The sequence below is a fragment of the Cryptomeria japonica genome, chromosome 6, assembly GCF_030272615.1.
Source record: "Cryptomeria japonica chromosome 6, Sugi_1.0, whole genome shotgun sequence".
Taxonomy (NCBI): domain Eukaryota; kingdom Viridiplantae; phylum Streptophyta; class Pinopsida; order Cupressales; family Cupressaceae; genus Cryptomeria; species Cryptomeria japonica.
This window is the reverse complement of record NC_081410.1, coordinates 44,082,152-44,146,611: the sequence shown is the minus strand read 5'-3', so window position 1 is coordinate 44,146,611 and position 64,460 is coordinate 44,082,152. Positions and strand designations below refer to the sequence as shown.

General features: G+C 36.3%; 1 protein-coding gene across 1 annotated transcript; it reads left to right on the top strand.

The window, feature by feature from the left end:
• The first annotated feature begins 8,470 nt into the window (after positions 1-8,470).
• LOC131072150 (uncharacterized) lies at positions 8,471-33,444 on the top strand. Its single transcript, XM_058008228.2, has 8 exons — positions 8,471-9,044; positions 14,738-14,896; positions 15,580-15,911; positions 17,619-17,949; positions 25,202-25,350; positions 25,481-25,574; positions 33,006-33,077; positions 33,182-33,444. The coding sequence occupies exons 1-8, from the start codon at positions 8,658-8,660 to the stop codon at positions 33,224-33,226; spliced, it is 1,569 nt and encodes a 522-aa protein (XP_057864211.1). The 5' UTR covers positions 8,471-8,657; the 3' UTR covers positions 33,227-33,444.
• Positions 33,445-64,460: the final 31,016 nt, after the last annotated feature.

Below are 64,460 nucleotides of genomic sequence, written 5' to 3'. Positions count from 1 at the left end.
ATTCCAAAACTAGGGTTTGACCTAAGGCAAGCCCCTATTTCCCTTTCTTTCTGTGTGCAGGAAACAGGTATAGAGTTGTACTTTTCAGAATAAGCTTCGTTCACAGAGATGAATCAACCCTTTTCGACGCGCGAAAATTTTGGAGGACCGTGGTGCCACGTCCTGGTCCTTGCTTTTTAGGAGCTTTTTTGAGGGTCAAATCCAACTCAACTTACATTATCAATTCCAAGTACGCAGCTAGATCTCGCATCTGTAGCTCCATGTTTTCTCAGTTTTACCTTCATTTTTCAACACTTTACCCTAATCAAGCATTTCAACTTACAAAAAAGAGGAAAACCCTATTATAATTAATCAATCCATTCAGTATTCAGTCCTTAATTTGATTTGTGACTGAATCTAGTGGATTCCCTTCCCTCTTTTGAATATAAAGGTTTTTTCAAGCCAAATTGACTTGGTGATTTCTCCCTTCCATGTTGCAAATTGCCAAATCAAAATTTCCCAATTTACAGTTACCAAGGGAGTGGCGTATAAGATATACTTTTAGAACTAAGAGGGTTTTGCTATAGCCACCACAATCCATGCAACATATTAGACGGTGGCTCAAGGTGAGAAGTTTGATTTGTGTGATTTGTTGAGACTATAATTGCTAAACAACCTTGAGAAGACCAAGAGCTCAAAGTATCCATTCAAGTATGGGTCTCTGATCATATGCATGACTTTCATGTTTATGGATGAGCTTTCGGGCATAAGGAATAAGGTATGGGACAAGTTATATCCTATTGGAGTGCAACTCAAACATCACATTAGAAGCTTTGACAATGATACAAATGAATACAATAAGTAGTATTTGGGTTGGTTTAAAAAATTTAAAACAAGATGCAAGCTAGAGAGAGGATTCTTGATTAATTGATTCGAAAATACAAAGATGAAATCACCTTTTTGGTGAGTGGGAACTACTATTACATAGAGGCTGTTGAACCAAGGATTGCATGGTTGCCTAAGTTACCTTATGAGGTATCTTTGGAAGAGGTTAAAAATAACATTGATACTTTATTAAGTTGTTGGTTCATCCAAATGAATAGAGGTTTGGAATTGTTGCAGATATAATGAACAAAACAATCGAGGAGAAATATGAGAGAGGACATAAAAAAAGAATGAAGAAGCTTTATCAAAAGATAAATCTACCTACAATTGAAGAAATGTTTGGAAAGTAGGCACTAAGGAGAAGTAGGTCAGTTTTTGCCTCTCTTCCAGTAAATTTTGGTTTCTTCAAAATCTCAATTAGATCCATGACAAATGAAAATAAAGGACATGGACCTGAGAAATAAAAAGGCAATAAGTGGAAAGAAAGGTCCAGAGCCTATTGTTGAGGAAGTTGAGAGTAGAAGCACAAATGAAAAAGTGGAAAATAAAAAGTTTGTAATTAGGAAGAAGTCCACAAGGACAAAAATCAAAATTGAATGTGATGAGAGTAAAGAGGGCATTGTGCCTCTTGGCCAAAGGAAGAACCCTTTGGCCCCTTTGACAAAGACCCTAGCAAAGAAGAGGAGGGAAGTGAAGAAGAAAGAAGGAATGAAGACAAAGGAAAAGAAGAAGAATACAGGAACCCCTCTAGTTGATGCTGATTATCAACCACTTGACATTGATAATTTTGTAAATGCTATTTGTGTATGCGATTCTTTGGATGTGACTATAGGGTTATACATTGATACTCCTCCAGTTGATAGGGATAAAATAGAAATGGTTGTTATCAAATATTTGATCACTTTTTATAAGGCTGTTAGTGATGTTGTTGATAAATCGCCTAAGGAATTACAAGAAGATATGAAAACAAGAAGGAAGGATGCAATGATGAGAAAATCCAATATGAGAACATGGTCACTAGACATGGTGAGCAACCCTTTATCCAAGGAAGATAGAACCGAGAACGTGTAAGCTCTCAATACAAAATTTAGAATAGAAGAAAGAGTGAGCTTTATAATGGGAGCAGATCTGGACGACTATCAAAGGATGGTCAAGCAAATTGAAGATGTTCTTCTCCTCTAGGGAAGACAAACACATGAGTTGGTTCAAAAGGGAGTTCTCACAGTGCAAACAACAATGGAGAAGATTCAGATTAGAAAACATAAGAGCAGATAAGTGAAGATGTAGGTCCGGGAATTGGTCCAGATGACCAAATGGATATAGATAAGAATGTAGAGAATGTTACAAAAGAGAAAGAGAAGGTAGAGGAGAAGGAGAAGACACGATATAAGAAGGAGAAAGAGAAGAGTCCAAAGAAGGAGAAGGGAATAGATGAAGAAATAAGAAGTATGTTTGGTGGAGAATCTTCCAAACCCTATGGATATTCCGTATCAATTATAGTTACAAATGAAGTTTGAACCAATGATTATTGTTGAGGTACTTCAAGTACATATGTCCTAAGGTCAGATAGACCTTAACCGATTGTCACCCCTTCACATGTTACATGTAGGTGACGTTCTCCATCACATAGCACAAAAGAAGTTTATCATGTCATAGGTGGAGTGCACATAACTGATTAATGATACAATGGAGTTTATTCATGAATTTTTTTTTGCAGGTCATGCTTAATGAGTCCCTAAGTAACGTGGGACAACTACAACCATTGCTTAATAATTTAAAATATCATGCTTTTAAATTAGAAGCAACAATTTTGAAACATGTACAAAAAAAAAGTAAAGGAGTTAGTGGATAGGTGTGCAGATGCATACATCTGGCAGAAGGGTGGCATAAGTGTGTTTTAAAAGGTTGTGGATGATCTAGTGGCCATTTACCAGTTTTGTCATTAGTGGCTAGTATCCATTGAGGAGATTACAAGTCAAATGGACATTATGGAAGCACAATCTGTACAACTTTCTAGTTCAATAGATTTGAAGAAGGATGTAGATAACAATGGTAGAGCTTAATTGGATAATTTGTATTTCAAGTTGACTTTACTAAATAATCAAAGGGAGGAGATCAAGAAACAATTTGATTTTATAAGAGATGTGGTTGATTTGAAGCACACCAGTATGGTGAAGTTGTTTGAAGGCTCTTAGAAATTAGAGAGGTCGATAAAGGTTCAGTTAGTTGCAAAGAGGTTGAGGATCTTTTGTTGAAGATTAAGAGTCAATGTATATTTTTAGCTTTCGTGGGAGAATAGTGTAAGACTACTTGGATGCAGATTAGGTTTATTCATGAAGTCATCACGCCTACAACTCTGCAAGGTGCTTAAGATCTTGTCGTTAAGATAATTTTTCTCTTGTATATATGCAGATAAGTAGATGGTGATTGGAGTATAATTTTTTATTTTAGTTGCATTTCAATATAGAGAAGTTGTTGTGGATAGGGTGAGTAATGTTGAAGTTTTGTAGATTGAGTTTGTGTTGCAGGTTGAGGAGACACCCTTTGTCCTTAATGTCAAAGGGGGTGCTAATTCATGATGAAAAATTTAGATAAGTGATGTGTTTTGTGTAGGCACAAGTGTTGCCATAAATGACAAAGGGGGATATTATTGCAACTATAAGTGTCTATTGCCATTGATGTCCAACTTGTTGATATCTTTGGTCCAAATACATGTTTAAATAGTACATTATAGAGGATTAGTTTAGTGTTCATGCATATGTGTGGATGATTCAGATGGTATATATCATGGCTTCTTTGGAGCTTTGGAAAATATCTCAGCGGTTTGTAATTAGTATTGGCTAAGTGCGTTTGTTTAGATGAACAGTCTATTAGAGGATGCTCAAAATTATGGTCTACATTGTGGCACATCGCTTCATCGATTCTTATAGTTGTTGTACGATGTTGGTGGATACAAATGTTGCATATATCTCAATTTATAGGTTCTCATTTGATGTATAGTTGAAGTTATGTTGGTATGTGTATCGACTTGTGCAATGATAGAGTGATAGTTTGTAGGAATGTGTTGCATTCTTTTGCCTTTAGTAATTTTGGTGGTGCGATTCGATGAATTGGCTATGTTGGTGTTTGATGATTCCATGTGTTACATCGAGAAGAGGTTTGAACCCTTCTCCAATAATGGTTCTGAGGTCGCCACAAAAGAGCAGGGTGTTCTCTCCCTAAGATTCACCCCCAAAGAACCCCTTTCTCATCCAAACAAAGGCATACTCTAAGAAAGTGAGTCAAACAAACTTTGACTCGCAACATTTGTTGAATTTTGTATCCCAGATCGAGCTCCATGCAAACAAGTCCCCTTAGGTATCGCTTTTTAGTTTCCACGGGTTAAAGGGAGGATGAAAGTTGCATCGCAAGAGGCATCATCTTTGCATAAAGAGGCCATCCTCTTGCACGAGGGTGAAGAAGCCACATAAACCCTAGTTGCTGTGAGATTTCATAGAGGCCAATGAATAATTTCAAATCTAAATGAGATAGTAATATTATTACTAAAAATAATCTTATTTAACATTAAGGATGCATTAGTAAATTTGTAATGTTATAAGGAGGAGCATGAAATTTTCACGAAAATTTTTGAAATGAATTTTTTTGGAAACCATGCTTAAAGAATATATTTAAAAGGTTTTTTCTTAATTTTATTCATTTGCGTCAAATCTATCCAATCTAATTCAATATATATAAGCATGAATTAAGTTTGCAATACAACATAGGTAGACTATTGGAAACATTATGATGTGTAACTTAATAAGTTTATTATTTATGGTCAACCTTTCTCTCCACATAATATATATAGGATTTTTTAAGTAATAGGAGATTATTTGGTAAATTTGAATTAAATTATGCATAACGATTTAAAAAAAAATAGAAATAAGTGGCTTATAAAATTAATCTTAACCTATTAACTGCATTAGAGCATTTATTGTTGAAATGATGATGAACTCGTCGTGAAGCTATAGACTTCAAGGATCAACCAAGAAAGATGCCTTACAAAAGAGAATGTTTGAACAAGAGAAACAATATTTGACCAAATGCAATTGTGATATATTACAATGTACAAGCACCTTGTATATCTAGGTAAGGTGTGATAATGTAGGGACAACTACCCTTCATGCAAACATTAAATGGTCAAAAAAAATGAAATGACCTATGATCTAAAAGTAAATGACAAGACATGGCCTCATTATAAGATAACTTGTAGAATGCAACTTAGGATAACTAACGTGATCCTATGGACATTGTTAAACAACAACTTACATTGAGTAACTTTATGACAACTAACTTAAATGAAAGACAGGTCCTTGGTAAACTTAACATGTGAATAGGTTCCAACTAAGAACTAGTTAGGATATAACCACATCCACACTAATACCCCCCTCCCCCATTAAGTGCAACTTAGGGAGAAAAATTATTATGCAAATGATGCAAGACTAATGTGAAAATGCAATATGGGTTTCGACAACTAGGCCGTGTTACTTACCCACGTACAACTAATCATGCAACTAATCTCTCACAAACGGAGAAAAGGAGAAAACCATGTGGGACAAAACTCCTCTCTAAGAAAGAGATAATGCAAATCATGTACAAGTGATATAAGAAGTGATGTATGGAGGTCTCAACATCAATACCCCCCAAGAACTACATCCATCGTGAGAATACAGTACAATCACCCCTTTAATGAAGGGAAAGATAGAGACAACATTCCCCCCCATAACGAAGTATCCTCAAATCCATTGAAGCAAGTTTGAAGCCAAAAGAGAATCTAATGAAAACAAACAATATGTCTCCTCTTGAGAAGAAAGAAATCCAATGGTGCATGTAGAAGAAACTCTATCCACATGAAGAAGTAAGAAGGAATAAGTCTCACAAATGAAAGCTCTAAAGAATACCCAAGTGTCTCTAATGATGTCTCATAAAGACTGTGAAGATCCCCATTCAAAGAAGAAACAATGGAACGAGGAGACTCAAGAACGTCCTCCAATTTGAAATCTACAAAGAGGAGAGTTACCCCCTCAAACATATCCTTGAAATCTGTAGTATAAGAATGAGAAGCCAAGTCGGATAGAACTAAAATGAAGCCATCCTGAAACCGTGAATCTGAAAAACCAAATATGCCCTGCTATGTCAAAGTCTTGAAACCTATGTCAATTATCAACTTCGATGAAGTAGGCAATGGGGGAATCATGATTAGATCCACAAAGCAATTAAGAGGAACTGAACTACTCCCAACACTAGATGGAGGAGACCAAGGAAAATACGACACATCTAGATCAATGAAGTAGTCAAAGGTATAAACTTGGGACTCATGATCAACCATACCCATTGCAAAAGCCTCTCCTATAGGATTTCGAATGAACACCTAGGAGAACCTAGATGGACGTGTATCACTAAGAGTTAACATTCTTGGGGCCACTTTGTGTGTTGAGTGTCACATATAATTGTATTTATTTAATATTGCGGAAAGTAAATTGATAAAGTGAAAACTCAGTACCCAATATTAAATGTGGGGTCAATTGTTTGTAATCCCATGGTTTTAGTCACATGGTTTTATGTAATACCACTTGATGGTTTTGTGGGAGCTTGTTTCTATAAAATCAACCATAAGGGTAGTTGTTTAAGGTTAGAGGGTTGGTTTTTATTTGCCAAGGGGTTCAGAGCATCTCTTGTAGCATTCGTGAGAGTCTAAAACATGGCATGGATGTGTGGTTACATGCTTGTTCACATGGAGTGCTTGTAGAGGGCTTGTGATTCAAAGGTTTTCATGGATGTATTGTGATGATATCTTTTAGTCATATGGGGGACCAACTCCCAAGATCCATCCTTGCTTTTCATTAGTCCTTAAAGAGTATTTTTATGGAAAAAGGCCATAACTTGGGCATATAATGTAAGAGTTTCACAAATAAATAGGTTGAAAGACTAATTTTGAGCACCGTGTAACCATCTATTTTAGCTTTATTATAAATTTGCCCTAAATACTTCTTATCTTAGTTTGAATTCACTTTTTCTATTTTGTTTTGTATTGTAGATATTTTATAAAACATGGGAACATTTTTACGGTACAAGGGTTCTAATTTCATTTTTTTTTAATATGAAATCTATACATAAGAATCTATCATTGTAAAGTAGTTTTCTTCAATCCATCCTTTTGTAATTACTCTAAACAAATAGAATTGTAAGTATTGACAAGATGATATCCTCAAATATCTTAGGTGGCTTCATCTATTGTCCCATCTCGATGGACTTATCCCTTAAGTAGGCACACCTAATAAGAAATAAGCATGATATATTAAGAATGTTCATGTCATTGGGTTGATTGGTAGTAGTGTTAATTTTGACCATGGTATATCAAGAATGCTCATGTCCTCATGTCGATCAATGTCTAGAACCAACTATTGCAACAAGGCAAGACGCAATGGTATAACACTTTTGCTAATATCTAAAAGATCTACAAAGTTATCCTTCTAACACAATAGAAGTAGAGTTGTCTTGAGGACAAGATAATGTGTTGAAAGTGGGGGAAAAGACAAAGACAACACATCGACATAGACCTTACCATAAACCATTGTAAGGAGGTTGCGAAGATCCTAATTAAAGATGCATCATCCATATCACTAGTAGCATGTAAGGGGCACATCTCATCAGCTAGATATTGTATAGGAAAAGATACAATGTAATATAGAGAGAGATAAGGAGGGAAGATATATGAGATGTAGACAATATGAAAGATAGATGGATATTGTAAGAAGGGCGAATCCCTAAGCATATGTATATGGATGACAAAGAGGAATATTTGTATCCACAGTAATATCTATTGTGTGTTATGGTCTATGACAATATATTCTATTTATTTCATTATTTTTAGTTAGCTAATGTACAATTTGGACTAACTCCCTACTCTTCTCACATGACTAAGTTCGGGGTACAAATACAACACACAAATTACTTGGGACTAAGTACTTCAATTTGTGTTCCCCCATTTTATTTCTAACATAAAACATGAAATGCACACATCATAGGAAAGCAAACATAGAGATGAGAATCATGCCCATAAAGATCTTCCGTTGTTGTGTGTTTGCATAAAAGATACAAACAATTTGTAGCAAATGTTATCATTGCAATTGCTTTGGTAGGCATGTGTGCAAAATGTGGGAGCATATAGAAGGCACGTGAACTATTTTGCATTATGCCCACATCCAACTTTTCTTGACCTACCAATGAGTTATGAGTTTGCCATAAAAATGACAAGGGCAAAAACATTAGAAACACGATTTAATTTATGCTAGAGGCTTCTTTATTTTTTAAATTAAAACTTCTCAATTTTTAAAGCAAAATAGCCAACAATCAATTAGAACTAATGATATAAAGAAAAAAAAAAACTAATAAAAACAAAAATATATAAATAACCTTAAAATAGAAAAAAGTATATATATATATATATATATATATTTTTTTTTTTTTTCATTTCTCTCAAATAAAAAGAAAAAAAAACCATTTTAAAGAGGCAAAAACAAGCCCTAAGAATATCTTTATATCAAAAAATACAAACAGGAGAAAGGCTTCACATAAACACGGCCTTATCATCGTTTAGACTAGAAAGTCCCCAAAACAGGGGCCACTAAATCTTTTCAGCTTGATCAAAATCGCAGAAACCCTACTGCGAGATCTAAAACCCTCGTATCAAAAAACAAAAAGCTGTTCAAATATTACAGCCATACCAGTTGACCTGCGTTCGAATCCCAGCTATGGCGTACGAGAGCTACAGCCGGGAGTATGACGACGCTTTGGACGACGGCATAGACGTCCAGCAGCAGCAGCAAGAGCCTAACTATGACCCGTCCTTCGTGCCGGACGCCGTGAAAACATTTGTGGTGTTCCTCTACCGCCACATTCGCGAGAAGAATGTCTACGAGATCCACCAGATGTACGAAGGAAGCTTCCAGAAGCTCAGCGAGCGCATGTTCAAGGAGTCCCCCTGGCCTTCCGTCGAAGCCATTGCGCCCTACGTTGACAACGATCATGTCTTCTGCTTGCTCTACAGGGAGATGTGGTACAGACATCTCTATGCCCGCCTCCAGCCCACTCTCAAGCAGCGCTTCGAGTCCTGGGACAACTATTGCAGCCTCTTCCAGGTTAGGGTTTGGAGACATTTTGCACTTTTTTTTTAATTTATAAATAAAACAAATTGTATACCCTACTCTTAGGGTGCGGTCTTATGAGGGGGCTTAAGCTTCTATTTTCATGGAGCAGGAGGTCCCATGAAATAAAAAAAAATTATGCTACAGGTTTATTTAGAATCTTTTCCTAAAAAATAGCAGCCCCTATTTTTTAGGACTGCATATTTCAGCCGTGAAATTGGGGTGGGGCTAGAAATTGCCCCACCAGGGATGATATCTGCCACTTGTCACATATTTAAGTTTAGATTGCTGTTAAAAAATAATTATGGAGGGAAAATAAGTTTTTTAACTTGTTTTTCTCATTGCAAAAGAATAGAATACAAAACTATGTATCCATGAGACCACCAATTTCCTTAAATTTAGGAGCTTAAATTTTTAAGCAGAACTCTGCTACAAATTTCATGGGACCACCCGCTTTAAAAAATTCCTAAAACATCTCTACAACGCCCACTCTATTTTTTAGGAAGCCCCCTTCTCCATGGGACCCCAGCCTTAGGAATCTGGTGACTTAGACGTAACACACATGCCTGCTAGTGCGCATTATTGTCGCCACATTTTGGCGGTGAACGTTGCTGTGGAATTTGAAACTGGGTCTTGATTGTGGCAGTCGCAGTGCCTAATACAGCTTCTATATATTGGAGAGATTTTAACGTATCGAACCATTTGCTAATTGTGGCTGTTGTTCTGCGTTATTGTAGCCTTTTTATCTTTGAGACGCTTTAACGGTATTAAGCGAACCAATTGCTCTGCTTTGATCTTAGAGCACGTACTTGTTCAGTCGCTCCTACCTAGGAAGAAGATGTGGAGAAAGCAAAATGACAAATGGAGACAAATGGGACATTTATGGGCAAGATTGTTCTAATTCTAATGAGGAGATAAAAGTTTGGGTATTGGAAAAATTTAGGACTGCCATATGGACAAAGCAGAATGGCCCGAAGAAGATGCACTATATTAAAGAATTCAATCCCATGTGGATGCATGATGAAAAGGTGTAATTAAGGGCTGAAATCAAGGGTAAGGCTAGAATCTTAATGGCTCAGTTGAGGACCAGGTTGCATCATCTTCGATGTGAAATGGGTAGATGGACAACTCCCAAAGAAGAGTGGGAAGAAAAGACTTGTATCTTTCGCAATAATGGGGCCGTTGAAATTGAGTGGCATTTCATCATGGTGTGCGTGGCGTATGAGGAAATCCGTAAGCACTTTGAAAACAATTTGAAGGTGGACAATCTGAATAAGCTGTTCGAGGAAACTAGGCTTCACAAAACTGCGAATTTCTTAGTCAAGATGCATAAAAGGAGAGCTGACCTGGAGAGAAATCTGAATTAGAGTTGTTTTTGGAGCTCTTGGTCCCTTAGACCGCTTTGTCTCATGGATGTTATTAAAATCCATTCATTCATTCATTCTTTGCTGCAGTTTAGCAGTGAACCTTAATTGTATTAATCTTGCCATTTGCTCTGCCTTACTGGCAGTACACACTTGTTCTGATTTACTTCCATAGTAGAGAGCCTCAACCTTTTTACCAAGCTAATTGCCTTGTCTTACAGTAGTATAATACAACTTGCCTCTTTTTATTGTAGCAGCATTATAGTGGAGTCTTCATGGTCTTTATCTGCATTTCTGTTATTACACACATGATTTGGCCCACTCTATCACAGCTAAATTACAGCAGGGAGCTTCCATGGTTTTTATTGAGCCAATCACTTTGCTTTTTCAGCAGTATACACCTACTTTGGGCTCACTTTATTGCAGCTGCAATAGTAGAGAGCCTTCATTGTCTGTTGTCAAGCCAGTCACTCTGCTTTACTGGTAGCACAAGCTTGTTTTGGCTCACTTTGTTGCAGCTGCATTTTGTCAGAGATCTTTCATGGTCTTTTTCAAGCCAATCACGTCACTTCACCAATCTTGCACACTTGTTTTGGCTCTCATTTTGCAAGGTGCAAAAAAGAAGAATGCATTTTTGGTGGCTATTGTAATCAAAGTAACAATAATAGTAGTTTCAATAACAACACTGGATGAGTTTGGAGTTGGATACAATATGATTCTAAAGGGTTTTCCATCATACAATATTGAAATGTAGAGAACAGGGGTACATTGCAAGGTTTTGCTAGAGAAACCTAAACAAGACAAGATTGTCGTGTAGATGGTGTGGACTTGGAGATCATGACAATGTTTGATGTCCGAAGCAAAAAGGGAGCGTCAACATGATTGATGTAGAGAGATAACAAAGTATTGGTTGTTCTTTGAGCCCAAGCAAGTAAGGTGTTGTACCAAGATCCACATTCAAAAATAGAGATTGTTGAAGTATGACTGGTGGAACATGTGATAAGAAAGGATAAAAATATTACAAGAGAAGTATGATAGACCAATGTATAAATCAAGGTGGCAAACTTGCTACAAAGCTTTTTGGAACTTAGGGATATAATTGCCATCACAATAAGAGATAGTGTTAAGATAGAATAGGAAATGGGCCATGTAGCATCTAGAGAAGAAAATAAAGACTAGATAGTGGAAACTCTAGTATGTGGGGCCTAGGTAATCGATCCTATGTTATTGGCACTAAATATTGCAAAGAAACTAGTAGTGGTGGCCATGAAAATACTTGGGAGGAACCTCACCAATACAAAAAAATGATTGTGGGTTTGGTGTTAATGTATTTCTTGAAGATACTTGGAGAAGTCTGGGTAAACTAGTAATTTGGCACCAACTTTTCTATTGGTAGGAGCCAATCAACAAGGAATGAAAACTTGGAGTTTTAACGGCACAAAAGGTAAGAATTGGAATTAAATCATTTCTATCAAACTTTGTAGTCATCTCACTACGTAAGACAACATATGATGCATAGCTTGGTTAGGGATGGTTGGTAGTAGCCAAAGCTGTTCACAACTAGAAAAACAACACACTTCCCATAGAAAATAAGGTTTTAAAGTATATCATAGATATGAAGAACTACATAGTGTGTGAAGAAGTAGTTCCATTAGAAGACTCATCATATTCAAGAAGATGAATGCTTGATAAATGGGAATCGAGGCACTAAAGGGTCGAATGGGGAAGGATTCTTGGAGTTAAGTCTTGTTTTGAAGATGAAACCAATTCTCTTAGAGGTCATTTCTATTAGCAAATGGAAGATTATGAGGTGTTTGAGCTTGGTTGCAATTTCATGGAGATAATGGAAATTGAAGGAAAAGAGGAAGAAAAAAGAGATGACTATGGAAGACCCTACAATGCCATCAACCAAACACCGTGTTTATCCTCCATGATACACTAAATATCAAGTGGGTGATGCCAAGTTAGATGAGGAGCTAACAAACTAATATGGTAGTGTCAAGAACATAAAATATAAGGAGCCTCTTACGGTAAAGGTAAATTTCGAATAAGAATGAAATCCTCAAACGATTACGGTCAAAGATGACCTGGACCTTATACTAAAGTATACAACATTTTGATTTTTCATGGGCTACAAGGAAGTCTTTGTTTGGATTGACAAATATCTAAAAGGAATTGCACCAAAAATATTTGTAGTAAGGATTCCTTTGATATTGGAAGCATGACCAATGTTGGGGAAAACACAATGATTCCTAATCATGCATCAAAAGTCTAAGAGGAGATAAAATGCTTAATGTAGGTATGATCTTCAAAGTACATTAAGTGAATTGGTGTTCCTAATAGTGATAAGCTTGAAGAAAGAATCAACACAAGTACAAATATATGTTGTTTTTAGAATTTTGAACACAATCACTATTCAAGACCTTTTCTCTATCTAGTTATAGATCCTGTATTTGAGGAAGTAGTGGGACATGAAATTATTTATTTATGAATGGTTTTTTGGTATGTAACTAGATCAACATAGATGAAAACATAATGAAGACCGCTTTTGTATGCATATAATCAAATGCAATTTGAGTTGTGCAATGGCCCTACTATCTTCCAACAGATTATCTTGCACTTTTTTGACAAGATGGTGATAGGAAACTTCAAAACTATTTGAAATTGCTACCTTACCTTCTTGGTACATGAAGATAGGGAAATGCAACTTGTGGAATGAAGGAAATTGGCATTGAAAACACACAACATTACAAATGATAATGGACTCTTGTACAAGATGGGATGTGATCAAATATCAGGGAGATATGTTATGAAAGAAGAGACTAGGGGTGTTCTTCAAGAAGCACATGAAGATTTGGTCGGTGGTCACATGGGACCTGATGTCATTGCACGGAAAATATTGCAAGTTTTCCCCTTGTAGTCAACACTACACTGCAATGGTAAAGAATGGGTATTGGGATGTGTGATATATGCCTGTGAATTGGTAAGCTACTTAAAAAGGACTTTATGCCCCTTTGGTCTTCTCAAGTTTCAACCTTAGTGTAGATTTCATTGGAACCTTGAAGACAAGGTTGTATGATGGTGTAGGCATATAGTGGTTGCTGTAGAATGCTTAACGAAGTGTGTAAAGATATGGAACTTCTTGACAACTATGCTTTCCTTAAACACGGTTGGCCCAAAACACAGACACTATAGATGCAAAATAATTGGCTTTCAGTGCAAGTTCCTCCTTTGTTTGGGTGTTCAGATGGGAAATTCTTCTCAGCCTCTTATTTGATTGAATAGCATTACTGATATCATTACCTCATGCTCCAGACAGAAATGTGAGCTCAGAGAAAGATCGGATAGGAAGCCGACCAAGCAGCCCTGATTTCAACTGTTCTTTATAGAGAACTGAAGGAACAGAGGGAGAGGCTCCAGGCCCAACTCACTGAAGTATGGAATGATAGAATTGTAAGTTGAGGGAAGTCGAAAATGAAACAGTTTAGCTGAAAGCCAGAGTGGTTGAACGTCAAGCAAACCAGGAGAAGGCACAGATACAACTTAAGAGGCAGTTCCATATGGGTAATAGTTCTAGAGTGCATGATGTCATCACTACACACCACCTGTATGACAGAAGTATATAGACTTTGGGCTGCAAACAAGTCAACACTCATAGTGCAACCTCTTCCGTTTAAGCAGGAGCTGAAGCATCTCCAGTGATGTCTCCTGTGCTTGATGCTTAGTAATTTATTTTTGCCAGCTAGGATTGTGATTTCTTCTTTGGGGTGCTGAGGTAATTAGAACAAAATGAATTTTTAATGTTTTATTAGTTAATATGTTCGGCTTCTAGGTTAGTTCATTTTTTCTTGTAGTGGGTTCCCAATGACGTTGTTCTAACTGACAGTTGTTGGCTCCCTTAAATACAGGTGAAGCATCTGATCTTGGTATGGTTGTATTATGTTTTGTTACTCTATCTGGTATGCATTAAAAGTTTCTGTCATCTTACACATTTGATATAATAGTCAGCTGATAGTGACAGGCATAACAGATATATTCATTTTCACATCACCGTGTTTAATTCTCTTAGCTGATCTCCCTGGCCAGTAATGCGCACACTTTTTGGCCCACTTTATGTCATTGTGTTATTGAAGGGAGCCTGCCCTAGCATTTCTCATGTGAGAGTTGAGCCCAATTTCTGTGCCTTAGCTCTCATTCACATCTGCTGGGCTTAGAGATTTTCATTTTCTCATTGTGTCATTCACTTCAACTTACTAAGTTACACTTTTGTATATCACTGTTTATTCCACGTATTTGACGGACATTTTCTTTTTCTGTTTTCAGGTTATTTTGCACGGGGTTGTTAATATGCAGCTGCCGAACCAGTGGTTGTGGGATATGATTGATGAGTTTATTTATCAGTTTCAGTCGTTTTGCCAGTATAGGGCGAAGCTCAGGACCAAGACGGATCAGGAGCTTAGTCTGCTGAGACAGTATGATGAGGTTAGGGTTTGCAATCTCTTTGCACTGTGTTTGTGGTGAAATCTAAACTATAACTGATTGTCATGTGCAAAATATTGAAAATATGAAGGTCCAGGGTTTTACTCTACAGAATTGACTATCATAGGCGAGTTTATTGAAACTTATTTTTAACCTTATTCAAGCATGGAAAATTTTAATCCCTCTAACTTTCAAAAAATCTGTTATGACCTTTTAGATACATGTATTGAGGATGTGTTCATAAATAGCTTTGAAAAAAAATGCATGCTTAATATCAGATTTGATATCTGATAAATCTATGTTACATATTATTGGCCAGTGTACTTATGATAGCAATGATTTGTTGGTTTCTTTCCACTTGTTCCCCACATCTAGAGTCGTTTTGTTGTTTATTTATATGTCTGACTTTTGTTACGGGTTCTGCAAAAGATGGAACTTAAACTGACATGCAATTTGGATTTGAATTTTTTTTCTAATTTATTTAGTGTTTAGTATGCCTTGAAAAATGTGTGTGCAGAGTTTAACTCTACCTTGGATGAAGTATCCAAGAAGATGCATACTCATCTATATATGTAGCTATTTATAGTCCTTTACCCCTATCATGACATTATGAATGATCTTTCAGTTTTCTCAAATTCTATGCATGTGACTTCAACTTTCTCAATGTGTTTTTGTTTTATTTATAGGTATGGAATGTATATGGTGTGCTGAATTATTTGCAAGCTCTTGTTGAGAAGTCTATGATCATCCAGATTTTAGAGGAAGAGAAAGATGGCAATTTAACTTTCACGGCAACTGATGGGTATGATTACAATGGTGGAAGCAATGTTCTGAAGGTGTTGGGTTACTTTAGTATTGTGGGTCTACTTCGTGTGCATTGCTTGCTTGGAGACTATTATAGTGGACTCAAGTGCTTGGCACCGATAGATGTTAACCAGCCAGGTGTCTACAATTCAGTAATTGGAAGCCACATCACAACAATTTACTATTATGGTTTTGCAAATCTTATGTTGAGAAGGTAAATACTAAAACTTTATACTGTTTGGTCTCTACTTGTGCATGGTTCCATGCACTGTGTCCACCTTTTTATATGTCAGAAGTTAGAAACTATGCCTCTTATTCTAGGATCCTGGAAGGGAAACTTTGTGAACGAATATTTATTGAGCTAAGTTGGCATCCAAACTATGCCTCTTATTCTAGGATCCTGCAAGGGAAACTTTGTGAATGAATATTTATCGAGCTAAGTGGGCATCCTTAACATGTCAGGTTCTAAAGCACTGGGACTCATAGTTTCATACATAACCAGATTATGTGGCTAATTTTGTAGTAGTGTACATGTCTTCATGTTAAAAAGTTACATACCACTCTACTTGGACACAATTCTTATCTTGCCAAAGCTTTTTCTCTTTTTAGTCAACTATACAATCATTTTTGGTTGTAGTATTTTTGACATAGATTTTTTTTTTGTCCTCCTTGATTTACATCACTTAACTGCACATGGTTGATTTCTGAGCTTACTAGCTGCTATGCTGTTAGCAGAAGCACCTTAACTAAATTTATGAATGTAAGGTACCTTTGATGCCAAAGTTCCATGCTTGGTACATTTCCCATGTGAACTCAAAGACATGTATCCTGATTGTTAAATGTACAATAACTTCAAATGGTTTAAAATATTTAGTAGTATTCACGGTATAAGTATCAGCCAACCAATGTCAATATAATATTATAATGTCTATTCACTATATATGAATTTTACTAACTTGAAATTTGAAGTCTTATGCTTTAAGTTAAAAGATATGTAGAATCTATATTTTCTTGAAAACGTCTTTTTATCAATAGTTTTAATGTTAGGTTGTGTTTAATATTGAAGACGAGGATCCGTTTTGCATATCTCATCACCATAGTTTCCGTGTCATGTACATGCTTATAGCTGCACATGGTTGATTTCTGAGCTTACTAGCTGCTATGCCGTTAGCAGAAGCACCTTAACTAAATTTATTAATGTAAGGTACCTTGGATGCCAAAGTTCCATGCTCGGTACATTTCCAATTTGAACTCAAAGACATGTATCCTGATTGTTAAATGTACAATTACTTCAAATGGTTTAAAATATTTAGTAGCATTCACGGTATAAGTATCAGCCAACCAATTTCAATATAATATTATAATGTCTATTCACTATATATGAATTTTACTAACTTGAAATTTGAAGTCTTATGCTTTAAGTTAAAAGATATGTAGAATCTATATTTTCTTGAAAACGTCTTTTGATCAATAGTTTTTAATGTTAGGTTGTGTTTAATATTGAAAATGAGGATCAGTTTTTGCACATCTCGTCACCGTAGTTTCTGTGTCGTACATGCTTATTGTTATGGACCTTATTTAATAGACAAGCCATTTGATGAAATTACAATTATAACCAGCTAAGCAGCTGAGAAAAACAAAATCTTGTTTTTTAAATGAACTATCAAGTTTATATTTTTCATCCAATTTGATAAATAGCTCTTAATTTTACTATTCTTGTATAGGCTTTTCTCAGCAAACCATATATCAAACTCAATCCCACATTTAAAAAAATTAACTGCTTCAGATAATAATATTAGTATTAACAATTCATTTTATTTCAATATCATTTACATTATTAGTCTTTAGCAATAGTTTTTTTTTTTACAATTATAGATTTGATTTGGCTACGGGGAAGGTAGTAACGATTGTCTGGTAACAGGTACGTTGAAGCAATAAAGGCATTCAATCAGGTTCTATTGTATATAATTAAGACTAAACAATTCCATCAGAAATCTCCACAGTTTGATCAAATTTTGAAAAAAAATGAGCAAATGTATGCTCTGTTGGCTATATGTCTCTCTCTCTGTCCACAAGTGAAGCTTGTTGAAGAAAATGTAAACAATCAGCTGAGGGAGAAGTATGGAGAGAAGATGATTAGGATGCAAAGAAGTGATGAAGCCATGTATGATGAACTTTTCTCATATGCCTGTCCTAAGTTTATTACTCCAGCAGCACCAAGTTATGATGAACCTCTCGTAAATTACAACCAGGTAAATTTTGAGCTTTTCCAGAAAATGTGCAGTAAAAATTCACCATAAATCTAGGCACACAGTTGAAGATTCTTAAGATTTCTCTCACACGTTTTATTTTCTGTTGGTAGCTGTTTGAATTTGCCGCTATTAGTGTAGTAGCTTATCTTGAAGATTTGAAGGAATTAAAAATTATTAGAGTTTGCTTATTCAACTTTAACTGACTTATACTAAACTAGGCATCCTTGAAACATTTATTGGTGTGAAGCATGGACTATTTCTTCACGGTCCTCAAGAAATAAAGGACTTATAGTCTTATATTGATGTCCTTTTTCCTCAAGTGAGCAGTGTGCAAGTTCATATTGATTTCTACAATTCCTCAAAGTAGGAAGTCACTTAGATTGATCTCTTTTCCTCAAATTGGTTGTATACAGATGCACATTAAATGCTGAGTTACTGGTTTGGGTTCGGTCTGCGGGTGGTTCTGCCAATTTTTTTTTGGAGGGGTTGGGTTCGTCCACTACATATATATTGGAGGGTTGGGTTTGTCTATTGATATTTTTAATATTTTAATGTATAATACTATTTATAAATATTATACATTCTCAATAATATATATTATATAATATTTTAATATAGTAATAAAATATTAATATTAATATATTATGTCACAATATAATATTAATATTATAAAATATTATTAGAATATTTTTAATATTTTAATTTATAATAATATTCATAAATATTATACAGTCTCATTAATATATAATATTACAATGTAATAATAAAATATGAATATTTTTTTTCTGACAAAACGCCAAGGCCTAAATAAAATATTAATATTAATGTATTATGTTACAATACAATATCAATATTAATATTTATAAATTTTATTATACATTAAAATATTAAATATCAATATTATAAAATTATATTAGAATATTTTCTAATATCGATATATAATAATATTTATATTAAATATCAATAATTAGAAAATATTCTAATATAATTTTATAATATTGATATTTAATATTTTAATGTATAATAATATTAATATTGTATTGTAACATATCACATTAATATTAATATTTTATTATTACATTATAATATTAATGCTATAATATTATAAATAAAAATTTAAAATGCATTGCTTATCAGAAAGAAATTTGCTTCGATAGTGGGAAAACTATATTAGTAGATTCAATGCAATATGTCTCGATACTAGAAAAAAATGGCAAATCAAATAGTCATGTTCGTGGTCATGCTCTGAACCAGTCTGTTTGGGGTTTTTTAGCAAACAAAATGCCCCAGGTCTGTTGTAGTCTGAAAGAAAACATTCCAAAATCTGCTCCAGGTTTGTTGGAGCTCATTCTGGATGAACCCACAGGCATTTTTCCGTGTCCTAGAAGAACTGCATACGTAAACCGGGACCTGGTGGTCAGGGGGAGGGACCAGGTAACATAGATTAAATGCAATAGCCAAATGCAACTTATTATATTTAATAGAGTTTGAAGTTAACCTTTATTAATGTTGGTTTATTTGACTTCAATTGGGTTATGCTTAAATGAGCATCCCTGAAACATTCATTTGGACGAAGTGTTTCCGTTTTTGTCAAAGGAAGAAAGGATTCATATCAATGTCTTTTCTCCTCAAGTGTGTAGTGATTTCAGCAAGTTGGGCATTTTTGTCAAAGAAAGAAATGATCCATATCAATGTCTTTTCTCCTCAGTCGTGTAGTGATTTTAACAAGTTGGTCTCAAAGAAGGAAAGAGCATACATTGTTCTTCCTTGTCTTCAAATGGGTGATTTTTTTTTTCTATATAATACGGGGTTCTATTAATGGCCCCCCTCACATAACATAAACCGGCACAAACTGATATAACCCAGCATAAAGATAGAACATAAGACTATGGATAAACACACAACACCTATAACCAAAATACTAACATCATACCAGAAAAAAACTAGCATTTAACAGTAAGATATCAGAACATAGCATAGACCGGTTAACACTACAGACAAAGCAACCAGCAAGGCCTAGAGCAGACGAGCCATCACCCACCATGCCATGCCATGCCCTGGGGGATCTGTCACTAAACGTTCATGCACTTGACTGTAAACACCGTTGCCATAGATAGCCATGAACTCCACTGATGGCGTAACCCATCCTAAACTCCACTGCAGACTAGAGAACTTAAAACCATAAATGAGCTCTGCTATCCTCACTGTATGCACCAACTTGACATTCTCCAAGAGAGGCATGGTGTATCCACTTCTTAACTTCCTAATACCTCAACTCTGAGTCAGCACCATGTGTTTAATAACTTGGCTCAAGTCTTGATAGAACATCTCCAGCTTTTTCTTGTCTAACATTTATTCCTTCACTGGTGCATCCATTGCACAAGTATCCACCTTCATCATATCTACATGCTTTTTTCTATTTTCTACACCCTCGCTTGCCTCGGCCTTGAAACCCAACACATGACCACTAAAAGCAACTGCTTCCTCTGGGGCTTTCAACAATGGAGCCAAGACATTTTCTCACACAACTTTACCAAAATCTATCTTTTTTACATTACACAGGAAGCCTTCGGTTATGGACCCCCTGGAACGAGCACAACCGTTATTTTCTAGGCCAGCAGAACTTAAAATTGCTTTTCTCACCTCCAACTTTGACGTTCTATTAAAACAAAAAATCTTTTTAGGCAGTGGTCCGTCTCCTTTCCAAACCTTTGCATGTCTCTGCTGCTGCTTCTCTCCATAGATTCACTTCAATGTAGAAACCAAACATTGTACGTGCTACCACCATCCACTCCACCAATTCCTATCTCATTCTGCAACCTAGTACCATTATAAATCCAGTCAACCACATCATAATTGCAATATCTGGTGAAACATGGGGCCAGCTTATGTGATCCGCATTAAAACAACCCAAGCAAATGTACCTTCTCTGTGGTGCTGATCACCATATTATAAATGAGGTTTAATGTAGAAATGTCTGCCTTGAGCAAGCCATTCTAGACTCATTCTAAAGGTGCTGATCATTGCCGAGCAACCTAGATATGTCCAGTCACTCACAATATCATTAATCTCTAAAAGTTGGACCCCCTCAGTAGCCAAAAAACTGGCCACCACGTTTCATTCTCTATAACAATGTTTGATTTTAGAAGAAGAAAACTTCACTTTCAACATCAATACTTCCTCCAGTAAGACACCAAGCTTTCCAATTTGGACAAGATGTCCTATTCACTGCATCAATAATAATCTGCAAATCCACATTCACCTCAATTTCACTATAACCTGTCCGAGACGTAGTGAAAGGGCTTCTATCACTGCTTCATTGTTGGTTTTGATACCTAGGAATTTAGCCTGTCGCAACACAAAAGCTCCCCATGAATCCCAAAGCACATATCCTGTTCCAGCAACACCCACATTACTCTTCAAGAGCCCCATCAAAATTTAACTCACAGCAGTATATGCCAAATTCTTTAAGCAATACAATACCATTACCACATCTCACATTATCATTAAAACAGATGCAAGTGATAAGCAAAACTATATATACATGAACACAAGAGAACACCTAGGAGGCACCAATCCACTAATCCAAAGAACTGAGCACCAACTCAGATAATAAGGCACTAGCCTCAAATACAAAGAAAATATAGGATATACAAAATATGTATGATGCGGACCTTCCAAACTCAAGCTTCATCATCTTTCTGAACTGATTTGCTTCAGAACACTCTCAGTATGTATAGGATCTGCATCTTAGTTCGCACACCTTGCAATGTATTATCGAGTACACAGCTTGCACAACTTCCGCCACACAACCACTCATTGGAATGTAACTGATTGGCATTATATATGCATTCCAATATTACTTACGCTTTCATGTCGACCTAGATTCTAATTTCAATGTCCGCAAGTTAGCCAAAGATAAATTCCTTAGTTTAAATGTGTAGTCGGTTCGATCCTAAAGTCAACGTGTTACACTGAGAGTAAGATCACGCTATGCATTACCCAACATGAACGCAACTGGTCCCAGACTACCTTCACATGCTTCCTCCAGCTGGTATGGTACACATTTCCTTTCTTCGATGCATCCAACAAAACTCTTGCACAGTCAACAAGATAACTTAGTGTGCACTTTGTCACTTCTAGCTTTTTGTCTACTTGACCAAATTCACTGAAACTTGGATATGATGTGCTTCATGTGTAACTTCACTTCGAAACTGCAAGCCATAACTACCAACTGCGGTAGAATGTAGTATCATAAACGATGACAGTGGCACATAATACATATATTATCTCTGAGCAACAGACCTCGAAAACCTACTGCAAACACTTCCAGGCCTCTGCAAATACACTAGCATTCAGGAACAACAAATATCAGTACATAATGATAAAACATTAAGAGAGCAATCCAATCGTTACTAGATTTTGTCCTTTTTTGTTCTAAAATACTTTGACGTAACTCAATTTCTTTGACATCAATGACAACACCATTTTCAACACTTACATAATACCAGAGGGTGTATTCAACTCTATATTTAAATGATTCTTTAGAAATTCTCTTTGATTAGATGGTAACGCATATGAGTCCAAATTGACCTAAGACCTGCTTAGGTTCCATTGCATATTCAATTCAACCCAGTAATCTTTTGCAAGAGTCCCAAGCTGAGCAGTCAGGACATCTTTAGTATCCTCCAGATTTTAGAACCCTATTAACAACTTCCATCGCCAAGAATCATGCCAAATATCAGCTTTCTCTCCATCCTTCATGTTCTACAATTGCCGAGCACCAATCAAATCTCTAGAAACAACCATGGAATTTCAAGTTGAAGAATCTTTTTTAACATCTTCATATGTGAATGGAGATAGAGGAGGATTACTCTCTAAATATTTTCTACTTAATAATGAGCACCAAGCAAGGGATGACTCTTTCAGAAACTTCCAAGCAAGCTTTGCACTGAAGGCAAGATTATATATCCACAATCTTTCAAACTTACACTCACCATTCTGCTTCAAGTTGCATATTGACTCCCAGTTTACAAGAGGGATTTTTTTCACTTTGCCTGGACCCTGCCAAAGAAACTCGGAACAAATACCTATAATAGAATTGTTTACAGACTTTGGAAGTGCCAGCACTAACAGCATAATACTGGAACAGCCTTCAACACTGCTCTAATTTTGAAAATCCTGCCTGCAATTTTTAACTATTTACCACTCCAGGAGGCTAATTTCATTTGAATCTTTTTTCAAAGTGTCTCTCCAGAGAATACTGCCCATCTTGCTGGAGAGGAGGGATTCCCAAATATTTACAGGGAAGAGATGCAGCATTGATATTCAGCAATTCGAATTCAGAGATATTTTTCTGTACTTTCAAACTCAGATTCATGATGATCTTTGATATGGAAGGATTATTTAACTGTCTCAACTCTCAACAAACTAGAGTGTACTCCATCAGGATATCTTTAAAAGCCTTCATTTCCTGAACAGAAGCCATACCAAATAACATAGTATTTTCCACAAACTGAAGATGCGTAAACTTGTAAAGGCTTGAGAGTTTGGAATGTAAATGATACCTTGGAGATGAGACCATCATGATATCTTTAAAAGCCTTCGCTTCCTGAAGATAAGACATACCAAATAACATAGTATTTTCCTCAAAATGAAGCTGCATAAACTTGTAAAAGTTTGGGGAGTTTGGAACATAAATGATACCTTGGAGATGAGTTTGTCAATATATCTCTATTATCTTTTTACTAAGAACTTCAGCTGTAGTAATAAACAAATATGGCAATAGCAGGTTACCTTGGTGAATCTCCCTAGTATGACTGAAAAAACCTGCAGGAGAGCTGCTGACTAATACTGAAAACCAGATTTTGGTGACACAGATCATAACCCGAGCAATCCATTTCCTGCAAAACCAAAAACTAAAAAGCTTGTAATCAGAACCTAAGAAAGACCCAATTCACTTAATCATATGACTTTGCAATGTCAATCTTTATAACCATAGCTGAAGAATTTGAGTTCTACAAAGAATGGAAAACCTCATGAGACAATAATACAATCAACCGATCAAGGATATGCCTTCTTGCAACAAAAGCCACTTGTTCCTTAGAAACAAGTTTCTGCTTTAGGGATTGCATCCTTCCTTTCATAGCTTCGGAGAAAACCTTATGTACTATATTGCTAAAGGCAATTGGCCTTCAATCTGAGAACTAGGAGATTTAGTAATGAGGCCCAATAAGGTACATATAAAATCTTGCAGAATCCATCCTTTAACAAGAGGCTCATTAAGGGCTATCAGATGACATGTTAACTGTAACAGCTGAGTGCAATTTCCATCTTTGCTATGTCTGAAAGTTATGGATCCATGTTATGTTAGGGTACAAAATATGACAGCATAATATCATCTATAGTTGGTGCAATTTTCTTTGGTGCTATGATGAAGTGCAGTAAACAGCCATATGATTTTCCTAATCACTAGTTCGGGGATCTAGTGTGATAGGGCATGTACAGGGGTTGACTTTAGAGTGCATGTTTTATTTCTAGTTGTACTATGTAGATATGCAGTGGTTGTGGTCTAGTGAAGTGAAAACATTATTATTGCAGTAGTCTTCCATTCAAGATGGTTTTAGAACATAAATTTTGCCCTCATTGAGATTTTAATGGCATTTTAGTGCATAAATTGCAACAAATCTTGTAGTTACAGTTAGTTGGGTGAGTTGATTTGATTATGGTATGATCTGGATGTGTGGTATTCTCCATATTCAAGCTTACTTATCATTATCAAAGGTCTTCTGAATGGTTTTTTATACTAGAAAGAATATATCTGTTGCGAAGGTTTGTTTCTTTGGAACCAATAGTGTGATATAGATCAGCAAAGGTCATTTTCAAAAGCAAGTAGGTCAAATTTTGCTGACACCATTAAGGCTAGTTATTAATTGGGCAACAAGTCTAGGGTGAAAGACAACCTTACAACCTCTTAGAATGTTGGTTCATGTAATGGTTAAAACTAATACCAATTAATGACCCAGAATTTATTGTAGATATTGCTGTGCACAAGTAAGATCAAAATGATTATTATTATTGTTAATGGTCTCTTTTTATCATATTTCACTCACTTTGATAAAAGTTAATCTTCTTTCATGTAGGGTGAAATTGTAAATATGATGCCAAATTTTGTATTCTGAGAGTCTCTAAAGACTTGATTGTTTAACAGAAGCTGTCATATTTAATCCATGATAGTTATGCCTCTTGACAGGATGCTTATAGGCTTCAGTTAAAACTCTTTCTATCAGAAGTAAGACAACAGCAGCTTTTGTCAGGTGTACGCAGTTTCATAAAGCTGTATACTTCCATCTCGATTGAGAAACTTGCAAATTTTATGGATGTTGATGAATCTACTCTGAGGTTAGTAAGCTTTGGGGCTCAAAGTTTCTTGGTTTATTGATATTTTTAATTGTAATGTGAATGTCTTCATAAAGATCTTATGCTTTTTAATTGAAAACTGTTATTAATTACAGTTAAATTTGGATATCAGGACAACATTAATGACATATAAACATAAAACTCATGCCATTGATCATGATGGCAAAGTCATATCAAATGCAGATGTTGACTTCTATATTGACGAGGTATCTCCTTTTTGTTTCTCTCTACATTTTTTTGCATTCATGTTGCATGTTTGTCTTTACTAATTAGAAACCATTTCACCGATGTGGAATTTCACTTAAATTATCATTATTTTAGTTGTTTGGATGAAGTGGGCAAGTGATACGAAGTTGTTATAACAGATTGAAATCTTATTCATGAAATTTAACCAGTTATGTCATTTAAGTTTGGCTCTTAGCAGTGTTCAAATGTTTTAAATTGAGATGTGGACTATACATCCACGTTTTTGTTTCACCCATTATATTCCTATCAATGGCTTAAGAACACTTGCTGGACACTGTTTTTAACAGTTGTTGGTCATTGTCAGCCTATATTTAGTTATGTTACTCGAATCTATGCTACCAGAAATGCAACAGCAAGGGTCCATTTTGTGTTTTAACGGGCAAAAGGTCGTTTTTGTTGTAAATGGTTGCTTTTAAGCCTGGTAGACTGTTTCTTGCTGTTTTCAGATTTCTGCATTTTAGGTGACTGATTCTTTTTTAACGTTTCCCATCATCCACTAAATTCTGCATTTTTGGTGACTGATTCTTTTTTAACGTTTCCCATCTACTAAATTCTGCATTTTCAGTGAACAATTCTTTTAAAAGTTTCCATTCTTCCACAAAATTCTTTCCTTGTATTAGGTAGCTTTTTAAAAAACAAAAAAAAACTGTCTTATAATTTCTGTTTTATATTATCTTGCTTTATTTTTTAAAATGCTTTTTCCCTACCTTTTAATCATAAGTTTTTTAATTTAAAGTTTTTTATTAATTAAAATTAAACTTAAAATATATAATTTTTTTTGTAATTTTTATTTTAAAAAAATAGTTTAGAAAGTTGTTTTACATTTTAAATTCTTTTTGATTATTTATATTTATAGTTTTTATAAAGTATATTCTAAAGTCAATAACATATAATTTTTGAAAAAAATGGCTTGCGTTTGCAATTTTGGGGGCACACAAAGGCCAGTGGAGACTAGATGTGGATTCAGAACATAAGAGATAGGTAGGGTATAAGACAAAACATCCATGGTTACAAACTTACAGGGAAAGCAGAGAGAGAATATGGCAGAAAAGAAACGATAAACAGATTGGAAGAAAGGGGTTAGATGAAGAGGGAAATGGTTCTCAGATGCAAACAGGTGCTAATGCAGTACCTTTGGGCGAGATAAAAGCAAACTTGGAGATTTAGAGAAATTGGGGTTGGGGAGCAAGGCATTATGCAAAGAAAGAGGGTTGGAAAAATTACCATATCAAATCCACCGATAGAAACCCTAGGAGAGAAAAGGTAACAAGCAAAACAGTGGTGGTAGGATCTAGGGTTTTGAACCCGACTTTGGAGTATCTTAAGTAATGTGCCTTTTTTGCAAAATGGCAATGTTAAAGTAGGAAACAAAAGAAAAATAGAAAGATGGTGGAAGGAGTTATGGGGAGCTGATGATATAGTCAAATTCTTTGCAAATGATTTTTTTTTTGGGTTCTATGTGCAACATTTGACAAAAAGAAGACGATTATGGAGAAAGGGCAACTCTTCATGGATGGGCATGGATTCTATATAAGCTTATAAGCTTATATATGAACTTCGATGCATCAAAACACAGATGTGAAAAGATGCAGATATGGTTATAAGGTTGAGAATCTACCAATGGAGTACTGGGATGGCGAAATCTTAGAATTAATAGGAAACGAGCTGGGCAATGAAGAGGGAGCATATGTGTGTGCAGAAGAAAGATGGAATCCAAGCGGGTTTGGATCCCACATTAGGATTTGTGTGGAAATAAAGCCAAATGGCACCAGATGGAATGAACTGGAAATAGTTGGGTAGATGGATGCAAAAAATAGAATATGATATATCTCCAAGAGGAGAAGTATTAGGCTATCTAGGGTTTAGGAATTTTCAGAGCCAAGTCATTGACAAGACTATGGAGGGTTTTAAGGAAGACGTATTAGGAGACAACTCTTCACAAAATGCAGAAAACAAAACTCTCTCCCCTAAGTTAAAAAGGAAGGTAGAGCAAGCGAAAGGAGAAAGATTGGAGCAGAGTCAAATAGAAGAAAATTGGATGTCAAAGGAGTACAAGAGAAGGAGATCCAGCATCAGCCCGTCAACAAAGTTATAGAAGACAATATTAACACAATACTCGAGGTAGGGAGTGATTTAATGGATCTGGTTGAGGGATGAAGGAGAATGCGGGGAAGACAAATTTGAAGAGGTACCAATACGAGAGGTAGAGTCAGCTTACATGGATAAGGTGCTAGACAAGGAGGCAGAAAAGGAAGAAGTAGAGGAGATAGCAGCATGGTTAGAAGGGTGTGGCTTGAAGAAAGGAGGAGACATAGTAGAAAAACTACGGATCAGTCAAACAGATCCAATCAAGCATGGTTCAAAGGAAATTGCAATCTCAAATAGACTTTGAGAACTTTGTGGAAAGAAACATGTTTATTGGAGATTCTAATGTCAAATGGGACATTCACTTGGAACAAGAATAGGATTTAGCAACAGTGCTGAGGAGTTGGACAGATTTCTTTTCAAGGGAGACCTAGGTTGCTTCCATTTTTCATTAGAAGGGAGCATCATGCCAATGTCAGGGTCTGATCACTTTCCCACTAGCTTAGGTATTCAAGGAGATAAAGGGCCCAGTAGATGTCCCTTTAAGTTCGAAAACTTGTGGATGAAAGATAAAGGATCAAACAGAACAAGTTTCAAGAACATATTTGCAACCAAATTGGAGCTTGAAGGAGAAATCGACTCTTTGAATGAGGATGTAATAGCCAAAGGAATGGATGGAGGAAGATTCTTGAAAGAGAAAGAACTGTTGAACGAGATGGAAGATGTGTTAGCCAAAGATGAAACCTTCTGGAGGCAAAAGTCAAGGGAAACTTGGATAGGGGATGGAGATAAAAACACCAAGTATTTTCACAATGTAACCAAGGTTAGAAGAGAAATCAATATAATAGCTTTCCTCAAAACTTCCACTAAACGGTTGCTAGAAAGACTAGAAGATTTAAAGGAGGAAGCAGTTAATTTTTTCAGCAAACTGCTTAATAATTGGGAAGGGTCGAGTTTAACAGTACAATCAGGCATTTTTGCAAGCATAGCCAATTTGGTGTCAATAGAACAAAATAAGGAGTTAATGAAACCGTTCACAGAAGAGGAGATTAAGTGCATGCTAGTCAATAGCATCCAGATAAAGCACTAGGACCAGATGGTTATCGGTCTAGAGTTTTTCAAAAGTATTGGAGCATAGTGGGGGGTGAGGTGGTTGTGGCTATTGAAGACTCAAGGAAAACATGGAAAGTTTTAAAAGAAATGATTAACACATTCATAGCCCTAATTCCAAAGAAGGAAAAGCCCACATCTTTTGATGAATTCAGTCCGATATCCTTTTGTAATACCATATATAAAATTATGGCAAAAGCTATAGCAAATAGACTGAAAGCAATTCTTTCAGACTTCATATTAGAAGAAGAAACTGGTTTTGTGTCTGGAAGGCCTATCATGGATGGGGTCATCATAGCACAGGAAGCAATACACTCCATCCAACAAACGAAGAAGTCAAGAATGCTAATCAAGTTGGATATCAAAAAAGTCTATGATCAGGCGGAATGGTGGTTCCTCTTCAAAGTTCTAGAAGCATTCAGGTTTGTAAAACCATGGCTGGATTGGATATTCAATTGTGTGGCCAGCACAGGAAGCAATACACTCCATCCAACAAACGAAGAAGTCAAGAATGCTAATCAAGTTGGATATCAAAAAAGTCTATGATCAGGTGGAATGGTGGTTCCTCTTCAAAGTTCTAGAAGCATTCAGGTTTGTAAAACCATGGCTGGATTGGATATTCAATTGTGTGGCCAGCCCAAGGTTCTCAGTGCTCTTCAATGGCTCTCCTGAAGGCTTCTTTGAAGCTTCAAGCGGGCTAAGGCAAGGGGACCCATTGTCACCATTCCTCTTCATCATTATGGCAGAAGCAATGGGAAGAGCAATAAATCTAGCAGCAGCAAAGGGCAGGATCAAAGGAATTAAAATAACATACAACATTCCTTCAGCAACACATCAGCAATTTGCTGATGATACTTTAGTTTTGGGGGAGACAGATATAAGGAAAGCAAGGGAATACAAGAAGATAGTGAATTTATGTGAGGCAGCTTCAGGCCAAGAAGTGAATAAGGAGAAGTCTAAAGTTCTTTTCTTCCATACTAGTCCAAGATGGAACAGAAAATTCTGAGAACACTAAACTTCAAGAAGGGATCTCGCCCTATAAATATGTGGGGCTACCATTGGCTGTAAGCCATAGGACGAGTCTTATGTGGGATCCACTAGGAGAGAAGATAAAGAGCAGATTGGCTTCTTGGAAAGGCAAGTGGTTATCTTGGGCAGGAAGAATAATAATGCTCAAAGTTGTCGTTTTAGCCCTACCAATCTACTTAATGTCTTGTATGGCTCTTCCGGCAGGGGCGAGTAAGAAGCTTAAACAAGATATGAGAGTGTTTTTGGCAAGGGAGTTCGGACCAGAAGAAGATTCTGTTGATTGCTTGAGAAAAGGTGTGTAAGTCTAAGGTTGCCGGAGGCATGGAATTGAAAGATTTGGTGAAACAAAACATGGCATTGGGAGCCAAATTGGTGTGGAAGATGTATTCCAATCAGAATCTGAAATGGGTTAAAATACTTCAAAACAAGTATTTAGATGAAGGGGAGTTGAGTGCAATCTCATCAAGAACCATTCTGCAAGGTTCAAGAATTTGGAATTTTTTTGGAAGCTGTCGTTCCCTTATCATGGATGATGTTACTTGGAGCATCAGAGATGATAGATCTGCATTCTTTTGGGATGATTCTTGGGACAGGTATCCAATTTTGAAGACAAGACCAGAATTAGAGCAGGCAAGAATAGTAACCCAGCAAATTTGGGGGCCCAAGGTTAGAGATTATATGCAAGCATCGGTTGAAACTGGAGTAAAGATGTGGCATTGTAAGGATGTGGGCAATTCAGGACTCCCTTCTAAGGCAGGCAAGGATTTTGCCGCTCTTCTGAAGGGGAGAAATGTTCAAATTCAAGAAGGTAAGGACAGGCTGTTATGGAGTGGGGCAAAAACTGGACAATATAACACAAAGGATGGATATAGAATGCTAACAAGAGAAGAGGAAGTTAGAACATCACTGCTGACCACTCTTTGTTGGAGCAAGCAATGCATGCCTAAAGTTGGCACCTTTGCTTGGGCCACTCTGCAAAAGAAGGTTCTTTACTGCAGACAAATTCAACAAGACGGAATTTCTTGGACCATCAAGATGTGTCCTTTGCGAAAAGGAGGAAGAATTTGTAAATCATCTTTTATTGGGCTGTCCCTTCTCACAACAATGTTGGAAATGGATTTGTGCAAGGCTAGGATGGGTGAGTGCCTTGCCGAATGACATTCTTAATTTGTTCCTTTCTTGGCCTATCTTACACAAGTCTGCATTGTTTTTAAATCTATGGATAGTTAGTCCTTCAATATTGGTTTGGGAAATTTGGAAGGAGAGAAACATAAGAATGTTTCAGGATAAGGAATTCAGTCTCATATCTTTGCTCAACAAAGTGGAAGCTGCTATTGTGGAGGTGATCAACAACAGGTCAGGAGACCTAAATCAGAAAAATGTGTTATTTACAATGGGATGCCAATATGAGGAAATCATGGTATGGAATCAACATCCCACCCTTTTAGGGTTTGGGAGGGCAAAAAACACAGAACCAAAGGGAGATTGCAGTACGGTCAAAACCGATTTATGGCTGGCATAAACTATATTGCAATGGCGCTTCAAGTGGCAATTCAGTTGCCTCAGGTGCAGGTTGTCTAGTAAGAGTTTGGAAGGGAGAATTGGTTGGTAGTTTGTCCTCGCCATTATCAGTTGGCACCAATAACAATGCGGAATTTTCCGCATTGCTTCATGGTCTCAGATTATGTCAGGAACTCAAGGTGGAAAATATTTTAGTAGGAGACTCCTCTTTGGTGGTGAATGCGATCAGGTCTAGAAAAGTATTAAATTGGAAATTGCAACCAATGTTGGACACAGTTTTGAAAGAGCTCTCTAGGTTCAAAAGATTCACTGTCAATCACATATACGGAGAGATTAACAGAGAAGCAGATTCACTTGCTAATTCAGGGGCGGATGGCATATTTTGCAAGATCATTAGCAATCACAGGAATGGAGACAATCAGGATGTTGCAGGTTTATAGGCATTTATATACAAAAGGATTCAACAGGTACACAAATAGACAGAATTAAGGAGGTTCCATATTCTTCAGGATGTGGGAATGGAAACAGGTTGGCATAGAGATTGAAAGTGTCACCATTGTTGACAGGTTTAGTCAAGAACATAATCTTCCTCTTTTACTAAAGGGAGAAAGGTTCACAGTTTCTGAGACCATGGTTTGGTATTAGATTCCCTGGAGACTGGTTGAGATTAGATGATGGTAGGGAAGCAGATTGGCTATGGAAGCTCAGAAACTTGCTCGAGATTTTCAATTGTATTGCTGGAAGTGTAGGGCTGGAAAAGAACATTGTATTTTGGAACTTACAGATCAGATTTAGTGTTTCTTTTGATTTAGCACCTGACAGATATTCAGTGAGCTAGTGCAGTTGTCAGCTCTACATTGTGTTTTGAAGACTGTTCACTAATGGTTTATGTCTGCATCCATTTAGCAGGCAGAAAATCTCAAACGCTGAGTAAGGAATGAGGGATACAGCCGTGAGTTGTGAGAATAAGATTCCCTGCGGGCGATTTTTGTCTTAGTATGAAGGATTAAAATCAAGTTATGCACAGCAGATTTGGTCTGGCGTGGTTGTTTTGGATGGTGTCGAGTTTTGCATAGCAGTTAAGGGTATCAGGAAATAGGAAATTGACCGACCTGGGAAGATTGAGTAATCTTCAGTTTGTCATAATGTAAATTTAAATCCATTATTAATAAAATCTAAAGCTTCCTGATCGAAAAAAAAATACAATTTTTTAGTAATTTTTGTTTCGTTTAATTTAATTTAAAAAAGTTATTTTAACATTTAAAAATATTTTTAAAATTTTGTATTTATAAATATTATTGCAATAATTATAATAATTTTTTTTTGGTTTTTGAAGTATTTTTGTTAACATGGTATAGAATATTCGTGGATTTTTATCTCACAAATTTTAACTTGCATGTATATTTACTTATGTGGGGTAAAATTTTATAATAAATCTAAATCATTGGAAATGTATATGTATATAAAATATTCTGTTTCTCACCATGTAGCCATGGTCATTGCAGTTTCTGTTTCTTGTTTCTGGTAACATAAACTTGAATTTGTTTTCTTGCTTATAGATAATCGTTTTGCTTTCCTATAGTTTGTATCCTTGATTTGTTTTACACATCAATATTAGTTTGTTTAAGGTTTCCCATGCTTTATAGGATGTTGTCCACATTATTGAGTCGAAAACAACGAAGCGTTATGCTGATCATTTCATGCGTCACATCATTAAGGTACGCCATTTTTACTCAAAACACTTTTACCCTTGTTTAGTACATTATTCACTCAACCTTATAAGTATAACATTTTGTGTTTGTGATTGTGTTTGTGATAACAGTTTGAAGAAATTATCAGTGATTTGGACAGAGTGAAGCTTGAATGATATGGTTGCCACTTATGTATTATTAAATTTGAGGCATAATGGGGCCAAACGTCAAACTCGAGGAGGCAGTTTTGAATTTTGGGAAGAGTTTAGAGTAAATTTTAAAATGGCAAAAGATTTTCAACTCGTCCTAGTGGGCCAGTGAGACACATGGATTTGTGATTGGGCAAAGTTTTTTTTTCTCAAAATCATAAAATAACAAAGTCAATTTTCTTCTATATCATTCCATTTCGGAATTCATAATGGTTTAGTATGTGAATGTATTCTTTATTTGGGGAACAAGTATCACTTGCATTGTTTAGAGGTTGAATCTTAGTGCATCCAAGCGGAATATCTTATTTGATTTGTTTTTATTGGGATGTTTCTTCAAAAGTGCAACCTATTCCATGCGTTCAATTTAATTTATTTCTTGAGGGTTCAATGGTAGTATTGAGCTAACCCGATATGTTCTCATGCAACACAAACCCTTACTGCACTAAGGAGAAATCTGTTTTCTTTAACATATTTACTTGTGCATGCACCCACACGCACCAGCACACACATAACATGCACATGCGGCAGGGTGGGCACAGGTATTGTAGTTGCATAATTGCTTATATGTTGGCAAGGAGGTTGGATTTCAGCTTGAGAAAATAAACATTGTGACTTTCTTTGAAGAGATGGTCATCAATTAACAAACCTTGATGGGTATTAATCTTTTCAGCAAATTCTGGCATATCATTAAGCTTCTGGTCTTTTAGAGTATCCAAAAATTGACAAGCTACTAAGAACTTGTGAGGAAGAAGTTAGTGAACTTCTGTACTCAAGAAAGCGCTTTTATTTGTTTTGTTTTGGTACCCTGCTCTTGATAGGCTCAGTGACGAGTATCTCTTTCAGAATTGCTAGATCAACTCATGAGGCATGCGATCAAACATGCTGTGTCTAAAAGTAAAAATTTAATTTCTGCCCAGGGCTACTACATTCTTATGTTGGTCAGGGTCTTCAATCGCCGGGGTTTGCTTATCTGTTTTTAAATGCGCGTATGGTATCGATTTGATTTTTTTTAATAAAACGTTCATGTGATAGCTATTGAGCTCCCTCTTTCTTGGGTGTTTTTTGTCAAGGTTTATTTTCTCTGTACGATGATGCTATCTTTAAATATAATAGAATTTACTGCTTTTTTTGTATGATTTTTTTTTTAACAATTAATACTTTCATAAGTTTTGATTAAAAAAATCTAAAATAATTACTTATAAACATAAATGTATATAGAATCTAGAGTAAATTAAGACAAAATACGAAACATCCTTTCAACCATTACTTGTTAAAATTAATAAATTAATAAATCAACATCTTCACCCAAAGACTCCAAGAGCCTCCATGGTAAACCAAGACGTCAACTATCTCTAATCAAATAAATATAACCATCTCCTATCGATGGAACTAAAATGCCAAAGTACTCTAATTGTATATAAGAATCATAATACATGAGTTTTTTTTTTATGATACCCACATCTAGTGTAGAAAATCATTTATCACCAAACGATGAATCTACATTTTTCATAATTCCCAATAAACGGTGATATTGATCTATTCATGTCATCATGATAACCATATCCTAAATGGAGATCATCCATGGTCCACAGTCAAATGCTAGCTATGACAAATAAAGTACCAATATCTCTAATCCAATAAGATAAACCACACATGTTACAATTCCCAATAACTAATTATCCAAGCATAGTAACCATCTCTCTTTCTTTTCATCCTAATGCAAGATAAGGTGCAAATGATTATAAAGAAGGCCAATTAATTGAATTGGTATCAACAATGAAAATACTTATTGATATAGATGATCTATGTTGAAGTTATCCCACTACAACCAATGGGTGGTGCTAACCCACACAACTATGTAAGTTGTGTAATATTTGCCTCGTGGATGCTACTTTTTTTAAAAATTTGCTAGCATTGATTACCTACTACTTTCTATCTAGTTTAGAATTGTGGATTTAATAATAGCTTCAATCACAATAGAGGTGACAACTCTGCACCACCAACATTTGTGCTTGTACTCAAAGGTGGTAAGCTCTTGAGGCCAAAATCCCCATTAGACCTTGACCTACGCCTTGAGGGTTCATTCTAGATGACCTTTCCTACATATCCCTATAAGAGAAGCCAGAGGCTTCGTAGTTCGCCCTTGAAGTTTAAAGGGAGTTCATTCTTTGTATGAGATCTTTGATCTCTCTTTAAACCAAGACCATTCATTAAAATTAGTCCAACAACAATAAAGCTATATCTAATTGCCTTCAAGTAGTGTACATATAAACACAATTGCATAAGGGTCATATCTTTCCAAAAATTTCCAATTCCATAGAGAGTGACTCGAGCACGCTTCCCATAAACCCATGGAGACTAGCTCATACATATCACACACATGATGACTAGCTCTAGCTTATGTCACATATACACACTGACTAGCTTTAGCATACGTCACATATTCATATAGACTAGCTTCAACATATACAACTCACATATTGACCAGCTTTAATAGGCATCACATACATAGTGACTAGCATATACACAGTGAGAGACTGACATATCCATAACGACTAACTATTACTTGCCCATAGTGCATCCTAGATAAAAGGAACATCGGTGCACTGTGCACTACATCGTGGGTCACATTCTCCTGCCCGATCTTCTACACCAACAAGATAGTGAGAATAAGATTTGATGTATCTTGTACTACTCGAGTGTCCATCCCCATCTCGAGGTCAAGAATACCATTTCCACATCAAGATGCACCCAAAATTATACTACGAGATAGGTTCAATTATAACCTACCTATTCTTCATTAAAAATTCTCTTCCTTGTTAGTCCATCGAACGACCAAGCAATAAGGATATCCATCGTTAGCATGCAACTGCCCCCAGACCCACATGCTCTTGGTAGAATTTGTTCGATAGCTTAGATCAATGCAGGGTATCCCTCACTTGCATGCAACTAGTGGTATACATCCGCTAACTAGGTGGTACAACTAATTGTCTAACCACATAGTACGCTCCTTGACTAATGCCAATCTTGAGTGGATAAGCTTATCTTAAATGGGTCATAGGATTTATCCTTCAGTGATCACCTCGGATAGAGAGAACTAGTCTACGTGCTAGAGGAATACAATCCTCTACCTATGCTCTCGTAGGGTCCTAACTCCATCTGTTGCCGTAAAAGTTAGTGCCTGTACTTAGCTTAGCACTATAACTGGAAGATAGATTCCCAAGTCAGAATAAGTAGATCACAATGGACTGATCTAGGAGTATATACACAAAGTCTTATAGGTTTATGATTAAATTTCACAATCACATAAGATCACGTGGATCCCACATAAGATGACCTCTACCCAATACATAAACAAACTGACTATAAGATAGTTGACCCTTCACTTCCTTCAACCTGCTATTCAAAAGCAAATTATTTATATTATGTACAAAACATCAATTTTGTTAACTCTTTCATAATCTTCTAATGCCTATTTTGGCCTCATCTGAAGCCTACTAAAGAGGGATAGCTAAAGAAATTGGGAACAACCCCTAAACTTGGTAGTTATCTCCCCTAGACCCTCTCCCTATGGACTTGAGATCAAAGGGGCATCCTTCACCCAAGGATCACCTATGTTCCCGCTTCCAAATGGGTCGAAGTTACACGTAGTTCTCCTTACAAGGTCTCTCGAAAATACCTGCACTCAGGTTACCATAACCAAGATTTGGTTAATGTTTCCTTCAAATAATTATAGGTAATAGTAGTTAGGTCATCATAAACAAGTCCACCATTTAGCAACCTATACTATAACACTTCCCTAAGGATATCAATGTCTTGAATTGAACTTGACTTAGTATTATTCATAAAACAACTTGAACATTTTGTCAACATAGGAGCTAAGCTTAATACTCAACATGGAATCATCTAGGTTTACCCAAGCACTTAGGAATCACTTGCATTAAATTTTTGGCATAATAGATCCAATATAGGGGTTCTCATTCTCAAGGGGTCAATCTACATCTTGTAGTCATATACTAATATTTCATGCTAGAGTAATATTGCATGTCTTATAGTTGCATTAAGCAAGGAAGATAAATCAACACAAAAAGAATTTATTACACATATTTGTTGGTTAACAAATTTATCACCTAACTCTATATTCTCATGCCCACAAAGGTGACTAATGTAATCACAGTTGAACCAGTCAAAACAAACTATCTACTGACTAATTCTCTGCTTATTTTACAAGTGGCAACTACCTTCATATAATATTCAATGAATAAAGAATTAACCAAAATGCTTTTAACTCGAAAGCAAGTAAGGAAAGAACTTTTAACCAGAAAGCTTTGCAAAGGCACACACAAATGCAAGATACTATTTTTAGATTCTCAGATTTTGAATCAACCAAATTACCACAAAATATCATTCACAGATAATATTCTTGCAGCAACAAAAAATTTAAACCATTCACCATCTCAAATATAAATTCGTCCATTGATAAACATTCAAAAGAATGGAAGGCATCCACACCATAATTCAAAGATTACGTATATTTGAAAGCCACCAACAATTTTTCTATATTCAAAACAATAAAACAGAGATATGCTTGAAGAAGTTTATGCTCTTAAGAGTAAAACAAATTTTTCCCAAAAGATCCCCTAAATCTACTAATAAACTTATTTATAACCATTCCCCCAAGTCTTTTCTGTTTCAAGAAACGGTTTCTTTAAAGATAGCGGTCTTGAAAGTGACCATTCTCAAAACAGAAAAAGATCCACTAAACAACAAAATCCAAATCACATCACAAAACCGCAAGGCTATAAAGTCACTGGACTTAGGCTCCAACATCGGGTGTTGGGTGTTGTTCTGTAATCTGTTTGTCAATCTCGTTCGCTATTTCCGCTTCTTCAATCAGTGTCAGAAGGATATTTGTAAACTCTTCCTCGTTGAATATAGCAGCTCGGAAAAAGTCAGTCAAGTTCATGAGAATATCCTCCTGCAATTCTCAACATTCGACTGCACCATAGGGCCTTTCTTAGCTTTAAGAACCATTTTGTTGAATTCAATTATCTGAGTTTCTTCCTATTGCGAGCTCGTCCTGCAAGCGTTGTTCATCGTTTTCAAATTGTTCTGCAATCTTTCCTAATATAATGATGACCTTCCTATATTCACTGAAATTAGTATGTGCTTTCCATGCAAAAGACCATAACTATCAGACTATATCCTCTTGCTCTTTCTCCAGCTAATTCAAATCTGGGTTATGAAATGACAACTCATCATCATGAGGCAAAACTATTATGATGCAGGCCAATCATGACAATATCCTTTTTTTAGCCATCTCCAAGGGTGGTATATTAATGTTTTCTAGCAAAAAATGACAACATCAAATGTTGTAACACATACCGCCACCCTTTTCGTGTCCTGAATTGTTCAATTGTCATTAACGACGGTACTTTGTAAATCTTCCCTTGATTTGTTTTCTGGAAGTTGTGCATGACGTGGCAGCTGATGGGGTCGAAAAAACAATGACGAGAGGCAATTATTCTTATCAACTTGACAGGCTCATTTAATTTCGGTCGCGTTTGAGCTTGATCCATCTTTATCACCACCTGTGTTGCCGCTTTAGCCAACTTACAACATGAGTTTGAAGTCATATCATCAAGAGTATGGTCACCTCGAAATGAGAGATGTCCTCGGAGATTTCGATGAAGGCCAACCCAAAAGGTGTTGAGGAATCAGGAGGTCGGAAAATCCGCAACCTTCGAACTTGTTCTAAAGACAACCGCAAACCTAACAATATCGTGGCATCAAATTCCTGTAGACCTTCCTCAAGCATATCGGGTGGTCAGGAAGTTTTGAAAATATAGAGCCCCGCAATAGAGGTTAAGAAACACAGAAAGGCCGCGACAAACACAACAAGGAAGAAAATCAATGAAGAGTTTACGACTTACCAAAATTTCAAAAACTTATAGGTAACACTATTAAAACTACAATAAAATATGCATATCATAAGTTAATCTCCAAAAAGGTCCATCTTACATAGGAGGTACTTGTTTTTAACCTCTGAGTAGCAAGCATGTTCTACCAATTACCATAACCATGTGTGTTCTCATATTCATATAGGATAATGAGTCTTATATATAATAGTATCTAGATAGTAAACCTTAGATGCGATAGTACCTTGATACTAGGTGTGGCTTGTTCCATTAAGATCCAATACAAAATTCACTCCAATATACTTAAAGTTACTCAATAGTATGCACTTTGAATGTATATCGTAAGGTAATAAGCCTCATAAGATTTATGCGAGAATTCTCTATTCACTAAATTAGTTACATCGTTTCCACCTTGTAAGATATTAAAAGACATGATAATATACATAAGAAGTCAAACTAATTCCTTATAATACATTTACACCCTTTAGTTAGGTATGAAAGGCTATAATAGGATTCAAGGATATAAAGTATTATAATCATAGTCATTAAATTTTCATATCATTGTTGATGGGACACTACGACATCAAGATTACATAAGAATAATCTAATTTTCAAAAAAGATACAATGATAGTTATAAAGTTGTTTTTAAGTATAGATAATACAAAAATCAAAGTATAGATAATACAAAAATCATACTTAAGATAAAACACTGTATTTATTAGGTGATATCTCCATACATTTAGAAATGTTAATAAATTCTCAACCTTGGATTTCATTTATTGTATGTTGTTACTGCATATTCTTAAACTAGTCTAATTTAGACTTTAGATACTGTTTGTACTTGTCATTTATGCTAATATACATCAACATTAAGACAATAATGAAAGTTAGAAGTTATTAATTACTAGGATGATACAACTACAATTATGGTGTAACTAGATCACCATATATTTCTTGGCTAGTTGTTTAACCTCCATTGACTTGAACAAAGTATTTAAACTCATTCCTTCATCCTCTGTTACACAAAGTTTATTTACCCATTTTTACCAAAAAGGAAGCCCTTTGTACCTGATTTCTTGAGCTAAATCATGAGAAGATAGATCGATTTTTCAATCACTCAAGGTAAACTATGTCTTGGAACATGACTCGATAGAAAGTTGAGTAATGAGCACTTAGAATGGAAGAAGTCAACAATTTGGTAGTGATACACTAAAATCGAAACTTCTGTAATCAGCTCTCAGTTCCCTTGGTTGTAGGGCAACTTGAAATTAGATAGTATAGAAATGATAAGTCCATATTATGAGCATCTCCTCCACAAAGTTGTGCACTTACTCGTTGAATGACATAAGTATTAGGAATTCAAGTCGGCTGGTTAATGTGTGTCTAGTAATCAGATATTAATTTTTTCACCAATAGTTGATAGATGAATTCATAAGCTCTTTTAAACTAGAGAAAGGAGATATATTTATCCAGAATAGTTTTGTAATATTGTATCAATTAACAAGCAAAATATCAAAAATCAATAGAATCCTTAACCATTCATAAGCCATTACCAATTAAATATAAGTAGAGATAATAATGATTTATCACCAGATTAATATCATAGATATCATGAATGTGCATTACTTATCTTGTTTTGGACCAAATGTCTCCTTTGTAGGCAGGGTGAATTCAATCAGGACTGCAATAGAGAGATTCCTCTCTTCCAGTCGTCTCGCCTACTCATATATTCACTCCCATTCCTTTTTTCTTCCTTGACAAAGATAATATTTTACCACAAGAAGCCTCCTCGTACGCCCTTCCTCTGCACTTTCTTCCTCTGTTGTTGCTCGTATTTTTGTTTCTTCCCTATCTCCCTTGCCTCCTTCCTTTTCACCTCATGTCTTGGAAATTTATGAAGATTGGTCAACAAATACAATTTTGTGCATATCCTGTAATCATTGCATTTCAAGAGACCACATTTCTTTTAGACATTCTTTCAAACAATTCATGTGCCCTGATTATGCTTCCACATTCTGCATAGTCTACATTTTAAGAGACCACATTTCTTTTAGACATTCTGTTAAACAATTCATGTGCTCTGATTATGCTTCCACATTCTGCATAGTCTACGTTCCAACATTTCAACAGACCACATTTCTTTTAGACATTCTGTCAAACAATTCATGTGCTGTGATTATGCTTCCACATTCTGCATACTCTACTAGAGTAGCTGCATTACTTCTCTCACACTTCCTTCCTCTCTCTCTCTCTCTCTTCATCTTTCATTCATGCTTCCAGAGAGTCTATCACCTTAATCCAAGCTCCATCTTCCTTTTTTTTCTATCCTTCCTGCTTGATGTGGAGTCCATCACCTATTCGAAGTCTCCCATTCAGGCACAGGCAATGATGATCTCGAAAACAATTTTGGAATTTGGCTTTTCACTACCAATTGCATTTGTCTGAGAGTTTCTATTGCCTTCCAAACAAGACTTGAATGAGAAATTAAGGGAATCGTGTAGGTCTAAACTTTGCCTTCGCCTTTTTCACAGCTCTGTTATCTAGAAACTGACACTTTTAGACTTAGCAGTGTTAAACATTTAGAGTTGACTGATATTTTTTTAGACTTGATATGTTGTTTAAGGTGTGTGATCATACTAAGAATACACTAATAGGCTTAAAAGTGTTAAACGCTAAAGTTGACTAACATTCTCTAGACTTAACATGTTGCTTAGTGTGTGGTTTAAGGCTGGGCCCATGATCGCAAGTTGTCTTTACTCTTTAAATTGTGACTTTTGCCTTGTCCTCTCCTATTTAATGCCCACACATCCAACCCATCTCATAGCCCATGCCTCATTAATTTGGCAATCATATGCTTTTTTTTTTTGTTTTTTGTCGGTTGTAGTTATTTTGGTTCCAAAAACAACACGATTCACGCATAACACGAAGGTAAGTCGAAAATAACAGATCTCGATATAAATAGCCGCACCCGCTGTTTTTCCACTGTCTATATAACATGAAGGTAAGTCTACCATTTTGGAGCTAGATTATGCACGTCCATTTTTTTTTCTATATTTTTACTATTTCTTTATTAAATTTTATTTCTCCAGCATCCTTCGTTGAGGCAACTGATAGGGAAGTGACAAGTTGTAGACCCCAAACCAACATAACATGCAAACTCACAATCTCATTAGTGTAATGTGAGAAAAAATGATACTTACAAAAGAAAGTGTTCTTTGAGAATAAAAATTATCTTTTACATTTTCATGAATCAAATGATCTACAAACAAACCATTCTATCTTGTAAAACTTTACAATTAAAAATGAAATTAATTATTACAACTTCAATAGAAATTTTTAATTGTAATGAACTATCAAGAATATCTATTTTGTATAAATAATTATAACTTGATATTGACAAAAATGAAATGTATAGATGTTTATGATGATTCTATAACACATATAATCTTAATCTCAAACGTTGATGTGTAGTGTAGATGTACTCATTACTCATTGTATTTTGTTCAGTTAAAAAAATTTAAGTCCCAAATTCAAGTAAAATTCGTGTTTGCACAAATTCCAAAGATATTATGAATCTAATGTATATAAAAAAATACAATACTAAGGAAGATGAAATGAAATATTAATGTGTAAAAAAACAATTTAAATCAAAATAACAAAGCAAATGGTCAATATTACCCATTCCATCACAATTTGGATTCCAAATTACTTGCACACAAGAAGGAAGACAAAAATGTTTGGGTTGACTCTTTAGAGTTTTGATTCAATTAAATCCCTCGTATTGGTCTTTGCACTATTAGAATAATTGGGTATTTACTTGATTAATTAAACAATATTTGTTTAATTCTTTAAGTTCCCTATTATCTTTTTACACTTAAGCTAACATCAGGTGCATAATAATTAATTCTTTTATTATGTGCAAGCCTAGGTTTTCCCTTTTAGGGTTTCTTGACCTATTAGAGGTTATTTTTCATTTCTTTGTATTATTATGACACTACACTTTTTTGGTGAATATTGAGCTCTCCTCTTTTGAGTATATTTTTCTTGTGTATTGTTCTTTAGATTGCTTTGCTTCATTGCTTCTCTTTGTAATAGATTGTTTTAGCTTGCAGAAGATCTTTAGGCTCCTGTGGTGTTGTGTTTCTCAACTCCAACATGGTATTAGAGCTCAGATCTGCAGCTATCTGTTCTTGTTTTTGAGAATTTTTTGCATTGGAAGCAGATCTGGGGTTTCAGGCATTTTTTTTGTGTGCTTAGGGATAGGTTTTTTTGTTTTTGTTTTTTGTTTGTTTATTTTTTTTCTAAGCATTTTGGGCCTAAACGGACCTCACCATCGTGCTCAGAAGGCCCAAAAACCCCTATAGTCATATAAAATTTGTCTATTTTTGACTCCTAAGCATCTAGGTGATTTTTTTCTCCAACATCAGGCCGTACGACTCTAGCATGCAAATCGAGAAACAATTTCAAAAAAATTGTGCCTTTTTACGGCATGCAGGCCAAATTTTGATTTAAAAAAAAAAAATCACAAAAAAATAAAAAGTAAAAAAATCACAAAAAAGGGTGAAAAAAAAACAAGTTTTTTTTTAAAAATTTTGTTTTGGGTTTTGGGGATTGTGCAGGTACACGTACTAACAGTCCGACCACCATACGACGACCGACACTGCCAGTTCGGCCTGCGTGCAGGTTCCTGCCGGCTTGCCGCCGGCCACCGACGACACCCCCGCCGGCCACCGCCCTACCGGCTCCCCCGCTGGAACTCACCACCGCCGCCGGCGCCGCTCACCGCTTCCGCTTGGTCCGGAACTCACCACCTTCGCCCGACCTGACCACCACCACCGCTGCCCTCCAGCCACCTCCTCTTGGCTTCTCCACCCTCTAGCCTTTTTGAGGAGTGGTTGGTTTTTTGGTCCTATCTTTCACATCTGGAGTCGTTTTTTGAAAAACGAATAGGCGTTGGAAAGATGATTTCGAGCCGGACGTCGTGGAGTTGGATTTTTTTTTCTGAACCTTCTGTTTGACTGTACTTTTTTCTAGTCAAAGTTGGGCCTCCTTTCTACACTTCCGGGGCCGTAGAAAGGGCAAACAGACTCCATTTTTTGAAAACGAATAGGTGTTGGAAAGCTCTCAACATGCTCTATTCATATTTGTGATCATTTTTCTCATAATTTTCATCAGGTACATGAGATATCAGTTTGAAGTTTTTTTGCTTATGCACTACTTCCTTCTCATCAGTATGTACTAGGGTTTGAGTTTATCTATTGTGGGGGTTTTTTTTTCTTGCTTTCTGTCATTTATATAAAAAATCCAGAACACCAAAACTCTCAAAACAAACAAACCCTTTTGCATCTTCTATCTATTCTGAAAGATCATATAATAAAAAAAACCAACAAGCAGGTGCAGGTACAGAGTTATGTTCTCATGACAGATCCTTCAGTTGAGTTGTTGACTTCACACAACTATCATACTTGGAAGCCCCACATCACGAGGCTTCTCAGTGCACGAGGGTTGTGGTCTTGTTTGGATGAGGTTCAACCTGTATTGCAGCGTCGTTATGAACTTCTTCAACACAGGAACAAGATGGATGAGGCCATGGGGTTGCTCTCCTTGCATGTCTCAGACAGTCTTCTATTTCACCTTGATGAGTTGCTCACTCCTCGGGATATGTGGTTGAAGTTTGATTCTCTCTTTGGGAGGGTCAATGAGATTCAGGCATTGCAGATTGAGGCAGAGTTGGTTTCTTTGTCACCTGATTCCTTTCCCACCATTGAGGATTTCTTGAACAAGTTCAAGACTACCAGATCTGTTCTTTAGGGATGTGGCAAGATCAAGACAGACACATAGTGCATTCATTTGATTCTTTCGAAGCTTCGGGTTCATTTTTCAGTTTTTTGCCTCTACTTCCTACTCCACCATGGATGGCTTGGGTGCTCGTTTCACCATGCCTACCTTTGATGTCTTTTGTGAGTGTTTGTCTCATGAGAAGTCTCATCTTTTTCAGCTGGATATGCTCTCAGGATCCAAGAACAAAGCATTGGTTGCTCAGTCCTCTAAGGAGAAACACAAGTAGAAATCGAAGCTGAAGAAGCCCTCTGCAGGTAGTGAGAATCCCTCCAAGACTGCTCATAAGTCTGAATCTAAACCACCATTTCCTCCCAACCATGAGAAATCTTCATAGTCTAGTGAGTCTTCCTCTAAGACTAAGAAGAAATCAGGAGATACTTGCAGTTTTTGTGGCAAGGAAGGACATCCCGTTTCCAGGTGTTGGAAGCGTTTAGAGGCTTTAGAGGAAGCCATGCAACAACATCATATCTCCTCACCTCAGGCATCTTCTCCTTCCACAGGGAAAGGTCATGCTCTCACTGCTCGAGCTTCGACCTATGGGTCCACATGGATACTAGATTATGATGCTTCTCACCATATGACTCACACTCAACTGTTGGTTACTTCTCTTGCCTCTTGTGGTACTTCACAGATTGCAGTGGGTGACTCAGTTCAGCTTTCAGTCTTGGGTTCAGGTTCTGTCTCATTGGATTGGGGTACTCTGCAGGATGTTCTGGTTGTTCTTGACGTCTCGACGAACTTCCTGTCCATTTATCAGATTTGCCACTTTGGCTCTGGTAAGACAGTTGAGTTCTCACCACATGATGTGGTTATTTAGGACCTCCATGATTCTGACTTAGTTGTTGCTACTGGGAGTGTTGATACTGCTTCTCATCTGTACAAATTTGATAGATTTGAGCCCTATGTGGGTGCTGTTTTATCTCTTATAGCACATGCATATTCAATGAGTAAGCTTTGGCACGAGCGCCTTGGCCATGTCAATTACAAATATCTTTAGCAGATGAGTACACATGCACTTGTTCTTGGGCTCCCACAGATTTCCTGCACTGATGGTGTTTGTCATGGTTGTGTGCTTGGCAAGCATCATAGAGATCCCTTTCTGAAGGGAAGAGCCCCTCGTGCTTTGGCACCCTTGGAGTTGATTCACAGTGATCTCATGTCATTTCCCACTCCTTCTTTTTCTAGGGCCAAGTATGTGCTCACTTTTATTGATGACTTCTCCAGACGCACATGGGTGTACTTTCTTAAGTACAAGTCTGATGTCTTTGATTCATTTCGAATCTTCAAGACATTTGTTGAGAAGCAGTCAGGTTGTTCTATTCGGCGGATACGTACAGATAATGGGGGGGAGTATGTGAATCAGGCTTTCAAAGATTTTTGCACCGAGCATGGTTTACAACATCAGTTTACTATTCCCTACACCCCTCAGCAGAATGGTGTCGCTGAGCGCAAGAACAGAACCTTATGGGAGATGGCGAATTGTATGATTCAGTCCAGGTCCATGGATTCGTCTTTTTGGGCTGAGGCAGTCAATTGTGTCAACTATATTCAGAATCAGATGCCTCACAAGGCTATTTGACATATGACTCCTGAGGAGGCTTGGTGTCATAACAAGCCTAATGTTTCTTTTTTCCGAGTGTTTGGCAATGAGGCATGGGCTTTTATTTCTGATGCTCAGAGGAAAGCCATGGAGCGGAAGAGCCGACCTCTCATTTTTGTTGGCTACTATGAGGATGTTAAGGCGTATAGGTTGTTTGATCCTGATTCCAGAGAGGTCCTATTTCGACGGAATGTTCAGTTTGATGAGCGCCTTCCCACAATGGATACCCGACTCCAGTGTCTACTCCTCTGCCTACTCCTTCCACTACATCTCTTCAAGATCTTTTTGAGGATGATTCTGATGATCCACCATCCCCACCTCCACCTGCTACACCTTAGATGCCCAAGTGGGCTCGCTTTATTGTTGAGGTGGCAGGTCCTCTGACCGGTGATCCTTTAGATACTCGTTGGACCCGTTCTCATACTGTGGGTTCTAGTCCTTTGAGTCATGCTATTTCAGATGATCTTCAGAAGTTTTTAGAGGCTACCGGTCGTCCTGAGTGGGATTGTGCTATGGAGGAGGAGTATTCTTCTTTGATGAGGAATCATAGTTGGGATCTCTGTCATCTTCCTAAGGGCAGAAAGATGGTTAGGTGCCGCTGGTTGTATCGCACCAAGTATGTTGCTGATGGTTCCATTGATAAGTACAAAGCACATCTTGTTGCAAAGGGTTTCTCACAGGTTGAGGGTATTGATTACTCCGGGACCTTTGCCCCTGTCGCTAAGATGAACTCCATTCGCTTCGTACTATCTCTTGCAGCTTCTCGAGGTTGGCCTGTTTTTCAGATGGATGTGAAGAGTGCCTTCTTGCATGGGGATCCACAAGAGGAAATCTACATGGAGCAGCCTCAAGGATTTGTGCAGGACACTTCTTTGGTTTGTAGACTTCGGCATTCATTGTATGGTCTCAAACAGGCCCCTCGGGCTTAGTATGAGAAGATGGATTATTTCTTGCTCTCCACTGGGTTCACCCGTAGTCATTCTGATCACATAGTGTATACTCAGCTTCTTGAAGGTGAGATCCTAATTCTTGTGCTATATGTTGATGATCTCCTCATCACCGGTAGCTCATGCTCTATGATTCAGCATACTTAGCGAGTCTTGATGGATCAGTTTGAGATGACAAATCTTGGTCTTCTGCACTATTTCCTTGGTCTTTAGGTGATTCAGTCTTCTGATGTGATCTTCATTTACTAGCAAAAGTATGCTCTTGACATGCTTCAGCGCTTCGACATGCTTGATTGCAAGCCTTCTCCCACTCCATTTCAGTCAGGGGTTGTTTTGACCACCACTTGCCCCACTCCTTCAGTAGATTCTACACTTTATAGGCAGTTGGTTGGCAGTTTGTTGTACCTGACTCACACCCTTCCTGATGTTTCCTTTGCGGTTGGCCTTGTCTCTCGATTCTCCCATGATCCTCATGAGAGTCATTGGCAAGTAGCCAAACGTATTTTGCGGTACATTCAAGGCTCTAGTTCTCATGGCATTCACTATACATTAGGGGACCCTCACATTGTTGGCTACACTAACTCAGATTGGGCTGGTGATGTCACTGATTGAAAGTCTACTTCTGGCTTTGTTTTCTGTCTTAGCTCTGGTCCTATCACATGGTCTTGCAAGAAGTAGACTGCTCATGCATTATCATCTATAGAGGTGTGTACTGAGCTGCTGTGCTCGCCAATCAGGAGATCTTATGGCTTCGACAGTTGATGAGTGAGTTTGGTTTTCCTCCTGATAGTCCCACTGTTCTTTGGTATGACAATCATAGTGCTATTCATATTTCTCGCAACCTGGTAGAGCATCAGCGGACGAAGCACATTGAGCTTCACATGCATTTCATCCGCCAGTTGATTCAGGATGGTGTTCTCCTTCTGGAGTACATTCCACTGCCAAGCAGGTTGCAGACATCTTCACGAAACCTTTTGCATCACTGCACTATCTTTAGTTGCGCTCTATGCTTGGGGTGAAGGAAGTTGTCCTTGGGGGGTCTTTATGAGGCCTTCCTTCCTTCTTCTTTCAGCATGTTCTTTTATCTCTTTTTGGAGAGGAGTTTTTTTTCCCACTGGGTTTTCTCCTTTGTCTCCGTTTCATAGAGATTTCATTGTATTTGGGTACCTGATCAGGCCTTGTTGCCGGGACCCTTCTTTCCTTCTTTTAGTAGTTGTTCTAGGCTTAGCTTCTCCCTAAGTCTAGCTTAAGGGGGGGTGTTAGATTAATTGGGTATTTACTTGATTAATTAAACAATATTTGTTTTTCTTTAAGTTCCCTATTATCTTTTTACACTTAAGCTAACATTAGGTGCATAATAATTAATTCTTTTATTAATTATTATGTGCAAGCCTAGGTTTTCCCTTCTAGGGTTTCTTGACCTATTAGAGGTTATTTTTCATTTCTTTGTATTATTATGACACTACACTTTTTTGGTGAATATTGAGCTCTCTTCTTTTGAGCATATTTTTCCTGTGTATTGTTCTTAAGATTGCTTTGCTTCATTGCTTCTCCTTGTAACACATTGTTTTAGCTTGTAGAAGATCTTTAGGCTCCTATGGTGTTGTGTTTCTCAACTCCAACATGCACCTCCATGGATATCCAAAGTGGATTTTGATGAAAGAACTAATAATGATAAAAGATTTGGCTAAGCAAATGTAATGTCAGAGACAAGAAAACAAATCAACTATAATCCAATAATACTAGAAATATCAAAATACCAGCCTTAAAGATTACCCACAATGAGAAAGAGAATCTTTTTGTGATAGATCCACTTGGAAGTTTTCAAATATCTCCAAAATCGACACAAAAGTAAAAGTTGGATTCTCCTTCACAAGTCCAACATGAAGAAATAACATGTAATGAGTTGATGGAATGTTTTGTTGCTAAAATCCTCAAAAAGCTTCCAAATTTGTAGAGCTAAAGTATGTTTATATGCACGAGAGAGAGATTGTGGGATGGATTACCCAAGGAAAGTTTCTTTAAAAAAAATAAATATAGGTGGTCTCGAATTTCTCTTTGAGACGTGATTGTCAACATGGAGCATTACATTGGCATATTTTTGGGAAAATAATGATTGTTTGAATCATGGATTTTTGTGATATGTTAGCATGTCACCTAGACATTAACATGTAATGTTGTCCAAAATATCAAATCCAAACATCCAAGATCAACCTAATTTTGCTAGTAAATACACATTCTAATATCGACATATTATAATTACAATATTTTCCTTTCACAAGCTAAAGTGGTGCCATGTAATGTGAAATTACAGGAGTTATAATTTTTGAAACTATATTTTGCCCCCACTTTAGCAAACATATACACTATGCTTAATATGCATTTTAAAGTAAAATCAATTTCAAAGTAAAAGTTACTTCAAGATATCATAAAGGATGTAGGGTCTTTAATGCATATATATATGCCCACAAGAAGAAGACCTGTAAAATAACCAAGATATCTTCCACAAGACAAGCATATTATGTAGAAGATTTTCACTACAAACATGTTAGCTACAAACATATTGTAGCGTCCTAAAATTGCGACACTTGCAATTTCGACTGCATTTGGGTCTTCACGATGGCGATGCAACGTTAAACCTAAATGGAGACCCCGAAACCTGCTTGTGACACCAAAAATTGCATTTTTCTGCACCTTGGCATGATCCCTCCTTGCACCCTGCTGCCCCGGGAGGTGGGACCATGGCACCCAGCGCCCTGGTCCCTGGCCCTATTTTGGGCCCGGTCTCTTTTGGGCATCGGGTCTTTAAGTTTGCAAATTGGAAAATATTGTTTCTAGGTCGGCCTAAGGTCGGGAAAATCAGTCTATCAGCCCTAATTGACAAGTATATAAACTACTTTTCCTCTCCTAGAAAGAGAGGAAAGAGGAAGGAAATAAGTAAGAGCAAGACGCGGAAGCAATATTCAAACATTCAAACATTCAAGCATTCAAGCATTCCTTCAAGCAATTGAGCATTCTAAGTCTCCATTCAAGGCTAAGTGTTGCATTCAAGACAAGGATTCAACCATTGAAGAGGAGATCACATACAACATACGACATACATTACACCTTCGCATGTAAGAATACAAACATTCTTACAACAAGGTATCAGTACTTGTTTACATTACAAACATTTACATTTACAACATTCTCATTTCTTGGTTAATTCCAAAACCGGGGTTTGACCTAAAGGCAAACCCCTCATCCCTAACCCCCCAATCATCCTCTCTTTTCTGTGTGTAGGTTGCAGGTACGCGGCTGTAATTGAAGATCTGGAATCCTTGTGCAGAGACGAACAGATCCACCTTCGTTTCGCGGATTTTTTGTGCACGCTGGGCGCCATCGTCCCGTCAACTTTCACTCAAATTTTCAGAACAGCACCGTCTCGACATTTTACTGCTAATTCCAGGTCCGCAGCTTCATCCCATATCCCTATCTCTGTTTATAAACGAATCTTTCCTACTTTACATGCATTCCTAGTTCAATCATTCTATCTACATTTCTTTACAAAAGAGGGTATCCTTGATGTCTTAACCCTTGAAACTCATTTAGAATCCAATCCTGCATTGTGTGGGATTGGATCTTGTGGGTTTCAACCCCTCTTTTGAATGTAAAGTCCCTCCTAAGTGAAAACCATCAACCCTAGTGACCTCCCTTCTCTCTCCTCGGAGTTGGGGAGGGGAGAACGACTAGGGTTCGATTTTTCCGCTTTAGATTTTGGTGAACCCGACGTGAACATCCTAATTCTGATTATTCATGGTTAGATCTGAAAATTTTGTTTCCTTAATTACATTTCCATGTTTGATCTTTTGCAAATTTTAGAGGCTAATTGCATAAAAACCCTAAAATTTTCTTTTTAGTAATTAAACTTGTGGAATGTTTAATTGTTAATGCTTGTTTCAGATCTACCCTTCTGTTGTAAATTATCAATTCATATTTGTGCTTTAATTCTGAAAATTAAGTGGTTAAATGTCAAAACCCTAATTTTTAAAACCTTCTTGATTCAACCTTTGACTGATAATTTCACTGATCAAAACACCTCCAAATCGGCTGTAACTTTGGATTCTGCAATAAAATCACAATATCTCTCATCCCTGAAAATTTGGAAAAAAATTGCGAGGACCGTGTGCACCTCGAGCACCATCGTCCCCGACATTTTTTCCGAAATTTCGGGAGCTAGATCTTACTTTATTTTTCTGCTAAAATCCAGAATTTTGGCTGATTTTATCAATTTTAACACTTTCAAAATTACAGTCAAAGTTGGTCTAGCGATTGCTTGGATTGAGGCTTATAATCATTCAAAAATTGTTGAGATTAAAATTCATATCAAAATTGTGTTTCTTACAGTCCTAAGTCTGAAAAGTGTGTTGGCATTCATTCAAAATTTCAGTGCTTTATTCAAATTTTTGCAGTTTGTGACTTTTGAAATTAAGTGTTTAATTGCAACAACCTTGATTTCCACTTTCAAAATTGAATTTTGCGTGATTGAGTCAATTTTTAAAATTTGAAAACTTGCATTGCTTTTAGTATTCCCTCTAAAATCATAAAATTCAAAATTTCAGTTTCCCCCTCTTTTTCAAAATTCAAATTTTGCATTTTTCAACAATCTTGGTAGGGTTCAATTTTGAGATTGCAACTTTAATTTGGCCTATCTACAAATCGTAAAATCACTCAATTTTTTCAGATTAGCTTTAAAATCATCATAACTTTCATCCCTGAAAATTTCGAAAAAAGTTGCGAGGACCGTGTGCACTCCGTTCTCCACGGTCCCAGACATTTTTTCCGAAATTTCGGGAGATTGTCCTAATTGTATTTAACAGCTTAAATCTAGGGGATTGGCTGATTTTATTGAAGTTTGCTACCTCTAAAATTCAAAATCTTCTCTCTCTCTTTAGTGCATGAGTTTTACAACAATAAGCCCTAGTTACACTATTCCCATTAGACGAAGCCTTAGAATTAAGTCCTTCCAAGGTTTAATTACTGAGGAGATGGAACCTAATTTGAATAGCCTTTTTAACGAGGACACGGGTAATTCCTCTAATCCTCTTAATGATGAAGAAGCTCTCCATGAAGTTTCTGTAGAACAACTTTCAAGATTGGATAACCAATTTGATGATTTTCGACAATGGATGTCTCAAGAATACCCTGATAGCGAAGCTCTTTCATTAATTGAGGGTCTAAAACGTATGATTCAAAGTGATAAGAATGGAATTGATATTTTCCGTGGTATTGCACACATTGTGGATTCGAATGTGATGCCTATGAAAAGTTGTGCCGAAACTTTAGGTTATACACAACCTCCTACTCAAGTTAATCATTCTATTCCTTTGACAACTCCTATTGCTAGTATACCTACTTTTACATCAAACATAATGACTACTTCAATACAAGACATTCCTCCTATGATCACCAGTCATGGGGGCAATCCTTCTTCTTCAATCAACCCTCTTCCTTCATTCAATCCAACTTCTTCATTCATTCCTTCAATGAGTGTTCCTCCACAAATAAACATGACGCAAGGGGGCAATTCATTTAACCATTCCATTCCTCCTTGTAGTGTTCCTCCTTTCCAATCATCTCCTATGACTAACTATCATAGTGTCCCACCACCTTACTCTCTACCTTCTTTCAATAACATAACACCTCCATCACAATCTAACACGTCTAATATGAACTCTTCGACTGAAGCGACCATTAACAATCTTGCACAAACTGTCTCTTCTTTGCAGCAACAAATTGCCTCTATGAATCAATCTAAGTTTAGTGTGCCCACATTTGATGTTGCGAGCCCACTTTCTCTTGACATTGTTCGAGCTATCCCCCCTAAACATGTTGAAATTCCACATTTGGATCTTTATAATGGTAAGGGTGATCCTCTAACACATGTTAAGACCTTTCAAACACTATTTACCGATTTTGCTTATGACCAAAGGTTGCTTGCAAAACTGTTTACTAGAACATTAAGAGATAAAGCCCTACAATGGTATTGCTCGTTGCCTTCTTATTCTATTACTTCTTTCGAACAACTTGCCAATGCTTTTATTCAACAATTTCAAAACAATATAAGTCCTAAAGTTACTTTGATTGATTTAATGCATTGTAAACAAGGTGTTAAAGAAAAAGTGATTGATTTCATTGGTAGATATAAGCATTTGTATGCTCAAATTTCTTTTCCAGTACCTGACAATGACATTCAAAGAATCTTTATTTCTAATTTACAAAAAGATATTAGAGAAAAACTTCTATTTTCTGAGTTTACTTCTTTCCAACAGTTGTGCGCAACTCTTCACAATTATCAACTGACTGTGAGTCAAATGGAACAAGCAAATCCTATGGCTCTGAGTGATAAGGGTGATAGTAGTAAACAACCATTTGGGAAGTTTAAACCGAACAGATTGTCCATTAAATTCAATGAAAACATCATCAACAACAATGTGAATGCAGCATCAGGTGTGCCTCCTATTTCTAAGTTTTTCAAGAAAGAAAGAAAGTTTACTCCTTTGAATGAATCATTGCATAGTATTATGAATAAGTTATTGGAACAAAATGTGCTTACTCTTCCTCCTATAAGGCAAATAGATCCTACAAAGATTAACTCACCCTATTTTGATAACAAATCTTTTTGTCAATTTCATCGTCATCCTGGGCATGATACTGAAAAATGTTTTGCTTTAAAGGGTAAAATTCAAGATTTGATTGATAATAATACTATCTCTATTTCTGGTGTGAATGATAAAGGCAACACATCTATAGCTCCTCCTAACCAAAATCTTCAGATTTTTACTGATCCATTGCCTTCTCATACCTCTAATGCGATTGATACTACTGATTCCTCTGTCTCACCTGATGATCTCATGTCTATGACTCCGAATGTGATTAACTTTTTGGAGCAGCAGAAAATCCCTAAAGAACCTTCCATCACATTTGATTCCAGTGAAACTATCAGGGCACCTGATGGTCCTTTATATATAGTTGCAAAAGTCAAGAATACACCTTGCCATGGAGTGCTTATTGATCCTTCTTGCATGGTTAATGTCATTACTGAAGAATTTCTTTTTACTTTGCAATTGAATCAAGTGATCTATGACGAAACAAATGTGGTTGTGAAATTATTTGATGCATTTTCTTCTCCTGCAATTGGTTCTATTACATTACCTATTGAAGGTCCATAACAAATCCCTTAATGTGAGCTTTGCTATTATTCCATCGTCCGAACAATTTCGTGTGAAGCTAGGTTATCCTTGGCTATCTTCCATGAAAGCTATTGCTTCTCCTATTCACAAGTGCTTGAAATTTCCCCATAATGGTGAAGTTGTTACTATCAATCATAGCCTCTTTAAACCTGCTGAAAGAACTTCTAGCGTTCCTATTGATTACTTTTGGCCTAAACAATTCCAATCTCTTCCACCGCGAAGTGATCATCTTTTCAAATCTTATCAAAAGTGGAAAAACAGATATGATCCTATCTCTAAGTGAACCTAGAACACCCAAACTTGACATTCCTATCATTCTTGAGAAGGAAGTTCTTCCTTTGAAAGATAAAACTAATGTCTTTCCTCAAGAAGATTCCCAACCCATTCCTATGAATGTGACTATGCCTATATCTAATAAACTTCCTAAAAGTAGACCTATACCTCCTCGTCATGATGGGCTTGGTCTCCTTCCTAAACCAAATATTCCTCCTTTGTATGGAGCAGTTCCTCCTCCTTCCTCTTATGGAGAGAAGAGACCTTCCTCTTCTCCTATTATTCAACCTAAGAGACCACAACCTAAACAACCAAGTGATAAGGATGAGAACATTCCTCCTCCTCAATCTCGTCAGCTTCCTACTAAGACTAGACGAAATCGTTCTGCACTTGAACACCGACGAAAGCATCGTCTTAGAGCTCATGCAGCTGCTTCTCAAACTTTGCAATCCCCCAAAACACCTTCAACCAGTATTATTCCATTTTCTCCTCAGCCGAAAATTGAGCCAAAATCTCCTAAACATAAGATGTATGATGGTCTTGATCCTGTGCGAGTTAAAGATCCTATTTTTATAAATCTTGATGATGATATAGATGAAAATGTTATTCATGATGAAAATGTTACTCCTGTTCATTCTGATAGTGAATATGAATATGTTAATGTTGATAACCATTTATCTAACGAATTTTCTAAAGCACTTATCCTAGCTCCTAGACAAGAACAACGTGGCTCGGAACATGAACATAGCCCTTGTTTGGATCTTGTGATAGCTCCATCTGCTGTGTTGGATGTTCCTCCTCTAGCGTGTTTCCTACCTTCCCGAAATATTGATCAGCAAGATCGGGGGGTAGATGACGTGCTAGACTAGTTCATTAGCATAGCAGACTCTCTCCTCCTCTCTTGATCTCTTTTGTTATTTCTTCTATGTGTTATTCTCATTCTTCTATTTTGTTGTCCTTAGTGTTGTTTACTTGAGGACGATGCAAAGCATTGAGATCTGTTTTGGTCTCTCTCATGTTGACTCAAAAGACACATGTGTTCCCTTCTTCTAGGTGACCTTCCTTGATTGGGGAATGAAGAACAATTATGCATACATACATATGATATACATGAATTATCATACAGCATACTGACCCCAAGGAAAGCAAAGTCACCTTGTGCTTTGTGTTTTGTGTCTATTATCCTTGGGCTTATCTCACACTTGGGGGCTAAATCCTTGTGATAACGTGCTCCTTTCCTTTCTCATTTCTTATATGTATCACTACCTTAAAGAAATCACCCCCGATGAGGCGTGTGCGATCGCTTTAACGTAGGGGGGCATACATCCCGTTCATATCTTTTCAAGATACTTGAAAATTTCTTGACAAATTTAGCTTTGCCTTGAAATTTTTTGATATCTTTCTTGCATGACTCATAGTGAGGGAACCTTACTACTGACAGTCATGGTTCTCCCTTGTGATCTTCCCTTTTACTTTGTCAATCGAAGTCGTAAGATCCTTAGTCCACTGGGGGCTTGGTGTATCTTGCCTCCTTGACATGGTGAAAGTTTTTCAATGTTGTTTCCTTGTACTTTACCAGAAGTATTGGCGTATTCTTATACTCCCGCTAAAGTGGGGGCTAAATGTAGCGTCCTAAAATTGTGACACTTGCAATTTCGACTGCATTTGGGTCTTCATGATGGCGATGCAACGTTAAACCTGAATGGAGACCCCGAAACCTGCTTGTGACACCAAAAATTGCATTTTTCTACACCTTGGCATGATCCCTCCTTGCACCCTGCTGCCCCGGGAGGTGGGAGGGCCCGGTCTCTTTTGGGCATCGGGTCTTTAAGTTTGCAAATTGGAAAATATTGTTTCTAGGTCGGCCTAAGGTCGGGAAAATCAGTCTATCAGCCCTAATTGACAAGTATATAAACTACTTTTCCTCTCCTAGAAAGAGAGGAAAGAGGAAGGAAATAAGTAAGAGCAGGACGCGAAAGCAATATTCAAATATTCAAACATTCAAGCATTCAAGCATTCCTTCAAGCAATTGAGCATTCTAAGTCTCCATTCAAGGCTAAGTGTTGCATTCAAGACAAGGATTCAACCATTGAAGAGGAGATCACATACAACATACAACATACATTACACCTTCGCATTTAAGAATACAAACATTCTTACAACAAGGTATTAGTACTTGTTTACATTACAAACATTTACATTTACAGCATTCTCATTTCTTGGTTAATTCCAAAACCGGGGTTTGACCTAAAGGCAAACCTCTCATCCCTAACCCCCCAATCATCCTCTCTTTTTTGTGTGTAGGTTGCAGGTACGCAGCTATAATTGAAGATCTGGAATCCTTGTGCAGAGACGAACAGATCCACCTTCGTTTCGCGGATTTTTTGTGCACGCCGGGCGCCATCGTCCCGTCAACTTTCGCTCAAATTTGTAGAACAACACTGTCTCGACATTTTACTGCTAATTCTAGGTCCGCAGCTTCATCCCATATCCCTATCTCTGTTTATAGATGAATCTTTCCTACTTTACATGCATTCCTAGTTCAACCATTCTATCTACATTTCTTTACAAAAGAGGGTATCCTTGATGTCTTAACCCTTGAAACTCATTTAGAATCCAATCTTGCATTGTGTGGGATTGGATCTTGTGGGTTTCAACCCCTCTTTTGAATGTAAAGTCCCTCCTAAGTGAAAACCATCAACCCTAGTGACCTCCCTTCTCTCTCCTCGGAGTTGGGGAGGGGAGAACGACTAGGGTTCGATTTTTCTGCTTTACACATATATGTTAGGGAAAAATGATTTGAAATGAGGATTCAAACAAGTACATAAGAAAATTATGGTATAAAAGATTTTTATATTTTTTAATAAATAATTTAATAAGTATAGTTTGCAAGCTTTGTTATGCTAGAGACCATACAACAATTTTGATTGATCGTGATTACGAAGCTTTGTTGTAGGACAACCATGCAAAAAAAAGGACATATGAGCGATTAATAGCCTAGCAAGTTGTTTTATGCAAGGTGGCTCATATGCTATCAAACTTTTATTATGATTATATATTTTTTAATTTTAGATAGAAACATAATTATGCATTATGATAGTTCCCCTCACCCTCCTCCCTCCTCCCTCTGCCCTCATCCCCCTCAACCCCTTAAATAAATTGCATGATTTGAGGAGCACAAGTTATTTTAAGGAGAGATAAATTAAAAGATAACAATGCTAGTGAGAACATCTAGCACAATGTTGTACCATGCAACACAAAAAAATGTAATCATGAAATGCCATTGCACATTGTTAGGGATGCCACATAGAAACTACATCATTTACAAAACCCTATGGGATCCAAATACTTGAGGTTAGTATAATTCAATGACACCATTCCCCATATATAGTGGAACAACAAGTACAAGAAAAGAATACTCACATAAAAACATACAATCATTTTGGGTCAACATGGAAGAAACCTAAATGTCTAAATATTTTGTACCATTCCCAAAAAATTAAAAAAAATCATGATACAACAAAGAGTAAAATGATGATACACATAGAATAATTGACAATATTTTATCTTCCATGTACCATGTACCTACAAGGGTATCATTAATTCTCTAAGTAATATTCACAAATAGATATATACAACTATGTGGGGACATATTTAAGGTTTATGCCTTTTATCCAACAAAGAAAAACCTATGGGGGTACATAAACAATCAAACATAGTTACATCTCTTAAGGATAATAAGAGTATTGTTCTGTAAAATCTCTTTAGATAAATTGTGAACCTCTCAATCTTGAGCATAGGGAGGAGGTTGAACCTATAAAGGAACTATTGTTAGAGTGATCTTAGTAAGCATCTCACCTACAACAACAACCAAAGAAGTAGTTGCAAGTACAACATCGACATGGCATCTTGTGAGGTGATTGTTAATGATCTTCTAAACATTGTAGACAATGTTGGAATATCGTTTAATGATTCAAACATACACCCTTGGGGAGGAGAGTTTGATTAATGCATGTTAGGATGAGAGAGGAGTGTCATGGCTAACCTCTTGAATAGAAGTAGTATTGTGCACAAAAGAAGATAGGACTTTTTCTATTAGAATCATTGATGAAGAAAGGTCTAGAGGAGATGAAGAAGACATGTGAGGCTGCTTCTTGTGAAATGGCGGGATGGGACCTTGCTCAAACTTATGCTCAAGTGGTTGATGGTGAATATTAGGTTTGGAAGCATTAGAAAAGCTTTGATGGTGAGTGAATTGTGGTGTATGATGTGTAACATGAGCAACACTAGATACCACCTCTGTGTTCAACAATCTAGTGGCGTAGTGAAACGTGGATCGTTGGGGAGTTTTGAAATCAACAAAGCATTTATCAAAGGTGTGATGAACACTTGCACCCTTTTAGGATGAGGTTCATCAAGATAACTATATGGAACATAAGATGGTGTAGAAGAAGGTACAACTAGAGATGGTGAAGGTGAATGAGACTTAGGGATAACTAAGTTTGGGGATGGTTACAAAGGAGGGTGAAGTTCGTCCTTAAACACCCTCATAACAACTTGCTTGTATGCTAACACATGCCAACAATGCTTACACTCATACAAAAGTTAGCTTCGATGATCGTGAGGCCCAACCATATTTGTATGAGAGGAAACATGTACACTCCAATAGTAGAGCTATCTTCTTAAGAATGGGAGGAAGAACAAAAAACCGAGACTCCTAGTCTCACATGTGTATCAACCATGTCTTCAAACTAAAGGATTCATGTGTACCTATCTTTATAAAATTTATCACTCTAAAGTTACTTGAAAATCTACATCAAGGATCACCAAATTGGATTAGCATGTTCTATCATCAATTTGGCCTTAAAAAAAATGCACTCAAAATTTTTTGCCCTCAAATTCATTTGAATGCTCCTTCTTTCACACCTTGAATCTTCGGCTCCTACAAGCACTCAAAACATACAAACTTCTTTCTTCTCATTCAAGGGAAAAATAATGATCCAGTATGTAGTATGCTATAGATGCTCTCCATCGCTTCAAAATCCAAAATTTGATTTTTATATTCAAAATATTGAATATATTACCCTTTCTAGAGCAATGCTAATTTCAGGCTCCAAATTATGATATAAAAAGTAAAATAAAATAACAAAACCTATACCACTACATAATGCATAGAGAGAACCTTTTTGAATCTTAAAAAAAAAGAAAAATAGAATATGGTAGGTGAAAGTTATGCCCCTCAAAAAAATAAATCTCCATTATGCTTCAAAATGTACAACTAGTGACTACCTAGTGGTGGATGGATGGCCCATTGACGTGACTTTAATTGAGTGGCAAACACGATGAGCTAAGTTGATGGATTGATGTGGTGTACCTTAAATGGCTACTTGATGGTGGTGCTCACTAATGACACACTAATGAGATGAATATGTTGCAACCTTGGGAGTTGAGTTCCCATGGACTAGGCATGTCTACTTGCTACATCTAAGGGTTAGTCCTTACATTGCCCTTTGATTTTAATTTTTTTTTCTTCTATTGGTAGGTGTTTTTTAATAATTTTTATAAGACTTGTACCATTGTCGATGACTATAGAACACATCTAATTGTGTCTGATTTGTCATATGGTACAGATCTCTATTGCCATATGAATTATGTATAGTTATGCAAATAAGATTCTTCTAAGGCTTTTAGAAAAGAAGAAGAAAAGACTCCAAAATATTTCATTTTTTATATGGATCTAAAGGTTTTTGGACTCAATGGAAAGGTCTATCATTTAGGAGATCTCCAACAAATTTCACTCCCAAACCCTGTATAAAAAGAGTCATAGAAAAAAATTTAGCTGTCAAATATTTAACAAACCCCATATTTGTAACAACCTAAGTTTGCAAAAACTCTTGTGACATTAATTTTTTTTCATTATTTTTTGCAAGAGCATGGATTCAACTATGTAAAAGAATTTACTCATACTATGGGCTACAACCAAAGGAGATTTCCTCCCACAACCTAACAACCAAGCTCTAATACCATTTGAAAAGAAAAAGAAATTGTAGCAAGAAAAATATTTTCTTATAACCCCTTGATAGAAAGAGATGCAAGCATTGAGAATCCACCATACAAAAGAATAAACAAGCATACCATCAAGATGGAACAAGGAACACCCTAGAAAAACCTTTTGCGAGGAGAAAACCTAGCCTAAAAATGCACCCACATCGACAATATTATACATAAAAGAAAAAATACTACATTATAAAATCTCATTAAATCCATGTAAAAAATCAAGCTCCTTCAATGCATTCTCTATGTGTCCAAGCAAAATGGTTAACTATACAAGCATACATACCATGTCATGCTTCACATATACACTCTTCAAGAGAGCTCAATACAAATGACAACTAATCCAACAACTAAACAAGTGTTTACTTTTGTAGAATCAAACTCACACAACACAACAAAGTTGAATTAACAAAACCACGTGTCTCAAAACCATGTGAGCACAAGACTGTTGACCCCAATATTTACTTTTTGATACTCAATTTTTCTAATATTTAATATTTTTTCAATGTGCAATCCACAAATAAAATATCTAACCAATGTCACATACAATTTTACAAGAGGACCGAAATAAATATTTAATGCAGCTAAACACATTTGTAAAGATGCACCACAAATAAATATTTATTTTATGGATTAAAATATTTCTTTTCATGCAAGGTGTACAACACCATTTTTCCTAACACTTATCTACATATCTTGTATTCAATATTGATATTTGCCATTAATTTGGCTCATTAAAGGGGTCTGATCTAAGATAACTCATTCTTTTATTGGGTTGATTGTCTCCTAAAAGATGTCCTTAAATACTATCTTGATAGATTGAGATACAAGGAAGGCAAAGACTAGGAGTTCTTTAGGCACACATTTAGTTAATTCAATCCCACAAATAGAATTTGTGCATCATATTAGATTCATTGCAACTGAGATTGGACTTCTATCTAGTTCTAATTCTAAGATATCCACAACATTTTCTATCTAGTTCTAATTCTAAGATATCCATTAGACCAACGCAAACAATGTTATAACAATGATACACCAATTTAATAGATCATTAACATTATTTCTCCATCACCAATTCTAAAGCTAAATACCTTAACTCTACATTTATTTTTATATATGTATTACTGTGTGTGTGAAAAGTGAACCTGTATCTGTAAGCACAACACTTCAATCAAGTCATTACATGCATGGTTAGTCAGATATAATCAATGAATAATAAACCATAACAAATTGATCCATTGCCTTCTAAAAGATGCGAGTATAAGTTTGCTCTTAGATTATTTAGCAATACCAGTGACTAGACAACATCAAGATGAAGGATTTAATCTATATGAGCATGATGAATGCTAGATGGATGCAATGTTAATCTAACAATATTTTTGCAATATTAAGCTAAATGATTTAATCAATATGAAATAATTAATATGCAATATATCAATGAGTCTAGAGCAAAAACAATATAATAACAATATATTCTCTAGCCTCTCTTTGAATGAGAGATGAGCCTGAATTTATAGAAAATTCAGAAAGAAACCAATGGTTGAGATCAAATGATGATGAGCGGTCAAGATTTTCCAAGAGGAAGCACAATCCAGGTGAATTGATGTGATTGGATGCTTTTCTCAGTTTTAAAGGAAATTGAACTAAAATTAAGATTAAATCAAGAAAAAACTGATTTAAAGGAAATTGAACTAAAATTAAGATAAAATCAAGAAAAAACTGATTTATTATCTATTTCATTCAATTTTAATATTTAATTGTTTTAATTGCTTTCTTTGAGATTATCTATCAATTTTTAATTTGTTTTTTCAAGATTATCTCCAATTGATTTCTTTTCTCAAATTTTAATTCTTTTTTGTCAATTAATTCCTTTTTTGATTTATTTCCATTTTTGAAGATTTGTGCTCAATTGATTTATTTAATTGAATTAATTCCTCTTTCTTGATTTGTTTCCTTTTTTGAAGATTTATGGCAATTTGATTTATTTAATTAAATATGCTAGGATATTTAATTAAAATAAATAAGATAATTGTTTAAAATGATTTACTTGGAATGATTAATTAATTAAATAAATATTTAACTAATATTGAGTGATTGATTTGCCATGTGACATTTGATGATTTTAAGAATTAATTGTGTGCTCAAGATTGATTTAATTGCCTTTGGTTAGGACCTTGGTGATGTTGTCGAGATTAGGGGCCCATGGTTTAGATGACCATTTTTAGGGTATTACATTTGCCCCTCTTTGAATTAATGTGCGAGCAGCACGTTGGTTCAAAGAAAATTTGATGTCTAGGAGATGTCAGTTCTGAACTTGATTGATCACGAACTACATAAAAAAGCGAGGTGTTTAGTTTGATTTGAAGCGACAAAGCTGAATAAAGTCTGATTAACGTGATACCGTTCCGGAACTTGATTGAACTTGGGAATGATAGAAAACAAAAGATACCGAACTTGAACTTGATTGATCAAGAAGCGGATCTTATTGATCTAGAACTTGATTGAACTTAGATACAGTGAGTGATGATAAAAATCGATCTTGAACTTGATTGATCAAGATACGATGAAGATAAACTGTTCAGCTTGATCAAGAAATGAATAAAACGTAACACCTGTTTAGATTTAGCATGATCGAAGATACTCTTTAAACCCTTGATTGAGTTTAAACAAAAAATCAGCTTAATGAAAAGCAATGGAACTGATTAACGTAAAGAGATTGATTTAGATAAAAGACAAATATCAGCTTGATATGAAGCGATGAAACTGATATGCCCCTAGAGATTGATTTGATTCAGATGATCGAGAAATCTCAACTTGATATAAAGTGATGAAGTTGAGATGCCCCTAGCGATGAGGTCTTATTTGATTTTCTTTAGTTGAAAAGATTTTGCTCGACTTTCGATGAAGATTTGAAAATTTTCTCGACATTTGAAGATGTGAGGTCATAAGGTCACGAGTATGCCCCCTCGGGAGCGAAATCGAAAGATAGTGAGGGTACATGATGATAGGCAATTTTGAGTGATGAAAATGATTTGAGCATAAATTGATTCAGAGGAATTTTTGAAATTTTAGTGAGAAATTGAGCAGAAAGTTGATTTGTAGAAATTAAATTGAGATTCAACGTTGATTTGCGAGAAATTGAGCGCAATTAGAAGAGAGAATGAGCTTTTGATGAAAAGAGTGCTAAGTGGTCCAAATTTTAAAATTGACTAGCAAAATGATCTCGATTTTCAATTTCGATCCCGAAAATGGACTCAGGACAACCAATTTACAAGCTCGTGATTTGATTTCATTGTACTTGTGTTGATGGATTATGAGATGTTGTTCTATATGCT

What these genes read in the sequence shown, in the direction of transcription:
- LOC131072150 (XM_058008228.2), top strand. Translation starts at nt 8,658, where the DNA reads ATGGCGTACGAGAGCTACAGCCGGGAGTATGACGACGCTTTGGACGAC. An exon ending in CTCTCGTAAATTACAACCAG is followed by an intron (nt 17,950 to 25,201) that starts GTAAATTTTGAG and finishes GCCTCTTGACAG; the next exon opens with GATGCTTATAGGCTTCAGTT. An exon ending in TTGACTTCTATATTGACGAG is followed by an intron (nt 25,575 to 33,005) that starts GTATCTCCTTTT and finishes CATGCTTTATAG; the next exon opens with GATGTTGTCCACATTATTGA.